This window comes from Schistocerca serialis, chromosome 7, assembly GCF_023864345.2.
Source record: "Schistocerca serialis cubense isolate TAMUIC-IGC-003099 chromosome 7, iqSchSeri2.2, whole genome shotgun sequence".
NCBI classification, from domain to species: Eukaryota; Metazoa; Arthropoda; class Insecta; order Orthoptera; family Acrididae; genus Schistocerca; species Schistocerca serialis.
This window is the reverse complement of record NC_064644.1, coordinates 49946335-50018423: the sequence shown is the minus strand read 5'-3', so window position 1 is coordinate 50018423 and position 72089 is coordinate 49946335. Positions and strand designations below refer to the sequence as shown.

Here is a 72089-nt window from a genome sequence, read left to right as displayed (position 1 = left end):
CCTTGTCACAGTCTGCGAGGCTACCTCGGTCAGAGGTTCGAGTCTTCCCTCGGGCATGGGTGTGTGTGTGTGTTGTACTTAGCGTAAGTTAGTGTAAGTTAATTAAGTAGTGTGTAAGCTTAGGGACCGACGATCTCAGCAGTTTGGTCCCATAGGACTTCACTCATGCATTGACATAGCACACTCATTTGCGATCGCACTGTGCCAGCAGTAAAGCCAGAGTGAAATATCCACAACATTCCTCATATTTCTTTAACGGTTTGAGATATCGAAAGTTGAACATGGCAACAAGGTAAATGTGTATGTTTTACTCAAAATTCCCCACTTGTGACACATCTCTGAAAGGCACAAATGGTTAACAAACCTAGCGAAAATAAATCGCTGCATTTTCGGTGGAATTCAAATCAAAAAAGAGGTGATAGATCTTTTTGAATGGTCACCATGCAAATTTGGGCATGAAGGCGCAAAATATGTGAGTGTAGGCTTCAGTTTCGAATCGCACTTCCCCTCCAGCGCTCGGTATTTCCCCGACTGCGCCTGCCCGCAGCCCCCACCACTGCCACCCTCCCCACACTGCCCTGCTGTCTGCGCATCTGCCGGTCACGGTATTCTGCATGCGCTGTACCTTACAACACCTCCCAGACTTTCGCTTCTAGACAGTACTATATCAGACGTTCTCTAATTTTATATATCCATTTCCTTATTTTATTTAGAAATTACAGCGTTGGTTTCAGGTGTTTTCCAGTGTTTTTCTGAAATTTCAAAATTTATACTGAAAATAGTAAGGTTTTTCCAAATGTGAAAAACTTTTGCAAGGTAAAAAATGGTCATGAATCTAGGAACAAACATTGTACTCAAATTTAACAAATGGTTCAAATGGCTCTGAGCACTATGGGACTTAACTCCTGAGGTCATCAGTCCCCTAGATCTTAGAACTACTTAAACCTAACTAACCTAAGGACATCACAACATCCATGCCCGAGGCAGGATTCGAACCTGCGACCGTAGTGGTCACGCGGTTCCAGACAGCGCCTAGAACCGTTCAGTCACACTGGCCAGCTCAAATTTAACAGTTTTTCGAAGGAGAAAATAGTTTCAGCAACACAGTTAACAGTTTGTCTGTTACATTACCAATCAACTACACAACAATAATCAGTAAGTGAAATCAAATTAAGAAAGAAGCATTATCTAAAACCAGTTACAAGTTAAAAACTTTTTGAAATAGAAGCTATTGCCAACTGACATAAATTTCCATTTTCAAGACAGGGAAAACTGTTAAGACTTTAAAGAAACTCAGTTCATTTCCAAATATCATGTGTTGCGTGGTAGAAGACCTTCTTGCCTTTCAAAGTGGAAGGTGATGCGTTATGGACAAAGTATGGCGTAACTATCCACACTTTATACAACTAGTTTTGAAAATAAACGGAATTTTATTCACCATAAACCTTGTAACTTAAGATTTAACAATATTCTCTAAATAGCTTTAATATATTATACAGTGCGCAAATATGTAGACTTCGTAATACAGAGGGGTCCCGTAAAATGTAGACACTCTTTGATAGTTAATATATTTGGAACAAAATGACACACGGTTGTAATTTTGCGAGGTAGCGTTGTCCATTGTTTCCTCAGCAGATGTTGGCGCGCAATTTCCAGGAGATGACAGTGCAGCAATGAATGAAGTAAGATTGTCATTTGAACAACGAAAGCCGTATTGAAGTGGTACTGGAAGTACGAAAACAACAGTTTATTCTGGATAAATCATGTGAAGCAAGTTTAAGCTATGCTTTGAGAGCATGAACGTTAGACTGAACGGTACTGTAAAACGCCACAACTGCGTGTACTGGGCCGGCCGGAGTGGCCATGCGGTTCTAGGCGCTATAGTCTGGAGCCGAGCGACCGCTACGGTCGCAGATTCGCTTAATTAGTTCTAAGTTCTAGGCGACTGATGACCCCAGAAGTTAAGTCGCATAGTGCTCAGAGCCATTTGAACCATTTTTTTTTTTTTTCGTGTACTGGGCTCCTGAAAGTCCTCACATGTTAATCTACTGGGTGTTAATGTGTGGCCCATTCTTCTTTGAAGGTACCACAACTGGTGTGATATATCTTCATATGATGCAAACATCGATTTCACCTGCCATCTGAGAGGTGTTCGAAAATGAAAGATTTTACCTACCACAAGATGGGTCTCTGGTTCACTGCTACAGAGATGTCAGAACCTGCTTGGATGAAAATCTACCTCGACGATCGACTGGTCGAAGAGGAGCTGTTGAATACCCATCAAGGTCCTTTTGGCTTCTACCTACATGGAACCTTAGAAAAGGAAGTTTATGAACAGAAGGCAGTTACATTGAACAAGCAACGAGAAACCATCAAGGCTTCCTCTGCGGCTATCACTCCTGCAACAATGACAGCCGTAGTTTGGTCAACAATTCAGCGGCATCGACGTTGTCTGACTGCTGATGGCAGGTCACTTCGCATACATAAAATAACCTTCTCCCCGTGCAAGAATTGTAACGATATGTCATTTTGTTTCATTAATATTGACTACCAAAGGCAGTCTACATTTTATGGATCACTCTCTATTTATATTCATCGTATTTCTCAGCGGCACCCATCTTTCCATATTCGAACTTAACAGAATCCGCCTGAGTGTATTCCGTCCGCCATTTACACATACGGCCAAAATACAGCTTAGTCAACGTAGTCCTGCGGCGTATCCATCGCCTCGGACGTGCACGACGAAACCTGTTCGTCATCCTCATCCGACGATATGCATATAGTCTCCGCTTCGGCTTCCACATCCGACGAATCCGACGCCATCTCCTCCTTAACATTCAAACAATGTATGATATGTGAATCTGCGTGTACTACATGCAATCGTGTGATTAGAGCTTCATCTCCGACATTAAATTCATTTGACACAAATATCACAAGTCCCCTATGTTTAATAGTCATCCCGGGCTTATTTTTCACATTCACAGTGACGGGGCGGCCTTCCACAATTCGTTTCAGAATAGACGCAAACGGTCGCCAACGTAGCCAATCAAATTCTTCAAACAATATAACATGACTCTCAACAAAGAAAACCGTAGAAAATGCGGGAAACTTCTTATTATAATTTCTGGTGCTAATTCCTACGTGTGCTACTAAAATCCATCACTAGTCTCAAACACCGACCAGGAAATATCGCATGTTCCTAGATGCACAGGATTTTAGCGGCAGTGATTACTCATGAAGCGGGACATCGCTGTATCGACTTCTTATGGAGTTGTGAGGCCACTTTCTACCCAGAGAGGCGGAGCGAGCTATTGAAACACCCGTCGACCAGAAGCCATTGGCAACCCGCACGCAACAAGACCGACTGTCAAATTTAAAACGTAGATAAGATGACATCCCCAAAAGCGATAGACATCTTTGTTACCTAATCCTTGTCAGCCACCTCTACTGTAGAGATATTATTTACTGAATTTAGCCGGCCAGAGTGGCAGAGCGGTTCTAGGCGCTTCAGTCTGGAACCGCGCGACCGCTACGGTCGCAGGTTCGAGTCCTGCCTCGGGCATGGACGTGTGTGATATCCTTAGGTTAGTTAGGTTTAAGTAGTTCTAAGTTCTAGGGGACTGATGACCTCAGATGCTAAGTCCCATAGTGCTCAGAGCCATTTTTACTGAACTTAGCTAACTGATAGTGTCTCAAATTTGTTATTAATCGTATTCGCCCCAAAAATTTCCCATTTGTCCTAAACAAACCCGAATTTCTTTAAAATCTCGGAAAATATTACTATTCTAAATCATCAGCACAGGTTTGTCGGTTAAAATTTCATTATTTTGAGTTTATTCTTCGAAACCCAAATTAAGACTGCTAATTGGCAGAAATCGCATTGTCTTGATATGGAAATTACAAATCTGCCTTACACTCAAAATTAATTAATTACTAGAGCCGTAAAGTGGCTGTTCGTTTGGATTAATGTATTTACCATTCCGGCCACAAACTGTTTAACTCATACGTGGATCAACTCACAGCAGATGAACGTCTGTATGGACACTTTCAACACACATCGCCTTGACAACTTTGTCACGAGAGCAAGTGTTTGGTGAGCAGAGGACAATCACCACGGGCAGTGCAAGCTCCAGGCCACCTCGATGGTCTGATCTATCTCCATGTGGGTTTAACCTGTGGGGCAAATTGAAGATCTGGGCATACAGCCGACCAGCATGACAATATGGCACCACGAGTCGCCTATCTCCAAAACCGCAAAACAAAACACAATGTGTCAATATGGTAGTAACAATAACAAGCCATAGGCCCCAGAAGAATTCTAGACGCCACTGATGCGACTCCGGTCGGTCACCTGGAGAACGGACAGCAGTGTTATCGCTCTTAGGAGATGCAGCTATTGCGCACCGACACTGATCAGCTATTACATTATATCCACCGACCTGCTACCGATATAACTCCATCCGGGTGATAGTAGCGTCATCTGGCGAGGAATGTCTGCTAGTCAGACACACGCACGGTGCAGGGTTCGCGATTTGCGAGCTAGACCAAGGGCAGATTGTGATGGCCCGGAAGCTCGGCACGAACATTTCGGAAACTGAACGACGTGGGTGTTCTTGGAGTGCTGTGGTGAGTATCTCCAACACGTGGCGAAACCAAGGTGAAACCACGACCAGATGACGTGGTGTTGGGCAGACACCCCTCGTTACAGATGTCGAACTTTATAGGGTGGGCAGACTGCTAAAACAGGCGAATGGCGAACTGTGGCGGAACTAACATCAGAAATTAATCCTGGGCAGAGTACAAGTGTGTCAGAACACGCAGTACCGTGAATGTTCCTAACAATGGGCTTCTGCAGCCGATGACCCATGTATGTGCCAATGTTAACACCACGACATCGGCAACTTCGACTGAAATCGGCACGTGACCATCGGCACTAGGAGTTGGCACAATGGCAGAGCGTTGCACGGTCCGATGGATCACGATACATTCTTCACCATGCCGATGGGAGCCCTCGAATCTGTCGTCTACCAACAGAACAGCTCCTTGACACCTATACTGCAGGGTCCAGTGGAGCTCGTGCAAGGTACCATGACGGCCAAGGAGTATCGTACACTGGTTGCAGACCACGTACACCCCTTCATGACGATCACGTTTCCCAACGGCTGTGGCATTTTTCAGCAAGGTAATGCTCCATGTGACAAGGCCAGGAGTGTGCTGGAGTGGCTCTAGAAACACAGTGGCGAGTTGCAGTTGATGTGCTGGTCCCCCAACTCGCCTGATCTGAACCCGATCGAACAAATCTCAGATGTGACTGAATCTGGTGTCAGAGATCATCGCCCCTCCCCGGAGTCTACGGGAATTAGGTGACTTGTATGTGTGGAGATGTGGTGTCAACTTCCCCTAGCGACCTACCAAGACGTCATTACTTCCATGCGATGACGCGCTGTCGCTGTTATCCATGGCAAAAGTGTACATCCTGGCTATTAGGTTGGTGATCATGTTCTGGCTGATCAGTGTATATGCTTCTGCCCATTAAACCGTTACCCACTTCGTATCTGGCAGCTGCAGTTAGCCAATCTGGAATCACTGCCTTCTGTAGCTACGTGGAGCCGCCAGCAGTCTTCATTCTGGCTATGCAGACACTCGGCCTCTCCATGCTAGGGTCTGCCAGACTTTAATACCTTGGCTCATTACTGTGAGTTTAGAGAGAGTCGTCTCACTGTATGTTAATTAGGAGTTTTGACTCTATCATATCGTCTGTGACTTAGCCATTCCATTTGAACAGTTAAACTGTGCCTTATAGTATCAAAAGTGTAAAGTACTCGTAAGACAGAGACTTAGATAGAGGAACTATTTTTTTTCTTGTAAATTTATGCTCCAAAATGGAGAAGTGTGACTTTATGTTATTAATAAACTTGTTGCTCATTGTCTGCCGGGGTGTTAATTTTTCCGCACCGAACCCAGCATGGACCACCTCACGGTATACTCAAATAGTCCTCGCACCCTGGGAGAGCTTCAGTTGAACATTGAAAACTCTACGGTTGCTGTCCCTTAGGCGGGGATGCTGTATGTGTCTTGCAATTTGATAAATTGAGCAGAGTGCCGCCTAGACTTCACCGGTGGCAGTATCTAGAATCTTCTGCGATGGTCATTACCAAGGGTCAATCCTACATGTACATGTACACTCCACAAGCCACGTTGCGGTGTGTGTCGGTGTGTACTTCGTGTACCATTGTCACATCGTCTCTTTCCTGTTCCAGTAGGGAATACTTCGCGGGAAGAGCAGCTGCTGGTAAGCCTTCACTGTCTGTGATTATCTTCATGATCTTTTCAAGACATATAAAAATGAGAGATCACTATACTTATTGACTCTTCTAGGAATGTCCACTGCCGTAACTTCAACAGTAAACTACGCTCTGATGTAGAATGCCTCTGAGCCAGTTTTCCAGTTTTATCTTGCTCACCCTGTACTATTGCCAACCTCTAATTCCTAATTGAGCACTTCGCCATATGCATCAACTCATTTTTTATAATTTGATCCTTTACTTTATCCTCTTTCAATATTGTAAATATTTATTTTGGAAGTAGAAGTTCCCCTGCTAAAATTTGTCGCTTTTATTTTATTTTTTATTTACATTTTATTCTTTTGCAACTAGTTTCAGGGCTGCAGCCTATGAAATTGCATTCACATGTCACAATGAGTTTTTTATTTTTTTATTTTTTTTTTAAGTAAGGTTCCAGTATCACTGCTTAAAACATTTGTTGATTATTACGACAGCTGTTCTGGAAGATTTCGATGTCGTCCTGACGCATATATAACATCTGATGTTACTGTATCTGGTGACTGTGCTCGTTATATCTCACGTGAAATTCTAAAATATCGATTTCACGTCGATTTTGTGTTGTTTTATACAGTATGGTCTGATATTTTTATAGAATATTGTAAATATTTCCTGTAATCTTTTGACACTTCACGCCATAGATGCTTTATATTGTTATATATGGTGTGAACAGTCAAAAAATTACAGGAAATATTTACTATACTGTATCAAAATATTACTCCACACTGTATAAAACAGGACAAAATCGACGTTAAATCGATATTTTAGAATTTCACGTGAGATATAACGAGAACGGCCGGCCGGTGTGGCCGTGCGGTTCTAGGCGCTTCAGTCTGGAACCGCGTGACCGCTACGGTCGCAGGTTCGAATCCTGCCTCGGGCGTGGATGTGTGTGATGTCCTTAGGTTAGTTAGGTTTAAGTAGTTCTAAGTTCTAGGGGACTGATGACCACAGATGTTAAGTCCCATAGTGCTCAGGGGCATTTGAACCATTTATAACGAGAACAGTCACCAGATACAGTCACACCAGATGTTATATGTATGTCAAGACAACGTAGACGTACTTGAAAATGGAAATCTTCCGGAACAGCTGTTATAATAGTCAATAAATGTTTGTAGCAGTGACACTGGAACCTTACTTACAATATGTCCTTTCAAGTCGTAAGGTATAATCATCAAGAAAGTTTGTCTTTGTATTTGCTCATTTTTGGTGGAAGGTTTCAGCTTGCCTTGCTGGAAATCGAGCTCTCTGTGTGGCAACATAACGATGCCGCGTTCGAACTCACTTGAATCTTGATACCTCCACTGTAGCAGCAGTAACCGACCTAACGACTGCGCCAGACACTTGTCTTGTACAGGGTGCACATAAAGTCCAGGAACACTTTCAATTATTTATTGCATAAGAACTAAACATTGTACAGGTGTCATACGCATTGCATTTTGAAGAGAAACTCTGAAAGTGTTTTTACAAACATTCGATATGCGAACCATGAGTGACCCAGCAGACGTCAATACGGTAATCGAATTCTTGCCATACCCGTCCCAGCATGGCATCGTCGACTGTGGCAGTCGCTTCCCGTATTCTCTCCCAGAGCTCTGCTACATCACGTGGTAGAGGCGGTACGTGCACCAGATCTTTAATGTGTCCACACAGAGAAAAGTCACACAGAGTGAGATCTGGTGATTGGGGAGGCCATTTCATGAAACAGCTGTCCCCTTCTGTAGCATGGCCGATCCATCGATATGGCAGCTCCGTGCTCAGGTACCCACGAACTTTACGATGAAAATGGGATAGAGCCTCGTCCTGCTGAAAGATGAACGGAGAGTCTGATTGCATTTGAGGCGTCAGCCATTACTGCAACATGTTCAAGTAGTGACAGTGACAGTGCTCTCGGCGAAGAAGAATGGCCCATACAGTTTCCGAGGTGACAAGGCACAAAAAACATTTTCCTTTGGGGAATAACGCTCAAATTCAATGTATTCGTGTGAATGCTTTGTACCCCGGCTTCGAGAATTAAGCCTGTTCACTTTCTCATTAGTGTGAAAAGTGGCTTTGTCGCTAAAAATTAAGCGATCAACGATGCCATTCACATCCTCATTCAATTATTGCAACTGCGAACAAAACTCAAAACCCTTGTCTTTGTCGTCGTCACGGAGCTTCTGCACTAGCTCCAATTTGAATGGTTTCATAGACAGCTTCTGTCGCAGGACTTTCCACACTGTCATTGGAGCCATTTCGATTTCACGGGATGCGCGACATACCGATTTCTTTGGAATCCTTATGAATGTCTCTCGTACACGCTCCACATTCTCTTCACTCCTACTAGGACGTCCCCTTCTCTTTGCTCGGCACAAGAAACCCGTCGTAACGAATTTGTTGGGCCAGTGGTAAATGGCCTTCCTTGTCGGTGGCTTCTTACTGTACTTGGTTCTAAACATCCGTTGAACAGCTGTAGCACAGTTGTTTTTGTCGAACTCCAACACAGGGAGAGATCGCTCCGCACCTGAACTCGCCATGTTTGCGACTAGCGCTGACTATCGGCAGATTACCAAACTACGCTGTGGAGGTATACACTTCAAAATTGCTTATGTATGATATATGTACAATGTTTGGTTCTTGTGCAATAAATAATTGAAAGAGTTCCCTGTATGGGCGTTGCCGATCGCAGCGCCGTATTCTGCCTTTTTACATAAGGGAAGATTCACACGAAAAGCACCACTCAAATTTGCACAAAAACAAGTAACATTTATTGGCATGATGTAACGCTAGCCAAGTCCATCTACGCTCTGAGGGCTATCTAAATCCAGCGAGTCCACGCTCACTAACACGCACCTCTCGCCAACAAATTAGGAAGGTGCCTAAGCAGAACTATACAAATTATACACTCACAAAGCTGTTTCACAGAGGAAGACCGCACTGCAGTTCCTTCTCTAAATCCTCGCACAAACGAAAAAATGGCTGACATCGAAATAAGTGTCCAAGGAATAGAAAAGCAACTGGAATCACTCAATAGAGGAAAGTCCACTGGACCTGATGGGATACCAATTCGATTCTACACAGAGTACGCGAAAGAACTTGCCCCCCTTCTAACAGCCGTGTACCGCAAGTCTCTAGAGGAACGGAGGGTTCCAAATGATTGGAAAAGAGCACAGGTAGTCCCAGTCTTCAAGAAGGGTCGTCGAGCAGATGCGCAAAACTATAGACCTATATCTCTGACGTCGATCTCTTGTAGAATTTTAGAACATGTTTTTTGCTCGCGTATCATGTCATTTCTGGAAACCCAGAATCTACTATGTAGGAATCAACATGGATTCCGGAAACAGCGATCGTGTGAGACCCAACTCGCTTTATTTGTTCATGAGACCCAGAAAATATTAGATACAGGCTCCCAGGTAGATGCTATTTTTCTTGACTTCCGGAAGGCGTTCGATACAGTCCCGCACTGTCGCCTGATAAACAAAGTAAGAGCCTACGGAATATCAGACCAGCTGTGTGGCTGGATTGAAGAGTTTTTAGCAAACAGAACACAGCATGTTGTTCTCAATGGAGAGACGTCTACAGACGTTAAAGTAACATATGGCGTGCCACAGGGGAGTGTTATGGGACCATTGCTTTTCACAATATATATAAATGACCTAGTAGATAGTGTCAGAAGTTCCATGCGGCTTTTCGCGGATGATGCTGTAGTATACAGAGAAGTTGCAGCATTAGAAAATTGTAGCGAAATGCAGGAAGATCTGCAGCAGATAGGCACTTGGTGCAGGGAGTGGCAACTGACCCTTAACATAGACAAATGTAATGTATTGCGAATACATAGAAAGAAGGATCCTTTATTGTATGATTATATGATAGCGGAACAAACACTGGTAGCAGTTACTTCTGTAAAATATCTGGGAGTATGCGTGCGGAACGATTTGAAGTGGAATGATCATATAAAATTAATTGTTGGTAAGGCGGGTACCAGGTTGAGATTCATTGGGAGAGTGCTTAGAAAATGTAGTCCATCAACAAAGGAGGTGGCTTACAAAACACTCGTTCGACCTATACTTGAGTATTGCTGATCAGTGTGGGATCCGTACCAGATCGGTCTGACGGAGGAGATAGAGAAGATCCAAAGAAGAGCGGCGCGTTTCGTCACAGGGTTATTTGGTAACCGTGATAGCGTTATGGAGATGTTTAATAAACTCAAGTGGCAGACTCTGCAAGAGAGGCGCTCTGCATCGCGGTGTAGCTTGCTCGCCAGGTTTCGAGAGGGTGCGTTTCTGGATGAGGTATCGAATATATTGCTTCCCCCTACTTATACCTCCCGAGGAGATCACGAATGTAAAATTAGAGAGATTAGAGCGCGCACGGAGGCTTTCAGACAGTCGTTCTTCCCGCGAACCATACGCGACTGGAACAGGAAAGGGAGGTAATGACAGTGGCACGTAAAGTGCCGTCCGCCACACACCGTTGGGTGGCTTGCGAAGTATCAATGTAGATGTAGATGTAGACAAGGGAGCGTGTTTTTTAATGATATGAAGGCTTTCTCTACTGGAAAAGTAGCCTTGTTGATGTAAAAGTATCACTAACTTAAGACTTCCGAAGTAATACACGACTGGCCATTAAAATTGCTACACCACGAAGATGATGTGCTACACACGCGAAATTTAACTGACAGGAAGCAGACGCTGTGATATGCAAATGATTAGCTTTTCAGAGCATTCACACAAGGTTGGCGCCGGTGGCGACACCTACAACGTGCTGACATGAGGAAAATTTCTAACCGATTTCTCATCACAAACAGCAGTTGATCGGCGTTGCCTGGCGAAACGTTGTTATGCCTCGTGTAAGGAGGAGAAATGCGTACCATCACGTTTCCGACTTTGATAAAGGTCGGATTGTAGCCTATCGCGATTGCGGTTTATCGTATCGCGACATTGCTGTTCGCGTTGGTCGAGATCCAATGACTGTTAGCAGAATATGGAATCGGTGGGTTCAGGAGGGTAATACGGAACGCCGTGCAGGGTCCCAACGGCCTCGTATCATTAGCAGTCGAGATGACAGGCATCTTATCCGCATGGCTGTAACGGATCGTGCAGCCACGTCACGATCCCTGAGTCAACAGATGGGGACGTTTGCAAGACAACAACCATCTGCACGAACAGTTCGACGACGTTTGCAACAGCATGGACTATCAGCTCGGAGACCGTGGCTGCGGTTACCGCTGACGCTGCATGACAGACAGGAGCGCCTGCGATGGTGTGCTCAACGACAAACCTGGGTGCACGATTGGCATAACGTCATTTTTTTCGGATGAATCCAGGTTCTGTTTACAGCATCATGATGGTCGCATCCGTGTTTGGCGACATCGGGGTGAACGAACATTGAAAGCGCGTATTCGTCATCGCCATACCGGCGTATCAAAAATGGTTCAAATGGCTCTGAGCACTATCGGACTTAATATCTGTGGTCATCAGTCCCCTAGAACTTAGATATACTTAAACCTAACTAACCTAAGGACATCACACACATCCATGCCCGAGGCAGGATTCGAACCTGCGACCGTAGCGGTCACGCGGTTCCAGACTGAAGCGCCTAGAACCGCACGGCCACACCGACCGGCTTACTGGCGTATCACCCGGCGTGTTGGTATGGGGTGCCATTGGTTACACGTCTCGGTCACCTCTTGTTCGCATTGACTCCACTTTGAACAGTGGACGTTACATTTCAGATGTGTTACGACCCGTGGCTCTACCCTTCATTCGATCCCTGCAAAACCCTACATTTCAGCAGAATAATGCACGACCGCATGTTGCTGGTCCTGTACGGGCCTTCCTGGATACAGAAAATGTTCGACTGCTCCCCTGGCCAGCACATTCTCCAGATCTCTCACCAATTGAAAACGTCTGGTCAATGGTGGCCGAGCAACTGGCTCGTCACAATACGCCAGTCACTACTCTTGATGAACTGTGGTATCGTGTTGAAGCTGCATGGGCAGCTTTACATGTACACGCTATCCAAGCTCTGTTTGACTCAATGCCGAGACGTATCAAGGCCGTTATTATGGCCAGAGGTGGTTGTTCTGGGTACTGATTTCTCGGGATCTATGCACCCAAATTGCGTGAAAATGTTGTCAGATGTCAGTTCTAGTATAATATATTTGTCCAATGAATACCCGTTTATCATCTGCATTTCTTCTTGGTGTAGCAATTTTAATGGCCAGTGGTGTACATACTTTAAAACCCAACCTTTGCCCCCCGTCCCAGAGAGTCCACGACTTGCATTTGAACCCCACGAGGGATGACGGCCGACTTCGCTATTTTGCGAGCCCTCAAAAATGTCTATATTATTATTTAACTTTTAGCCTTGTGTGTGTGTGTGTGTGTGTGTGTGTGTGTGTGTGTGGCGTCATTCACGATATTCTCATTGTCCATTTACTGCTAATGCTTTCAGCGCTTCTGTGAGGTCCTGCCTTCTGGCATGACTTTAAGAACTTATTCTGCAATGGACGTTGGAAATTCTGGCCGTTGCCGGAAAATTACTCTCCCTGTAAGCCAGCCATATAGGTTCTGATCACGGAGCCATGTAGAAGGATTAGGGAGAGTTCAGCCCGTTCACTCCAGGCTGCAGAAAGCCTCCTCCCACCAGAGGCCGACCGCGTTGTGGACAATAACCACAGGAAATTACACAGGCACGGACAGGAAATGAGATGTAACAGTGGTACCAGCTATGGACTCACAAATGGAATTATCCTTCGAAAATAATGGCGAATATAATGAGAAATTAAATATTACCGCAAGTTTTGGTCTGAAGAGTGGTAGTTGACAGCTTGTGCCCACGAAAACAGACTTAAGAGCTCGATAACAAAGAAAAGCCTCAATTGAAATCCTTAGTGAAGTCATTCAGGGCAGATTCTGTACGGTGGGCACAGATCAGTGTCGTATTTGGATCTGGCTGGTCTCTATTCAGTATTCAGACTCCAATCTGGCTCTGTTGTTATTGTGGTCTTCAGTCCTGAGACTGGTTGGATGCAGCTCTCCATGCTACTCTATCGTGTGCAAGCTCCTTCATCTCCCAGTACCTACTGCAACCTACATCCTTCTGAATCTGCTTAGTGTATTCATCTCTTGGTCTCCCTCTACGATTTTAACCCTCCACGCTGCCCTCCAATACTATACTGGTGATCCCTTGATGCCTCAAAACATGTCCTACCAACCGATCCCTTCTTCTAGTCAAGTTGTGCCACAAATTTCTCTTCTCTCCAATTCTATTCAATACCTCCTCATTAGTTACGTGATCTACCCACCTAATATTCAACATTCTTCTGTAGCACCACATTTCGAAAGCTTCTATTCTCTTCTTGTCCAAACTATTTATCGTCCATGTTTCACTTCCATACATGGCTACACTCCATACAAATACTTTCAGAAACGACTTCCTGACACTTAAATCTATACTCGATGTGAACAAATTTCTCTTCTTCAGAAATGCTTTCCTTGCCATTGCCAGTCTACATTTTATATCCTCGCTACTTCAACCATCGTCAGTTATTTTGCTCCGCAAATAGCAAAACTCATTTACTACTTTAAGTGTCTCATTTCCTAATCTAATTCCCTCAGCATCACCCGACTTAATTCGACTACATTCCACTATCCTCGTTTTGCTTTTGTTGATGTTCACCTTATATCCTCCTTTCAAGACACTGTCCATTCCGTTCAACTGCTCTTCCAAGTCCTTTGTTGTCTCTGCACGTATCTTTGTAGTGCCCACTCTATCGGGTTCTCTGCCTGAGGTGCAAATTAATACTCCTTAGTAGCAGAACAAAGGTGACGGGAATTCAGCGTACCAAAAGCCTTCACTGTTGTAGCAATCCCGGTGAAAATAATGGAACAATGTCGGAAAGACGCTGTCTCTCAGCAGCAGCAATAAACGATCTGCTGAACCGATTGACGGCGTTGACTACCTGACCTCAAGTAGCAGCGGTACGCCTAGATTTTCCCTTCGCTTGCTGTAGGCGCGGATCAGTGGGGCACCAATTTTTTGCGCTTAAATTATCAATTTGTTGCATTCAAGGTAAAAGATGCTACTATTCAGCTTACTCTCTTTCTCGTCTCAGTCTGTGTGTTGTTCATTGAAGAAGTTATTCCCGCTGCCTGATCGATGAAGGGCATCCTTTTTGTCAGATTTGTGGTATGTTTATCTCACCCTTTACAGAGCGTGAGTTAAGCAGACAAAAGTTCTACAGACTGAGTTCCTATGAGACACGAGATTTCACTCTTTGGAAATAGCTGGCTTGACTCCGGGTTTTCGCGACCGTACAAGATTGGAATACCTCGTGCACCAATGCTATTTGCGCGGGGCAATCGGTCTTTGTTAGTTAAGTAACAGGCATGCAACAGTAGATTTGTAGGTGATGTGGTCGCAATCGCAGCAAAGGAGATATCTCCAAAGCCGGTTACTTCCGTTCATAAAATAAGACTCACCCGCACTTCCATTGTAAAACCTGAAAATAACATACCAGAGGTATTAGTGTTGCAAAATAAAAGAACATAACACAATGTTTGAACAGAAATAAGTAATAATTCTCACTTGAAGGAACTTACTTTAACACATGCATCTTAACAGATCATGGCTAGGAGGAAGGAAGGTAAAGAAGGAAGTGGCAAGTGAAATATGTCAGACAAAAGACTCATATTGCTTTACAAAGATAACTTAATTACCGAACTTAAACATTATGACTTAATATGGTTCATAAACATGAGTATTTTCTTCATAACAAATAACATACATCATAGTCAGATTATTGTATTTGTTCTTAGAAAAAAAGTAGTTTTACTAAAAAGGAAAAAAGTGAAAAATACTGATACGTCCTTATAAGTGTTATCGTAGAATAACTTCCACGAATCGCTTGGCAGTCCAACTAGAATCTGGTCACTGTCGAAAGAATTGGTGTTAGAAACGTGCGGCCTGTAGCGATACAGAATTTTGGACAGTATCACTGTCACTATTTCCACCTACAAGACAGGAGGTACATATCAATGACAATATTTTTATATTAATAATTATATTATTATTATTAATTATATTAATAATTACACTGAAGAGCCAAAGAAACTGGCACACTTGCCTAATATCGGATAGGGCCCCCGCGAGCAAGCAGAAGAACCACAACACGCCGTGGCATGGACTCGACTAATGTCTGAAGTAATACTGGAGGGAGTTGACACCATGAATCCTGCAGGGCTGTTCATAAATCCGAAAGAGTACGAGGGGGTTGAGATCTCTTCTGAACGGCACGTTGCAAGGCATCCTACATACGCTCAATAATGTTTATGTCTGGGGAGTCTGGTGGACAGCGGAAGTGTTTAAACTCAGTAGTGTTCCTGGAGCCACACTATAGCACTTCTAGACGTGTGTGTGTCGCATTGTCCTTCTGGAATTGCCCAAGTCCGTCGGAATGCACAATGGACATGAATGGATGCAGGTGATCATACAGAATGCTTACGTACATGCCACTTGTCAGAGTCGTATCTAGACGTATCAGGGATCCCGTATCACTCCAGGTGCACACGCTCCACACCATTACAGAGCCTCCACTTACTTGAGCAGTGCCCTGCTGACACGCAGGGTCCACGGATTCATGAGGTTGTTTCCATACCCTTACACATCCATCTACTCGATACAATTTGAAACGATACTCGACCGACCAGGCAACATATTTCAATCATCAACAGTCCAATGTCGGTGTTGACGGGCCCAGACCAGGCGTAAAGCTTCGTGTCGTGCAGTCATCAAGAGTACGCGAGTGGGCCTTCGGCTCCGAAAGCCCGTATCGATGTTGTTTCATTGAATGGTTCGCATACTGACAGTTGTTGATGGCCCAGCATTGAAATCTGCAGCAATTTGTGGAAGGGTTGCGCTTCTATCACGTTGAATGAATCTCTTCAGTCGTCGTTGGTCCCGTTCTTATAGGATCTTTTTACGGCCGCAGCGATGTCGGAGATTTGATATTTCCTCGATTCCTGATATTCATGGTACATTCGTGAAATGGTCGTACGGGGAAATCCCCACTTCACCGGTACCTCGGAGATGCTGTGTCCCATCGCCCGTGCGCCGATTGTAACACCACGTTCAGACTCACTTAAGTCTTGATAGCTTGCCATTGTAGCAGTAGTAACCGATCTAACAACTGCACCACACATTTGTTGTTCTTATACAGGTGTTGCCGAGCGCAGCGCCATATTCTGCCTGTATCTCTATATTTCGATACAGATGCCTATACCAGTTTCTCTCGCTCTTCAGTGTGAAAATACAAAGTGTTTGTTTTGTGTTTACTTTGTTGCATGAGCGACACAGAGATCCAGGGAGAGATGTCAGCTGTTCTTGGCACAAAATGGGAATTTCACGCCACCAAATTCAATCCTCACACGGTCGACTGTGGTCTACGCACAAAGCATCCCGAACCTATGTCAAATCTCCTGCAACTATTATGACAATTCATTGAAATATAATATCAGTGATGTAATCAATTACATTCCGGGCATGGGGCAGCACACATATGTTTTTTGAATACGTGGCAATGTATTGTATTCTAAAGTGGTGAGTAAACCAACTTAATTTACTGAGAAGGTGAAAAATAAGAATTGAATGCTATTTGTATCCTGTAGTATTTAATTTGTAAAAAATTTCACTTGTGTATCTATGAAAATTAATCAGTTGAATATTTATTGAAAATGTATTTAAATGGCAAACAATGTGCAAGAAACAGTATCTTAAGTTTGAAACACATCGACGAAGGATGTCTGCATTGAGTAATTAGTTTTCTTAAAGAACAAAATAATATACGAGGGTAAATGAATGAAAACTATTTAATTTCACTTAATGAAAGTAAGTACGAAGGTGGAAATTCGAGAGAATTTAAGTTTATCTTGTAATGACAGCACAAAATTAAGAGCTTCTATGTTTTTAGATGAGCATTATGTTAAACACGATACTGGTTATCGAAGCAACGCACCAATCAATAAGTTCTACGACAACCTTAGTGTTTTAACAAGAAGCCATCATTCTTTCTCGTCACTGTTCTTTCTCAAATAGATCTACATCTACATCCATACTCCGCAAGTCACCTGACGGTGTGTGGCGGAGGGTACCCTGAGTACCTCTATCGGTTCTCCCTTCTATTCCAGTCTCGTATCGTTCGTGGAAAGAAGGATTGTCGGTATGCTTCTGTGTGGGCTCTAATCTCTCTGATTTTATCCTCATGGTCTCTTCGCGAGATATACGTAGGAAGGAGCAATATACTGCTTGACTCTTCGGTGAAGGTATGTTCGCGAAACTTTAACAAAAGCCCGTACCGAGCTACTGAGCGTCTCTCCTGCAGAGTCTTCCACTGGAGTTTATCTATCATCTCCGTAACGCTTTTGCGATTACTAAATGACCCTGTAACGAAGCGCGCTGCTCTCCGTTGGATCTTCTCTATCTCTTCTATCAACCCTATCTGGTACGGATCCCACACTGCTGAGCAGTATTCAAGCAGTGGGCGAACAAGCGTACTGTAACCTACTTCCTTTGTTTTCGGATTGCATTTTCTTAGGATTCTTCCAATGAATCTCAGTCTGGCATCTGCTTTACCGACGATCAACTTTATATGATCATTCCATTTTAAATCACTCCTAATGCGTACTCCCAGATAATTTATGGAATTAACTGCTTCCAGTTGCTGACCTGCTATTTTGTAGCTAAATGATAAGGGATCTATCTTTCTATGTATTAGCAGCACATTACACTTGTCTACATTGAGATTCAATTGCCATTCCCTGCACCATGCGTCAATTCGCTGCAGATCCTCCTGCATTTCAGTACAATTTTCCATTGTTACAACCTCTCGATACACCACAGCATCATCTGCAAAAAGCCTCAGTGAACTTCCGATGTCATCCGGCAAATTAAAAAAAAATATTAAAAAAAGTAGTAGTGTACACGTAGCAGTATATGGTCTAAATAAAAGTTCAATAAATTACCAAACGCTAAGAGTAAAATCACTACCAGATACATTCTGGAAATCAGTAGGAAAGACAGAGAAATAAACAAATGTATTAGGGGCCAGACTGGCCTGGAAAAAACATGTCGAGGCCGTTACCCGGTACAGGTTATCGAACTGCTGATGAATCAATTGCAAAATTAAATACGAATATTCACAGATTTTTCGGTCACGCTGATATTTCATATTTAAATGACTGAGTTGTATATGTATGGAAAAGTAAATAAAGCTCATATCAATTTTAGCAAACCACTTCAAAGAATATATAAACATCAACAGTGGGTGTATACTTCTTCCAGAGATATAAGATATACATTAATCATAAAAACTGAATTTTAACTGAAGCAGCTGTGCACTATCGTTTGGCTTACGTCAGTCGCTGCTGTTATTTGAGCTATAAATGAAAGTGTAGTTACAGCCTGAAACTAAATAATGAATTTTATTTTTACACTGAACGAACGTAACACTAATAGTGTCAATAGTAACAACACCAAAGCAGAATTTTTTTAGCAGAGACATTGATTTTCATAGAGTGCAAATATCTATGGAGTGAGCATTTGGATGGGCAGAACAAGAATTCTGTCTGCAACATCTGCTGTAGTTCAAGTCATGTGATCTTGGGAAGGGCATTTTAGCCCGTGTAGCGCTCAGCGTATTTTGAGTGTTAGTACTTCGCTGCTACAGATAGATCACCTTAAGAAGAACAGTGAGTGTACACGCTTTACAGACAAGTATAAAACCAGAAACTGAATTTGGCTTAATGATATGAAGAGCGATGGTATAGTGCATTTTCGCCGAAGTACCATACCCCAGACTCCACTTTATTTATGTTTCTTCATTAACTGGTAAGAAGTGATAGCAAACAATTCTTTTATGTTTTCTATTGCACTTATTCATATTGTCGAATCTCTGTTCTAATTAATTAGCCGGCCTGCGTGGCAGAGCGGTTCTAGGCGCTACAGTCTGGAACCACGCGACCGCTACGGTCGCAGGTTCGAATCCTGCCTTGGGCATGGATGTGTGTGATGTCCTTAGGTTGGTTAGGTTTAAGTAGTTCTAAGTTCTAGGTGACTGATGCCCTCAGAAGTTAAGTCCCATAGTGCTCAGAGCCATTTGAACTAATTAATTACTTTACAATGACACTGTAGATGACGCTGAAGTGTCACGGAAAAACAACGCCTTTGGAACTATGGAATTGTTACAGTAAATACGGTAAGCGATTTGCAGCACCTACTTGTCCACTATTATCTTCAATTTGTCTTCATTTAACCTTCTGCTTTGTATGCACAAGTAAAATATCTATAACATCTTTTTCTCATGCAAAACAAAAAATAAAAAATACGAGGTCAATGTTCGAATTGTGGAGTAATAAAAGGAGTGGCAACCAACAATAGTTTTTTTTAGGTTTTCTATTGCTCTGATTCATGTTGTCGAATCTGATCTAATCAATTACGTTACAATCACTCTGTATAGCAAGCTGTCTCATGCAGAAATATTTAGATACACATAAGAATTTGAGAACTTGCATAAATTGAAGGAAATTAATATGTCATGTATAAATCTTTTCAGCATATTAACGTAGTACCAATATGTATATACTGACTGTCAGTTTACTCAAGCACACTTGCAAATTTATCTCGCATTTGTCTCATAAGCACATGACCGTAAAATCGCAGAAATTGTCTTTACAATACAAGATTTTACAATAAGGTGTCTCGATATTTTTCAACATGTAAAGTGTTTCATATGAGTATGAGGTTTAGTTATACATTTGTTGTACATACTATGAAAAGTAACTGGTCCTCCTTTCACATACGTCGCTTTACTTCCGAAGCAACGACAATACAGCACCATACCTGTTACTAAAACTCAGACGTGCAGAAACGTATATAAAACAAGGTGAATACTTGTAATATTCAAGTTTCGCTATTACTGCAAACTGTAAACAAACAGCACCGTCCCAAAATCTCGTGACTAACACGGTTTGATGTTGAGAACATGCGTAATAGGCTATGCTCACTCCGTAGCTATACATACTATGTTGATTCTGACTGATGACTTCCAACAGTTACCATAGTTAAGTTTTATAAAGCAGATTAACTTAACTTTCCCAATTGTAGTATGCCATGAAGGACAATCTAGTATAGAAAATAATGGGAAGCCAGGATAAAACAACAACAATATTATGGTAAAAAGAATTGAAAGGTGCTCACCATATGAAGGAGAAGATGAGTTGCAAACAGGCACAATGAAAAGACTGCTGTACATTTAAGTTTTGGCTAAAAGACCTTCTGAAAGAGAAAACACACACACATTCACACAAGCACAACTCATATGCCCATGACCAATATCTTTGCCCGGCCACAGGGGCCAGAGACGGTGATAATGTCTGTGTGTGAGAGAGAGTTTTGCTTGTGTGAATGCGTACGTGTTTTCTACTTTGGAAGAAGAACTTTTCGCCAAAAGCTTAAACGTATAGCAGTCTTTTCATTGCGCCTGTCTGCGACTCAACATCTCCTCTATATGGTGAATAGGAATCTATCCTTTTCATAATTTTATTACACGAAACATATTTTTCAAAATAATTATTTGAATCTCGTGATTTTTATATGCATGTATGATAATTGCTGTAATTTTATGTTGTTTCGTACATACCCATTATTCATCTGTCGAATTATGTTAATCAGTACATGTTAGAAGTGCTTTAAGAAATATGTCTAAAAATATAGGTAACTCATTGCAAGAAGCGTATTCCATCTTTTTAAGAGGATCCAACTGGGTTTGTGACCCTGTGTGTCTACATGAATAAACTGGTGTGGATTGCAACATTTTTTTCTTGGTCACCGTTATTGTTACTAACATAAGTGCATATATTGAGCCGTGCGCGGCTCGTGTTCATGCCGTTTATTGTTCGTCATCTTCTCTTTACGGTACTGCCGCCTCGTTTTCTTATTCGATTTACAGGCGTCACTAAGTTTCTGTCTTACCTGCCCGTGAGTGGCAGCAGCAGCGCTTATCGATAAGAGCACTGCCCTATTATGAGGTGCGGACAGCCAGTACTCGCCGACCGCTGGCGACACACATGTACTGTCCGACGGAAGGAGACTGGAGCGGGAACGAGCGTTGGTTGGTCGTTCGGTCGGTCGTCTCATCGGGCGACTGTATTTGGTCTTTTGACCGTTTCTGGGCCTCGTCAGTTGGTCATCTTGCCGGACGTGGGTCGGTTCCATCCTTGTGCAGAGATGTCGGCTGGCCAATGGGCAAGTGTTCCCTGTGCATGGTTGGGTCCGAGCCAGTGTGCCTGGGTCTCCGAGTTCCAAACGGACATCAAGGGAGTCGGGATGGAGCTGCAGCGAGCTCCGGAGAGACAAGACCCGCCCGACTGTTGCCGACAGACATAACTTGAGTGGGGACGACATCGGTTGGTTGTTCGGTCGGTCGTCTCATCGGACGACGTGTATTTGGTCGCCGACCGCTTATGGAAGCTCCTTGTGTGTCAACTTGTGAGTTCTCCTTACTGTTCCACAGTGATTGGTTTTAGGATTATCGGAGTTCTTGGTGTAAGTGTTTACGTGGAACTGTGTGTAGCTTCTGTGACTTCCACTTAGCAGTTATGAATGCTGTCTGCGTACTGGAGTAGCCAGTCGGTCGGTTGGGACAGAGCAACGAGTGTGTGTTTCCTCGCCATGTTGATGCTGTCCGGCACGGCGTGTAGTTCGTCAGCCTTTGGTGTTTGTTTATATTTCTGAGTGGTTATTGTGCCTTAACTGTATTTAGACGCCAATTGTCGAGACATAGTGCTGATGATATCTTCGTCCTCGCTGATATTTTCGGTTGTGATGCCTTTGGTCGAGTGGAAGGGGATAGATTAGGTTGTTGGTCGGTCCTTCAGCCGTTGTTTGAAATAGTCATTTTCTTTTGTCTCAAGTACTGGGAGAGGCTTTCAACCGTGTATTTATTTAGTTTGTTTTGGTGTTCAGTATATGGCCTTCAGCCGAACCTTATGTGAAATATTTTAAGATTAGGCCATCAGCCATGTTTTATTTAAAATTCTTGTTTACTCTGCTTTTAGGCCTTTTGTTTTAAATTCTGTAGTGTTCTGTAAATTCCTGTCTGTAAGGTTTCTCTTTAATTATCTTGAAATTTTAAAACAGCCTTCAGCCTTAGTGTGTAAATGCTTATCTTAAGATTGTCTTTAATTGTTTTGAATAATTGTTTGGGCCTTCATGTGTCAAGATATTTCAAGTTTTCTTAAGATGGTTTTCCGTTGTACTGTGTAAATGCTTGTCTTTAAACGTTCCCTTTTATTATATTGAAATATTATTGGGCTTTCAGCTGAAGAATTAATTTAAATTTTCCTTGCCTTTCAAGAATTTCCTTTGCTGATCAGAAATATTATTTAGGCCTTTAGCCGAGAAGATATTTTAATTTTATTTAAGTAAGTCCTTCAGCCGTTTGTCTAAATTCTTGTGCCTTAAAAGGAATTATCTAAGGATATTTTAATTTTACTTAATTAAGGCCTCAGCCGTTTTTCTAAATCCTTGTGTTTTAAAAGAGATTATTTAAACTTTATTATTGAGAAGTTACTTGGGCCCACAGCCATGAACTGATCCTTGTTGTTTTAAAGAGATAACTGTGCATTGGTTTTCAAGGAATAAAGTTGTGTGTTCTTGTGTAACTAACAGTAACTGATCTTGGCCCATTTCCACATCCTGATCCCCTCTGTCCTGCGAAAGCAGATTTCATATATAATCTTTTTTCGTGTCCCCAGATTAGCTACATGCGGGTGCTTCATGAACCTAGTATCCTGACTACAAGATCCAATTCGTCCATTACAAACTTATCACGGCACTCATCGATGGTATCTCCTTCTGTCCTATAATATGTAGAACCGACAGTTGTCACTCTGCAGATTAACATGTAGGGAGAAAGTTGAAAAATGTATACCTAACCCGGTATTCGTGGAAAGAGGGCGATGTCCACGATAGGTCGAAAAGTCGCTATAGTTAATAGGTATATAAAACATTCTCGGACTTCTCGCCTCGTCATTTCAGAGTAAAACCTCGAGCTTTCGACGATTTCCACCATCGGCGTCGTCAGGAGCAAGTGACTCTCAAAATCGCGCTGCGGTGGCCTTATATAGCCCAAAGACGGCTTCTGATTGGTCGGTAGTTACATCATACTGTCGCAGATGGTGTCAACGTACGCGCTGGTGGCGCCATCGCTCTCGCCGTACTGCAAACGTAACGACGAATAACTGTGGCTCTTCTCTGCATCGAGAGTTCGCTTCCATTCACCGCTAAGATTATATCAGCCATCACGGTTAAAGGTTCCCTCACACATTCTCACCGACCGAGGTGGCGCAGTGGTTAGCACACTGGACTCGCATTCGGGAGGACGACGGTTCAATCCCGCCTCCGGCCATCCTGATTTAGGTTTTCTGTGATTTCCCTAGATCACTCCAGGCAAATGCCGGGATGGTTCCTTTGAAAGGGCACGGCCGATTTCCTTCCCCATCCTTCCCTAATCCGAGTTTGTGCTCCGACTCTAATGACCTCGTCGTCGACGGGACGTTAAACACCAATATCCTCCTCCTCCCTCACACAGCGTCTTCAATTATAGAGTCAAACTTTTGTTTCGTCAAACAGTATTTTATGTTTAAGACGAAACTTCCTGGCAGATTAAAACTGTGGGCCGGACCGAGACTCGAACTCGGGACCTTTACCTTTCGTGGGCAAGTGCTCTACCAACTGAGCTACCCAAGCACGACTCACGCTCCGTCTTCACAGCTTTGCTTCCGCCAGTACCTAGTCTCCTACTTTGCAAACTTCACAGAAGCTCTCCTGGGAACCTTTCTTTCAGGAGTGCTTGTTCTGCAAGGTATGCAGGAGGAATTCTGTGAAGTTTGGAAAGTAGGATACGAGGTACTGGCGGAAGTAAAGCTGTGAGGACGGGCGTGTGTCGTGCTTGGGTAGCTCAGTTCGTAGAGCACTTGCCCGCGAAAGGCAAAGGTCCCGAGTTCGAGTCTCGGTCCGGCACACAGTTTTAATCTCCCATGAAGTTTCATATCAGCGCACACTCCGCTACAGAGTGGAAATCTCATTCTAGTATTTTATGTTTGTTTGTGAAGCTGTGCTCAGCAACTGCGGATTTCTCCAGCTCGCGATTTTTGTTACTCGTATGCCGTTGACGCTCCACACAGCTGTGGAAACAGTGCGCAGGGACTGGCCGATGTATTTCCTCCCGCATTCACATGGGATGTTGTAAATTTCAGGAATCCTGCGACCAAGACTTTCCTTAAAAGGGCGTAGCATCTGCTTTATCTTTTTAGGAGATCATAAAAACATATCTTGTACCTCGTCTTCCCAGGTCTCTGCCTATTTTGTTGGATGTATCTCTGCAGAAGGGAAGGAATGCAGTCGCTGACTCATCACGTGAATGTTCAACGTTTTCACGTTTCCTTTCCTTGGTGAATGCTGACGACGGTGGCAAGCGTCGAAAGTTCGAGGTTTTACCTTTTGAGGCGGCAGTAGTCCGAGAATGTTTTATACAACAGTGCCGTCAGCGAAAGACTACGTTCTCAAATTCCATACGAGAGGACTTGCACAATGTTCAATACTTATGACACACTTCACAGAAAAAACTGTTCTTGGCTCCAATGGCTATATTGCCGAGAGATTTTGAAATAACATTACTAATACTTACATCTACATACATTCTCTGCAGGACGCCGTACGCTGCGTGGGAGAGTGTACCCTGTCCCACTCGCGAGCACGGGGTCCCGGGTTCGATTCCCGGCGGTGTCAGGGATATTCACCTGCCTCGAGATGACTGGATGTTGCTGTGTCGTCTTCATCATCATCATTCATCCCCATTACGGTCGGAGAAAGGCAATGGCAAACCACCTCCACTAGGACCTTGCCTAGTATGGCGGTGCGGATCTCCCGCATCGTTCCCCTATGCTCTCTCAAGGAGTATGGGACTTCATCATAACAACCACGCCTCTGTATGAGCCGTAATTTCCCATCTCCTACCTTCGTAGTCCTTACGCGAAATGTATCTTGGCGACAGTAGAATCTTTCAGCAGTCAGCTTGAAATGGCGGTTCTCTAAATTTTCTCAATAGTGTTCCCCGAAAAGAACGTCGCCTCCCCTCCAGGGATTTCGGTTTGAGTTCCTGAAGCATGTCCATAGAACTTGCATGTTGTTCGAGCCCACCAGTAACATATCTACCGGCCAGACTTTAAATTGCTTCGATGCTGTCTTTAATCTGGCCTGGTTGGAATCCCAAACACACGAGCAGTACTCAAGAATAGGTCACATTAACGTCCTATATGCCGTCTCCTTGACATACGAACCACACTTACCCAAAATTCTCCCAGTAAACTGAAGTCGACCATTCTCCTTTCCTACCACAATCATCACATGCTCATTCCATTTCACATCACTTTGCAAGGTACACCCAGATGTTTAAAAGATATGACAGAGTCAAGATGGACACTGCTAACGCTGCATCTGAACATTACGTGTTTGTTCTTCCTACTCCTTCGTATTAACCCACATTTATCTACATTCAGAGCTAGCTGCCATTCATTACACCAAGAAGAAATTTTGTGTAAGACACCTTGTTTCCTTCTATAGTCTTTCGACCATGACATCTTATCTTACACACTGTGTAAGTAGGCTGTTTAGGTTCTTATATTGGTAACGCCGCCGCCACGTAGCGCTCTGTATGAAAATCACTGGCTGTGCTGTGGGCAGTCTGTGGCTGGTTGGCATTGTTGTAATACCCGCCATTGTAGCGTTGGGCAGCTGGATGTGAACAGTGCGTAGCGTTGCGCAGTTGGAGGTGAGCCGCCAGCAGTGGTGGATGTGGGGAGAGAGATGATGGAGTTTTGAAATTTGTAAGACTGGATGTCATGAACTGCTATATATATTATGACTATTAAGGTAAATACATTGTTTGTTCTCTATTAAAATCTTTCATTTGCTAACTATGCCTATCAGTAGTTAGTGCCTTCCGTAGTTTGAATCTTTTATTTAGCTGGCGGTAGTGGCGCTCACTGTATTGCAGTAGTTCGAGTAAAGATTTTTGTGAGGTAAGTGATTTAGTGATTTGTGAAAGGTATAGTCAGGGCCATTCTTTTGTAGGGAATTTTGATAGTCAGATTGCGTTGCACCAAAAATATTGTGTGTCAGTTCAAGCACAGTCATGTATAATTTTTCTAAGGGGACGTTTCATATGGCGACCCTGCTAGGATACCTCACTGGAATCTTCTGATTTTTTCTTGTAGTTTGTGCAATTAGTGCAGCCTTTGTTTATTGCTAGCGCGTAATTGTAGAGCGAATTTCCTTTGTAGTTGTAGTTTTTCATTCTTGTACAGTAAAACAGTTGTGGCATGCATGTAGATTTGCACCAAGTATTTCGCAGCTGAGCTTGCAATTAACGATATACTATTTTTAATGTTATGTTAATGTGTTTTCTTATTTTGCCCTTCAAATTGTGTCTGTCTGTGTTGTCGTGTGAAATATTGTGACAATAATGGCGTGTGAAAAACGTAATACTAGGCTCCAAAGTAAACTGAGAAATGGCAGTGAAGACGAAAGCAGTGTGTTAGCGCCACCATGTAATGAAGTAATTTGGTAATTGTGCATAGGGAAATGGAGCGGGCTGCAAACAATGGTGTAGGCAATGAAATAATTAGTGAACAGGGAAGCATTATCGATCGATCGGTCGGCAACAGCTCGCCTCAGGATTCCGAAATGACAGGACACAATCTTGCAAACACTGTAGATTCAGGTTTTGCGTCCTCACCGTTTTCTCAATTAAATCAAGACACATTTTCTGCTTTTCAAAATGCTAATATTGCCGGTTCAAATGCACTGCCGAAGAGCACTGAGGAACATGTTTCAGATACCAGTGCACTGTTATTACAGTTAATGCAACAAATGGGACAAAGGTTACAAAAGTTAGATACAACGCTTGAACGAAATCAGAAACAAATGGGACAAAATCTTCAAAAGTTAGACACAATGGAACAACACCAGAGAAAAACACAGCAACAGTTAGACACAATGGAACAAAATCAGAGACAAACACAGCAAAAGCTTCAAAAGTTAGACAAAATGGAACAAAATCTTCGGAAGTTAGACACCACACTTGAAGAAACACGTGAAGATTTAACTACTGAGTTACATAACATTGAATCGAAATGTAAAAAAGTCTGTAATGACGTAAAACACAAATTTGTGAGCATTTTCAACCTATTTTTTCGCGGCATGAAAATGCATTACAGAATCACGAAGCAGCCATAAAAGAACTGCAAACTATTGTTAATGAAAATCATGAGACCTTGCAAGCTAAAATTGACGCAATTGCATCTACCAATTCGGTTACGCAACTTGCAAAAACTCAGGAAAACTTAAAGGACACAGTAGATACGATTTCAACACAAATGGACACTCTGAAACTTGGTTCAGAAAAACACAAAGAGGAAATAATTTCACTAACGGATAAAGTAGCCGAACTTTCAGATCAGTTCACTAACTTATCTACAAAGGTAGATGATGATATGAATGACACAAGACTGGCAGCCTTCACCGACACTGAAGAGTATGAACAAATTAGAAAATTCAAACAAAATCAAAATCAAATCAATACACAGTACAAAAGAGAAATCCGGGAAGTACAAGATCAGTTGGCACAAGTAACACAAGAATTACATATTTGAGAGGACACTCGCACTCCAGTACGGGAAGAAGGACATGGAAATATGGAACAACCACAAAATAATAACATAGGACACTTCAGAAATTATGAAAGAAATTTACAAGGCGCATTGGATTTTGAGATGGAACCGCCGAAACGAAGTAACAATGAGCGATGTGCGACTCGCCGACACGATGATTTTGACTATAAGCTGTTCATTACTACACATAAATTCAAAACATTTAAGAATTCTGACAACGACATTCATCCACAAGCATGGCTTCATCAATTCTCTCATTGTTTTCCTCCCAACTGGTCATTAGAGCACAGATTAGAATTTATGTGTGGCTATTTAGAGAATGAACCAGCTGTAAGAATGCGATCGGTCATTCACGATTGCCACAGTGAAGGAGAATTTTATCATGCCTTCCTCTCAGCATATTGGTCTCAAGCTACACAAGACCGAGTAAAACATAGCGTCATAATGATGAAAAATTTCGAACAATCTGAATTCTCCAGTCTTGTGAAATATTTTGAAGACATGTTGCACAAGAATCAGTACCTGTCAAACCCATACAGCCCCTCAGAACTCATCCGCATTTGCTTAATCAAATTACCTGAACATTTACGACATATTATTTTGGCAGGACGTTGCAAAGACGACATTGAAGCTTTTCAGGGACTGTTACAAGAACTGGAAAGTAACACTGACAATCGCGGAACGCGAAAACAGGAGCACAACAATTACAGGTCACATCCGTTGCAATTCCGCGATGAAAGAAATAATAACTGGACACTGCAAGGCTATTCTCACAACACAAATCGTGACCAAAACAGACACCCCCTGTATGATAACCGTTGGCAGAGTAGTAATAATTACAGAGAAAGATTGCATTTCCGTAGTAATGAATATGACAGAGACAATCATAGAAACAGACAATATGGCAACCAGAACTATTATTATCACGGGAGACAGAATAACTTCAGACGCAACAGTTCAGCGCGCAGTTACGATTCAGGGAGAAATTCTCCACCACGTGACCGACAAGAAAGAAACTGTGGAATCTACCGACATGATGACAGACGATATGATCGTAACTACATTGCAGAATTGCATCAGAATTGGCGGGATTCAAACAGAGCAGGGCCCTCTCGACAAGGTGAATTTGTAGAAGTTAGGTCTCCAATTCCCAATAACGACGCGCGTGAAGAAAGAAACAGACAATGACTCGCACCGCAGGCAGCCACGTGCGCCGGCTGGGCTTCAGAAAAATAACATTAACTAACCTTGAGATAAATTCCAGTATTCGTTACCGACGTATACCACATGATAATTGTGTTGAGACTGAAACTCTGCATACTAGGAAGAGCAGAGGTTTACACCATATTTCACGTGTAAAACCAATTACTGAGAGATACTCTGCCTTTTAACTTTGTCTTTGCCATAAAACTTTCCACTTCACATTTCTAGTATGCATTGTCAGACTTAGAAACTGTTACCATGCAACAATGTTTGAAGTTAAATATCCAATCAAGAACCAAGAGAACTTATTTAAACAGAAATTACGAATGCATTGTTATAGTGAACAGACGTCACAGTGTTATTATGTGTGTACATTCTAGCTTGTTAGTTGCATGATTACGTAACGACTATAAGGCTTACATACTTAGAACATATACTGGTACTGCTAATGAGATTTTAATGCAACATTTTGGTTTACTTGAAAATACATTCTGGATTTAAAATATTTTCTGCGAAATACCAGATGACACAGTGGTTACTTTATGTGACAGCTACACGATTTTATCACGATGCTACTAATGAGTGACAATTTACAATGTTGCTTTTGCGGTGTTTCTGTTTTATATCTGCACAGTTTTTCTGAATTCTTCTGGAAAGGAAAACATGTTTTAGTAGTAACTTTTGTGGTATAGCTACAATGAGACAGCCTTTTCTGTAGCACAACAATACGTTACAGCACAGTACTCTCTTCAGCATGGCAATAAGCGTAATAACTAAGATATCTATACGCAACGTATTTCACTTTTGTTTATCATGAGGTAAGTACATTGGCTTCTGCAGAACTTAGCTTTCATAGGACAATAACTACGACACTTCCACAGAGATTATCTTACAGCAAGACGCACATTTAGCGCTACAGGACACGTATTTGAGTGATTAATTATGTACTTAAAACATTTATTTTTAAAGATTTTTGAATTACAAAGGAAGTTTTCCGTGATACATTTCATTCCACTGCTGTAATTTGTAACACCTGAGGGTATAATTACATTAATCCTCATGGGGGTACACGCTTACTTTGTGTACCATGTGTTTGGCAAGCACAAGGAGCCCTAGCTAATATGGTATTTGCTTATACAACTTTACACATCGGTACCATATTTCTCTAACACATAAATTACACAACTATCTGACCATTTAACTGAGAGAGACAAACATTTATTTTACTATATCAGTGACAGACGTTTACGTAATTACACCGTTGGATAACTTCACACTTACGAAATTGTATTTTGTCTGTACTTTGTGAACTGTTCATATTTTTTCAGAACCATTGTGATGCTATGAGAGCTTTCAATGATGTATTTGATATGGGATCATGATTTTTAAAGTACATTTGAGGTAGATGACATGAGCAGAGAATTTTCTTTAGGTTTTGAAATTATTGGAGGAAGCTACGACGTTTTTGAGATTTGACTGAGGTGTTATGATGTTATTATTACGACGACGATGTGTATTATGCTGTTGAGAAGTGTTTATTATGATATGTATTTATTATGATGAAATATTGAAGTGTCGACGAATATGTATATGTGTAATAAGGTAAGGAATAATGAGTAGTGGCTAGGAACTCTGATTTGTGAAAAAAGGATGTTGGAAACCAAGAATAGTACTTTATATATGAGATTTTGTTTCTACACACTTCTAATGCAAATTTCTAACCTTTGATTTTTTTTATTTTATATGAGACTGTCACTGTAGTGGAAACTGCTGCCGTAAATATTTCTGTAAAGAAGGTAGATGACCTTCACATAATGTGCCGTGGAGGCCCATCCGAGCGACAGTCACATGGAAAAAGTCATTAGTGTGTGCCTTTCAGAGGCACAGGTGGAGTAAAAAAAAAGAGGCCATTATCCTCGCTATTGACATTTCTTTGTCGAAAGCATCGCAAATACGACATGCTCAAACTTGAAAACATATGATTACACTGTGGAGCTCATAATTTATGATATTTACTAAAATGCCTAATGAAATGATGAGAAACATTTTATATGTATTGTCTTTATAGTTGAGAGATTGCTCAATTTGTTTAATATCTAGTTTCTAGCTGCACTGAAGCATTGGTTAAAATAAAATTTTATAGATGTACTAATTTTATGCCTACAGATCCAGTAAATCATAACTTTATGATGTACTTCAAAAAAAAAACGAAGGAGCATAAAAAGACATTTCCCTTCACTGGAATTGCATACATAATTTTCTTTTCAAGTACTTGGTAATTTCATTTGTAGAATAAGTTGTGGTGCACCACTTTAATGACATAGATATTAAGATGTGAATAGACATTTCCCTTATCTGCATTGTTGTCTTTAGTCTACTATTTTTTGTGCTTGAGCTCTGTCACGTTTAGATATAAGTTATAGCATTTGCTGCTGCTGTTTGCCAGGCATAGTGCTACTGAATTTCACTTTGTGTTACTCTGTTAAGCCAGTTTTACTACTGATTTATTTTTCTTGTTGCTGCACATTGGCTCATAATAGTTGTAATGTTGCATTTTCTCTGTTAATTTTGATTTACTGCTGCTTGCTTTGCCAATTTGCATTTTTGGCATTGCTGTTTGTGTTAATTGTTTTGTGCTGTTGCATTGCCTCGCCCCTTAGTTTAGCATCTGAGCTCAGTAGATTGAAGTTAGCTTAAGATGGGGTAGGCCATATAAGAGAACAAGTTGTGATGAATTGTGAGAAATGCATTGAGATGCTGTAAGAAAATGGTTTGGCCAAAAAAGTATTTTGAAAGAGGATATGAACAAAAAAAGTAGGGTTTAGGGACAACAGGTTTAGGTAGGATTTTCTTGGAAATAAATGATGAGGTACGATAATGGAAAATAAATAATGAGGTAAGAAATATGTGAACATATAAATACAGAAAGCATGCTTGGATATAATATTTTTGGTGGAAACAAATATTGAAATAAGAGGAAAGATATATGGAATGAAATTTTGGGGTGGACTGCAGTACCAAATGTCACACTGAAAACAAACCCTGTCCTGTATTTTTGTGTTATTACACTATGTGAATTTGTGTTTTTTCTGTCTGTATGTGTTTAGCTAATAAGATTTATGTTGTAGAATTTTTCTGATAATATGTTATTTACCTTGTAAAGATGCTTAGACATTATTTATTCTGTTTTGTTTTAATGCTCATGTGTGAAGTTGATGTTTCGAAAGTTACTCTGATCTTTTATGTATTTAATTATGTCATAATTCCTGTAACACTGATGTATATGTTATTTCGATTCTTTTGTAAAGCCCCTATTACTACAAATGTTATCGGTATTGTTATGTTCTTTAATGATGTATTTTGTACCTTTGTAATTGTATTCTTATGTTATAAAATTGTAATTGACCCCAGTTCATCATGTTATTAATTTGTAAGTTACATTTCACTGCACACGTTTCTGTTGGTCATAGTATATGGACAATATGTGAGAAGTAGGGACTGTTAGTGTTTGCATGTGTGTTAATAATTCAGCCAGGGACTGGATAACAACATTACTGGTTCTAAGGACAATTCCAAAACCTTTGTGAGCGCACAAGTGGTGGTTATGGACTTGCTATATTGTCCGCAAGATTCTTCGATGGTGATTGTGCAACTGCACAGTCGCAGCAGATGGCTGCTGGCCATCTCTACAAGGACTACAGTGGGTCTACACCTTTGATGATCCATCAATACCATTATTTCTACAAGGACTGCAGTGGGTTTGCACCTTTGGTGGCCCACCAATACCGTAACCTCTACCAGGAATACAGTGGGTCTGCTCTGTGACGACCTACCTACCAATATTCTTCAAAACTTCGACTGACTCTGCTGTGGGTTTGCTCTGTTGTGGCACATTACCTGTCTGCATGTCAAGAGTCAGCACTGTCTTTCCGTTGGTAGAACAACACTACTTCAAGACTGCATGGAAATCCACTACTTTCGTGTGAATTCTCCTTTACTGCTCAGACTTTGAGAAAAAACTGCAATTTTACTGTGATGAATGATCAGGGCCGGCCGCGGTGGCCGAGCGGTTCTAGGCGCTACAGTGCGGAACCGCGCGTCTGCTACGTTCGCAGGTTCGAACCCTGCCTCAGGCATGGATGTGTGTGATGTCCTTAGATTAGTTAGGTTTAAGTAGTTCTAAGTTCTAGGGGACGGATGACCTCAGATGTTAAGTCCCATAGTGCTCAGAGCCATTTTTGAATGATCAGGGCTGTCTTTATGGACTGCGAGAAAATTTTAGCTTTTGACCAACATTGTATCAATAAGTGTGTGCATTTGATATCTTTGTTATTGTAATTATGAAAAATTTAATCAAATGATTATTGGCCACTGCCCAAAACAATTTGTAAAATTTTTTGTGGGGAGTATGGGGGCTATGTGAGTAGGCTGTTTAGGTTCTTGTATTGGTAACGCCGCCGCCACGTATCCCTCTGTATGAAAATCACTGGCTGTGCTGTGTGCAGGCTGTGGCTGGTTGGCATTGTTGTAATACTCGCCATTGTAGTGTTGGGCAGCTGGGCTGTTAACAGCGCGTAGCGTTGCGCACTTGGAGGTGAGCCGCCAGCAGTGGTGGATGTGGGGAGAGAGATGGCGGAGTTTTGAAATTTGTAAGACTGGATGTCATGAACTGCTATATATATTGTGACTATTAAGGTTAATACATTGTTTGTTTTCTATTAAAATCTTTCATTTGCTAACTATGCCTATCAGTAGTTAGCGCCTTCCGTAGTTTGAATCTTTTATTTAGCTGGCGGTAGTGGCGCTCGCTGTATTGCAGTAGTTCGAGTAAAGAAGATTTTTGTGAGGTAAGTGATTTAGTGATTTGTGAAAGGTATAGTTTAATGTTAGTCAGGGCCATTCTTTTGTAGGGAGTTTTGATAGTCAGATTGCGTTGCGCCAAAAATATTGTGTGTCAGTTTAAGCACAGTCATGTATAATTTTTCTAATGGGACGTTTCATAACTGTATCATCAGCAAACAACTACAAATTGCTCCCCACCCTGTCTGCCACATCACTCATGTATGTAGAAAGTAATAACGGTCCTATCGCACTACCCTGGCGCACTACTGACGATCCCCTTGTCTCTGACGAACACTCTCTGTCAAGGACTTCGTATTGGGTTCTATTACTTAAGAACACAAACATTAACCAGCTACATGAATATTTTCTATCGTTTCATGCTCTTATACAGTTGCTGGTGTACAGCACTTAAGTCATGTTGTTTTTGCGACAACTACATGCTGGAACATATAATCTGACTGTGGAGTTTAGTAATGGACACAACACACAAAAGGTTTTCTATAAAATTTATTTCTTTTTAGCTTACAAAAAGTGTATCACGACGTAAAATCTAGTTGGGAAAATGAAAGCACAAACAAATTCTGAAAGAATATTCTGTCCCAGTCATCCAGCTACTTTTTGTAGTTCACTGCAAAAAATACTGTAACAAATTGTCTTTGGCCCTGCTCATGCGCCCAAATCTAGTACGGAAGTATGCTTCACGCTTCAGACTTTAACAACAGCTTTCCCTAGGTTCTCTCCTTGCAGCATGCCAAGAAAGGCTTTGGGAGTGTTCTGGAAGCCGTCGGTAACAGTCTCGTGGTACTTGATTTTCCCCTCCCTGATCCACTGCATCAGCTGTCCGATGCCCTCTCCCCAGCGGTCGTGCCATCGGATGTACATGAATCCCTCCATGCGGAGCTGCTGGAATATGGCTGCGGGCTGGATGATGGTAGCCTTCGGGAGAATAGACTCGTTGTATCCAGATATCGCGCCGCACACGGAGATGCGACCGTACTCTCGCATGCTGTTGATGACTGCGCTGCTCAGCTCGCCGCCCACGTTGTCGAAGTACACGTCGACGCCGTCAGGTGCCGCCTGCTTCAGCGCCTCTGTGACGTCATTCGTCTTGTAGTTAAATGCGTGATGGAATCCCAACTCCTCTTTCAGCCACTTCACCTGCGGAAGAGAGGCCAGTTATATCGCTACAAGAAGACGTTTTCACATTGTGGAAAGAAGTTACAGCTAGTTACTATAATGACATCCACTCCTCCTGATTCGGTTCAAAATGGCTCTGAGCACTATGGGACTTAACTGCTGAGGTCATCAGTCCCCTAGAACTTAGAACTACTTAAACCTAACTAACCTAAGGACATTACACACACCCATGCCCGAGGCACGATTCGAACCTGCGACCGTAGCGGTCGCGCGGTTCCAGACTGTAGCGCCCACAACGGCCGGCCCTCCTGATTCGAATTTGCACTCGTTTTCCCAAATCATTCCAGATGAACGACACAATTTTTGCTACAAATAGGTCATAATTAGCACTTCTCCTCTGCAGCTTTAATAGATATCTGATTATGATGCCATATGTTTATCATACAATAATTTTTGCCTTGCTTTTCATTTTTACTGGAATGGTAAAACTGCGTTGTTTAGTGTCTTATTATTTCAACTACATTCTTCCTCTATTAACTTCTGAATAGATTAGTTTTTGGAGGGGGTCCACCTTCACAAACACCCAGTTTTACCTTTTCTCCTGTTTACCACATATGTTTCGCTGAATATTGAGAATCATCAGTGGGCCTTTATTTTATTTCTATTAAACAGGAAAAATTGCTCTTTACTATGTACTTGTAAACATATAAATTTGGGTTTTGAAGACAGTATTTACAAATTTGAAACACAAAGTATTGTTTATATGCAGTGGTTTTCCTGGGTTTTTATGTTTTTTTTATTGCACTTGTTTTCTTTCGCGGCTTGTCTTTTGCCACCATATAGATCTTAATGTGGAAAAGTTATTTACTTCGAAATTTTACGCCTGGGATGTTATGGTCGACCTAACATTAACTAATTCTATTTGGGAGATTTGTGTGCGTGCATGCATGTATGTGTGTGTGTGTGTGTGTGTGTGTGTGTGTGTGTGTGTGTGTGTGTTTTTGTGTGTGAATGGGTGTGGGTTTTATTTATTTACTTACTTTTTTATCTAATTATTTATTTTATTTCATTTATTTCTATGTATTTTCTTTAAAAAGATGTGTGTGTAAGGGAAAGGGGGGGGGAGGGGGAGCTTATAGGTCGGTGTTGTCCGATAGTTCTTTGAGGGCGGGGAAAACACTTCCATTATAGAGAGCTCTGTATACATCTATTATTTGTTTGTAAACGAACACAGACAGAAGAGCTTCAACCTCAAGATGACAACTTCTGGATTTGTTACTCGACGCTCTATTCAATAGCTAACAACAGATTCCGGTACATCCTTGTAACTAACCACTTTTGTTTATATTACCCCCAAAAATTTCGTATAGGTGGCGATGAGATCAGATCATTAATGTGGAAAAAATATTGCGTCGCTGCATGCTTCCCCGTTCTGTATTACATTTCTATTTTGTATATTTTTGTCGATATTTTAATTTCAAAGAAAGACAGTAATAAACATAAGATCTCCCGTTTACAGTAGACGTTTGCAGTCCAAGAACACACAGACACAGCAGAAGTACGAGTGCTGTGACATAAGTAAAGCCTGAGATGAGTACGTACAATGAACTGTCTGTCGGGGTTTTGAAACAACCACAGAGTGTAATTTTTCTGAATTTACTTACGTAATTATCGTTAATGAAACATAACTAGTCATTTTTTTCTACTGTCCTTAGCGGGTCAGTGTTACACTGTGGCCTTGTAACAGTGATAATGCGCCAAGACTCGACCAGATAAGTACGTGGTTAGAATATTCGTGAAGAATGAGATTTCGAGCTTTAAAATTAGCTGTTGTGCTTGAGAGACTGAGTGCAAACGGTTTATGGTTCATCAGTACAGTACGGAGTGAAGACACGTGAGTACTGCTCATCAACATCTATCCTTGAGACGTCTCCAGAGAAGAGTGGAGGCTGTGAACGCACGCCCAGTTTCATTCTCTTTTTCTTATTTTTCATATGTATGTTCACCGATAGTAATACAAATACGACACTTCATCTCTCAAGCTCTCTTTATACCGGCCAACCAAACAATATGCTTGTGTACGAGTGACACATCATACAATTTTTTGAAAATAGCCAACATAATCTCGTTGAATGGAGGTGCGACCTTAAACATCTGATCAAAAGCATCCAGATACCTATTAATGGACATTAATATGGGAGGTGTCCACCCTTCGCCTTTATGACAGCTTGAAACCTCCTAGGGACACTTTTAGTGAGGTGTGTATTTGCGAAGAAACGCCATCCCATTCTTCCTCAAGAACCGAAACGAAAGAAGATTGATTGATTGATTTTAACAGGAGAGCTAAAACAGCTTAGGTCTAACCCGCCACTGCCCGCACCGAAACTAGGTTTATCGTGCGGTATCGCTCCCTGTATATCTACTAAAGCCAACCAGTGCCCTTAAATAGGGCAAAGAGTCCCTCTACCAGTTTTTTGTTAGACACAATTTCTTCAGGTCTAGTTGTCTCGAAGATTCTGTATCTTTTACTCTCCAATGCCATGCGTTCAAAGATTAGGTGTGATGCAGTTTCTTCACCCTCATCACAGATCCTACATTTAGGGTCCTCTTCCATTATACCCATTGTGTGTAGGTGTTTTTTGAAGTTCCCATGGCCGATCTTCAGTCCAGTCATGAGTTTGATCTCTTTCCTGTTCAATCCCAGGATTACAGAGCTTCTTTTAAAACATGGCTTGGGCATCATTACCTTATCATGTTTTTGTTTATGGACCATTGTCCAATATCCTACATGCTGTTTCCTAAGCCAGTTCAGTAGTTCTAATTTGATCATAGCCTTGATGATTGTCAGGACAGGTTCCGGTCCAATAAATGGAGTTGTTGCCCCCATCCCAGCCAATCTATCGGCTTGTTCATTGCCACAGGTCCCTGAGTGGCCAGGGACCCACACTAGGTTCACCCTATTGCTTCCCCCTAGCTCCACCAGAGCCCTGTGGCAATCTGCAACAATCTTAGATCTTGTTGCAGGAGCTGCCAATGATTTCAGGGCTGCCTGGCTGTCTGAATAGATGTAGATGCTACGGTCATTGTAGCACCTACTCATATTCTCCTCCTCACATGCCCTAATTGCAGTAATTTCGGCTTGGAATACAGAGGCCAGTTTCCCTAGAGAGATGCTACTCTCCAGTCTTGGTTGAACCCCGTACAACCCTGCCCCGACGCCTTGATCTGTTTTAAACCCATCGGTGAACCAAACAATGTCCCTCGTACGGTGTCGAACTGTTTTCTTCCACTGCTCCCTACTTCCAATTATTATGTTGTAAGGCTTGTCGAAGCAGTTCGGAGTTATTATATAGTCGGCGGGCATTTCCCTGGCCATACCTATATTTACCTCACTCACTACGTTAGTGTGTTATTCTGGATATCTGAATGAGACCCAGTTTTGGCCAGTTTTAAGTCTGTATGCCCCAGCTGCTGCCTCCATCTTAACCCAAAGGTGAAGTGGAGGCATATCCAGCATGGCTTCCATTCCAGCGGTTGGTGTGCTGCTAATTCCGCCCGTTATGGCCTCTCCCCTATGTTATTCAATTTGTATATTGAGCAAGCAGTAAAGGAAACAAAAGAAAAAATCGGAGTAGGTATTAAAATCCATGGAGAAGAAATAAAAACTTTAAGGTTCGCCGATGACATTGTAATTCTGTCAGAGACAGCAAAGGACTTGCAAGAGCAGTTGAACGGAATGGACAGTGTCTTGAAGGGAGAATATAAGATGAAAATCAACAGAAGCAAAATGAGGATAATGGAATGTAGTCAAATTAAGTCGGGCGATGCTGAGGGAATTAGATTAGGAAATGAGACACTTAAAGTAGTAAAGGAGTTTTGCTATTTGGGGAGCAAAGTAACTGATGATGGTCGAAGTAGAGAGGATATAAAATGTAGACTGGCAATGGCAAAGAAAGCGTTTCTGAAGAAGAGAAATTTGTTAACATCGAGTATAGATTTAAATGTCAGGAAGTTGTTTCTGAAAGTATTTGTATGGAAGTTAAACATGGACGATAAATAGTTTGGACAAGATGAGAATAGAAGCTTTCGAAATGTGGTGCTACAGAAGAATGATGAAGATTAGATGGGTAGATCACATAACTAATGAGGAGGTATTGAACAGAATTGGGGAGAAGAGGAGTTTGTGGCACAACTTGACTAGAAGACGGGATCGGTTGGTAGGACATGTTCTGAGGCATCGAGGGATCACCAATTTAGTATTGGAGGGTAGCGTGGAGGGTAAAAATCGTAGAGGGAGACCAAGAGATGAATATACTAAGCAGATTCAGAAGGATGTAGGCTGCAGTAGGTACTGGGAGATGAAGAAGCTTGCACAGGATAGAGTAGCATGGAGAGCTGCATAAAACCAGTCTCAGGACTGAAGACCACAACAACAACAACATGGTTCATATACATGAGTATTTTCTTCTTAACAAATAACATAGACCACAACAACAACATGGCTAAGCAGGTCAATCTCTGCACCTTAGCAAGCTCTTTAGCAACAACCCGCTGTTCTACCTTCTTTCACCACACTATGGCCCCATAGGAAATCGTAGGTCTAACCACTGTGTTGTATATCCAGTGCATACCCCTGGGGCTTAGGCCCCAGTTTTTGCGACAAGTCCTCCTAGTAACGAAAGAAGATAGTGAAGTTGGACACTGGGATTTGATGCGAAGTCGACGTCCTAACGGTGATTCACTAAGCTCAGATAGGGGCTCTGGGTAGGCTAGTCAATTTTAAGAACGTTATCGTACACAAACCTTGGGCTCACGGACGCTGCTTTGTGGCAGAGTGTAGTGTCACGCTGATACAACATTCATCGTTTCCAAGCTGTACCTCTACTGTACACAGTATGCAATATTGCAGAATGTGTTCGTATCCTTCCGCATTTAGCGTTTTCTTAAACCCAATAAGGGGACCACTCCATAACCATGACAAACACCCCAGTAGCATAAAATCACTTCCTCCGCATTTTACTGTTGGTAATAACTGATCACAGGAACGTTCTCCAGGCATCCAGCAAACCGGAAACTTCCCACGGAATTGTCACAAGGTATAGTGTGATTCATTACTCCAAATCATCAGTTTCATCCACTATCCAGTGATGTTGTTGTTTACAGCTCTCCAAGCGTCGCTTTGTACTGACTGCAGAAACGTGTGGCCTATAAGCAGCTGCTCGATCACTGTACCCCATGTTTGTTAACTCCCTGTGCACAACCAATGTGCTGGCCGTACTGCTGGTAGCACGTTGGAACTGACGAGTGAAATCTATCGCTGATATCACGCGATTTTTATAACCACATTCCGGAATATTCGATGGTACCTGTCTCTCAGTCTGTGAGCCCTGCCTGGTCTCGGTTTACTGTGGCTGTTCCATCGCTTTTCGATTTCAAATTCGAAGTAACAGAGCTCTCCCGACTGATAAATCCTGCTGTTGCTGCTTCTCTCCCCACTTCTTTTTATACTGGCACGTCTGCCTCTAGCGACATTTAGTCGTCAATTTCCCATTACATAGAGGTGTCCGAATACGTTTGACCAGGTAATGCACATGTCTTTATTTACACTTTGTACGAGGGTTGCCAGACATTAATGCACTGCATTTTTTTCTTCAATAATTCTTTATTGGACATAATGAGAATTACACGCACGAAAGAATGGTGTTTTATCTACATACCCTATTTTTTCACGTAATCTCCATCCCGTCTATGGTCTTCCTCCAGCGCAAAACGTCCTGTCGGTACCAGTCCTTGTCCTGGTGACGGAGCCAGTGCTTCCCTGTGTGAATCACCTCCTCATTGTCCTCAAAGTGTCTTCCACGAATGGCATCTTTTATTGGCCCAAACAAGTGTTAAGCCCGAGGCGGTAGGTCAGGGCTGTAGGGTTGATGGAGTATCACTGTCCAACCCTGTTCTGCGATGCGTTCAGTAGTCCTCATACTTGTGTGGGGCCGAGCGTTATCGTGTTGCAGCAAAACATTTGCTGGATTGTTGTGGCGCCTAAGTCGCCGGAAGCGCGTCTTCAGTTTTGTTAATGTGTTGACATATGCTCCTGAATCAATGGTACCGCCTCTTGGTATCATATCAATGAGAATCACACCTTAACAGCCCCAGAACACGATGATCATGATCTTACTGGCGGAAGCAGGTGCTTCGAATTTTTTCTTCTGCGGGGAAAGAGAACGGCGCCATTCCATCGACTGTCGTTTTGTTTTGGGCTCAAGATGGTGAATCCAGGTTTCATCACCTGTCACAATCTGGGACAAGAAGGCCTCCCCCTCAGTTTCAAAACGTTGCAGCAAATCAAGACAAAATGTTTTTTTCTGTTCGATTTGTGATCCACCGTTAGACACCGCATGACCCATCTTGCACACGCTTTTGAATATCCAAAAATGCGGATAATTGCATCCACACTTCCTTTGCTGATTGACAGATGCAGCGCCAACTACCGAGTCGTAATGCGTCTGTCCTCGTGAAGCCGGCCGGTGTGGCCGAGCGGTTCTAGGCGCTTCAGTCTGGAACCGCGCGACTGCTACGGTCGCAGTTTCGAATCCTGCCTCGGGCATGGATGTGTGTGGTGTCCTTAGGTTAGTTAGGTTTAAGTAGTTCTAGGTACTAGGGGACTGATGACCTCAGATGTTGAGTCCCATAGTGCTCAGAGCCATTTGAACCATTTGTCCATTTGTCCTCGTGAATGACAACATCAGCTCGCTGCAACATGTCAGGTGTGACAGCCGTGGATGGTCTCCCCGACCGCTGCAAATCGTCGAGCTCCACCGAACCACCTTCTGATGACCTCACCCTCCGTGCCCAGCTACTAACTGTACTCCTGTCGACAGCAGATGCTGCATAGACTTTGCACAAATGTTTGTGAGTATTCCCCACTGTTTCTCCTCTACAGTGAGAAATTCAATGGCGGCACGTTGCTTGTAACGTGTGTCACCCTCAGACGCCACTTTGAAACTGTCCTGCAGCTACGCTATCTGTCGGAAGTGACAGATACTTGGCGCGCTCACTCAGGAGACTTCAAATAATACATACGTAACGTTTCCCATTCGTAGCATTGTTTTCAGCTGAGATAAAAATGGGATGCATTACTTTCTGGGCAGCCTTCCTATGTCTGAAGAATGTAAGGATTTTGAGGAAAACTCAGCAGTACTTACGAACAAGTGTCACTGATCTGATGTGATTATGCTGCACTGACCTCACCTGCGTCTGTTGTGTACATAGTTCCACGTAGTCAGCGCATACACAACTTTCCCACTAGAGCGCACCCCGCTAAGCACAACAGCGCAGGCACAGCGCTCGTCCATCTCCGCACTACGAGATGGCGCTGCCATAGAGACGGACCAAATTCTGCTTCCGCAGATCCGTGTATTAATATGTAACGCAGCCAATGAGATTGCTGCTAAAGTAGAACTTTTTCTCCTCGCAGATCACACTCGCACAGTGATACACAAATGCGCGTGGTATTATAACAAGTGTACAGACCTCCGATTAGTCAGTCTGCATTTGTCTGCACTAATCTGTACCAGTCTGCATTAGTCTGTACCAGTCTACATTTGTCTGTACCAGTCTATAGTCAAGTTTCAGTCTGCGCCTAATAAGATTACCATATTCCTGTACATAGCCATGAAGATAAATGTATACACACTTTTGTCAAGTATCAGAGATATATGTGAGAATAAGACTAACGTACCAATACCAAAGGAACTTCAGATTGTCAATTGTAAATAGCATCCAGAACCAAGTTAAGTAATTTTTATGTTTGTTATTATTTTAATAAATGTGTGTGAAAATTAATCAAGTTCTGTTTTAGGTTGGTCACCGTAAATCTGCTATTCTAAGCGTGCAAGTGGCATTTCTATCGTCCGACCTAACGGCAGAAGATAAACACGCCACGATAAGACCACGAGACATATTGCTGACACTCAACTACTTCGTTAGAGCGACATGTCAAATAATCTGATGGTGTGTGTACTGAAGGTCTTACAGTACGCACACCACAGCGTCATAGGTGCAGGAATCGCAAATGGAAGCGGTGTCTTACCTTAGCGTCTGATCCCGCGAAGCCAATTACTTTGCACCCCTTGAGGCGCGCTATCTGCCCGACTATGGACCCCACAGCACCTGCTGCCCCACTGACTACGGCGACCTCTCCCGGTTTGGGCTCGCAGATCTCCAGCAGTCCAAAGTAGGCCGTGATTCCAGGCATGCCCAGCACCCCCAGAGAGAGGGAGAGGGGCAGCTCCCCCAGGTCTGGCACCAGCATGACCGGCGACATGAAGTAGGGCGCATCCGGCCCCACGTCGGCCACGGTGCGGTCGCGCCACCCCCAGTAGCCGACCACGTACCGCCCCACTGGGAAGTCCGCAGCACGGCTCTCCACGATGCGGGCCACCTGTGGGCAGAGATTAGCACACTTCTCTTTGTGATTTCTGTTAATTGCAATAACTGGTATTTTTAGTAGTGTTTTGTTACGGTTTTGCGAATTCACAACCTGTATCCCTCCACAATGGAAGTGAAACGTGGACGATAAATAGTTTAGACAACAAGAGAATAGAAGATTTCGAAATGTGGTGCTACAGAAGAATGCTGAAGATTAGATGGGTAGATCACATAACTAATGAGGAGGTATTGAATAGAATTGGGGAGAAGAGGAGTTTGTGGCACAACTTGACTAGAAGAAGGGATCGGTTGGCAGGACATGTTCTGAGGCATCAAGGGATCACCAATTTAGTATTGGAGGGTAGCGTGGAGGGTAAAAATCGTAGAGTGACACCAAGAGATGAATACACTAAGCAGATTCAGGAGGATGTAGGTTGCGGTAGGTACTGGGAGACGAAGAAGCTTGCACACAATAGAGTAGCATGGTGAGCTGCATCAAACCAGTCTCAGGACTGAAGACCAAAACACATCCCTCCACAATCCACCAACATTAAAATATTCCTGCTGCTATCGCCTCACCTATTACGTTGTGATTAGTAACTTGTAAGGACTAACAGTCACTGACAAGTGCGTTGCTAACTGGTATACCTAGCCAAGTGGATTGTGACAACGTGACGGAAGCCATATGTTCTCGCTTGTATAGGCGATTACTTGTTTAGACCTAACGTTAGCGTTTTCGATAACCGAGGAGACAAAATGTTAGGTGAGATGATATTGTTAATACTCGTATTTAGAACCATTCATCCTCAGTTGTTGCTGACAGGCTAGAGTGTGATATTAGGACTCCACAAAATCTTGGTTGTAATGACAGACTGAGACAGACTGATCTCTAGCGTAGCCCGATGTTTGGATTAGGTTGGAAGGCGATAGTTTGCTTGTGAATTGGCGAAGCTAACGAATGAAAATGGCAAATAAAAGTTGTGGTAAAAGACTGACCTACAGCAGAGCCTGATGTTTACGTTCACGCAATTTGCTTCGTTATCACACTTTTCATCACAAAATCTAAAACAGCAAGGCAAAGTCTGAAAACGTATCTCAGATAATGGACAGGAGTACTACATAACTTTTACCACATGGTAAACAAAAGTTACTTGAGAACTGGACACGACTGTGCACAGAGAAAACTTTGCCCCAACGAAACGGTCTGTAGTAAGTATGCATTAAATGTGTTCTTCATTTGGCTTTAAATTTTTTAGTAATGAAACAAGTTTGAATATATTAATGGTGGATGTTGAGAATGATAACATAATCTGCCATACAGTACAGTTCGAGTTTGTGTTTAGAATACGTGGACCACTTCTTCAACCATAGACAGGTTATACATCGATAGCCTGAGACACAAGGCACCCAGAACGAATTACGAACGTCTGTCAACAGATGGCGTCTGACATTGAAAGTTATAATGCTACTTTTAGTAGAATAACCTTGGTTTTAGTTGTTACTTGTGACTCAGATAATAACCTGTGTGTTCCATGATAGTGTGGATGCTGTAAAACAGGTGGAATGCAGTCTGCATGAAACTGAAATCACAGCCAAATACTGGTAATTTGTTACTGTCAAAGCCGTGACTTATTAATAATTTTATATGTTCCTGACATTGTATCAGCTTTACTAGCGATCTTGGCGTTTAAAAGTTTCTTCAGAGTTCTCAGTCACTTGTTGATTTCTTGCCATCCAAGTTCTCTACAAAGCGCTCGAGAAAGATCTACTGCAGACTGCATAACAGAAAGGAATTACAGCGTGAGAATTATTGAACTATATGAAAAAAACGTAAATTAGTTACAAACTACAGCGTGCACACACCTTGTTCAACATTTAAACGTTACTACATATATTCGGATATAGATTATGACATGTTCGATAAGACTGCCTTCATTGGCGTTGATGTGGCACAGACGAATAGCGAAATTCTGCATGACCTGCTGAAGTGTCGGAACATTGATCTTATCGATGGCCTCTGGAATAGCTGGTTCCAGCTCAGCAATAGTTTTGGGGTTATTGCTATACACCTTGTCTTTAATATATCCCCACAAAAAGGAATCGCATGTATTCAGATCCGGAGAATATGGCGGCCAATCGAGGCTCATGCCAGTGGCCCCTAGACACCCCAAAGCCAGAATGCGGTCCCCAAACTGCTCCTCGAGGACGTCAAACACTCTCCTTCTTCGATGGGATCGAGCTCTGTCTTGCACGACCCACATCTTGTCTAAATAAGGGTCACTTTGGGTAATGGGGACGAAATCATCTCCAAAACCTTCACGTACTGTTCAGTAGTCACCTTGCCATCAAGGAATATCGCACCGATTATTCCATGGCTGGACATTGCACACCACACAGTCACCTGTTGAGGGTGAAGAGACTTCTCGATCGCGCATTGTGGATTCTCAGTTCCCCAAATGCGCCAATTATCCTTATTGACGAACCCATCCAAATGAAAGTGCGCTTCTTCGCTAAACCAAACCATGCATCTGAGTACTAATTCCCACCGCGCCCTGCGGCCAACCGTACAGTTTGAACGTGCTAACGCAAACCGTTCAGAAGTAATGACGATTTCATTTCATACAGTTCAATAGTTATCACACAGTACTTTCCATCGATTTACATTCGTAATATTAACGTCACACTGTAGTGTATGGTAAAATATACACTCCTGGAAATTGAAATAAGAACACCGCGAATTCATTGTCCCAGGAAGGGGAAACTTTATTGACACATTCCTGGGGTCAGATACATCACATGATCACACTGACAGAACCACAGGCACATAGACACAGGCAACAGAGCATGCACAATGTCGGCACTAGTACAGTGTATATCCACCTTTCGCAGCAATGCAGGCTGCTATTCTCCCATGGAGACGATCGTAGAGATGCTGGATGTAGTCCTGTGGAACGGCTTGCCACGCCATTTCCACCTGGCGCCTCAGTTGGACCAGCGTTCGTGCTGGACGTGCAGACCGCGTGAGACGACGCTTCATCCAGTCCCAAACATGCTCAATGGAGGACAGATCCGGAGATCTTGCTGGCCAGGGTAGTTGACTTACACCTTCTAGAGCACGTTGGGTGGCACGGGATACATGCGGACGTGCATTGTCCTGTTGGAACAGCAAGTTCCCTTGCCGGTCTAGGAATGGTAGAACGATGGGTTCGATGACGGTTTGGATGTACCGTGCACTATTCAGTGTCCCCTCGACGATCACCAGTGGTGTACGGCCAGTGTAGGAGATCGCTCCCCACACCATGATGCCGGGTGTTGGCCCTGTGTGCCTCGGTCGTATGCAGTCCTGATTGTGGCGCTCACCTGCACGCCCAAACACGCATACGACCATCATTGGCACCAAGGCAGAAGCGACTCTCATCGCTGAAGACGACACGTCTCCATTCGTCCCTCCATTCACGCCTGTCGCGACACCACTGGAGGCGGGCTGCACGATGTTGGGACGTGAGCGGAAGACGGCCTAACGGTGTGCGGGACCGTAGCCCAGCTTCATGGAGACGGTTGCGAATGGTTCTCGCCGATACCCCAGGAGCAACAGTGTCCCTAATTTGCTGGGAAGTGGCGGTGCGGTCCCCTACGGCACTGCGTAGGATCCTACGGTCTTGGCGTGCATCCGTGCGTCGCTGCGGTCCGGTCCCAGGTCGACGGGCACGTGCACCTTCCGCCGACCACTGGCGACAACATCGATGTACTGTGGAGACCTCACGCTCCACGTGTTGAGCAATTCGGCGGTACGTCCACCCGGCCTCCCGCATGCCCACTATAAGCCCTCGCTCAAAGTCCGTCAGCTGCACATACGGTTCACGTCCACGCTGTCGCGGCATGCTACCAGTGTGAAAGACTGCGATGGAGCTCCGTATGCCACGGTAAACTGGCTGACACTGACGGCGGCGGTGCACAAATGCTACGCAGCTAGCGCCATTCGACGGCCAACACCGTGGTTCCTGGTGTGTCCGCTGTGCCGTGCGTGTGATCATTGCTTGTACAACCCTCTCGCAGTGTCCGGAGCAAGTATGGTGGGTCTGACACACCGGTGTCAATGTGTTCTTTTTTCCGTTTCCAGGAGTGTAGTTTGCCAACACAGTAATATTTAATGATATGCTGTTTCGGGGTCTTCATTCCAAAGACTGATTTCATGCGTCTGTATCTGCTAGACCTTCTGATTAACTCTCATCATCTCTGCATACCTAATGCAAGCTTTGTCCGTATGAAACTCCATAGCCGAACACTGGCCGCTCTCTACAATTTGTAGCAACACACTTCTTCGAATTACCAAACTGACTATTGCTTGATGCCTCATTATCCAATCTTACAGTTAAGTTGTGCTCATGCACTTTTTTCTGCTCAACACGGTTCAGTTTCTCTTCATCAGTTATCCAGTCTACTCATCTAATGTTAAGCATTCTCCGTAACATCGGACATTATTCTATTCATGTCTGCTCTGTTTATTCTACACGAATCGATTACAGATAAGGTTACTACAATCCAGCAAATACTGTCGTGGAAGACATTCTGACTTTCAAATTTGTACACGGTATTAACGTTTTTCTTGCTTTGATTGAGGCTTACCCGACGGTTTAGTAGGAAAAGTTGTCGGAAGAGAGGTGGACTGTCGTTGTGAAATAGGCACAATGTTTCATTGACGCAGCTGATCGACATCTGCAGGTGCGTCGATCTCACTGCTGAGTTATGACAGTGATAACATTCATTATTCAGCAATGTATTAGTCGCACCTGAAGATGTCATTCGGTTGCGTTTGATGAAATATTGTCGAAATTCACAACGACATTCGACCTCACACCCGACAACTGTTTCCACTCCCTATTTCTTATTTTTAGAAAAGATTTCATTGCTACTGCTAGTATACATTTTATATTCTCGTTACTTCTGCCATCGTAATTTATTTTGCTGTCCAAATAGTAAAAGTCGTCTACTACTTCTAGTATCTTGTTTCATAATCTAACTCCCTCATCATCGCCTGATTTAATTCCACTACCTTTGCTTTGCTATTGTTGATATTCATCTTACAACTTCTTTTGAAGACACTATCCATTTGTTCAAATAATCTTCCAAGTTTTTTGCACTGTTTGGTAGAACTGCAATGCTGTCAGAGAACTGAAGCGTTTTTTATTTGTTCTGCTTCAACTTTAATTTCCTTTCCAAATTTCTCCTGAGTTTCCTTCATTGCTTGTTCAGTGTACTGACTGAATAATATGATGGAGAGGCAGTTACTGATTTCCTTTTCGTATTCTTCTTGGCAGCTGCAGTCTGGTTACTGTGCAATCTAAATACATTTCCTGCCCGTATTTTATTTTAGATAACTTTTTAATTCCAAAGAGTGTATTCCAGTCAACATTGTCATTGTTTTTTTCTAAATATGCAAATGCTATAAATATTGTTTTGCCGTTTTTGAATCTATCTGCCACGATAAATTTTCTCGTATGATCTTACATTTCTCCAGAACCCAAAAATATCCCCCCCCCCCCCCAGGCCATTGATACCTGTCGTTCTTTCGTCTTCAGGTGAATTAGTGATCTAACAATGCTTTTTATACGGAGGTATCACATCAATTAATACTCTTCTGCGTTTGTACAAGCGGGTGAAAGCTGTAGTGTAATTTATAAGAAACTAAACCTTGAACCGAAGGGCTGCTATACTCTTATCAACTGCTATGTATTCAAAAGAGTGATATGATTCTGTTGACAACACGTCTTCCTGGAAAATGCAAGATGTCGGTTCAGAGAAATAAAATATTTCTTGTTACATAAAGCTTACGAAATATGTCGATGGACAAGGAGTGATTGGACTAGTGTCAGTTAGTCAGAGCGAATGGTATTACCCTAAGTAACTGTTGACTAAAGATCGTATAACACACTTGCCAGTTGTCAACGATATTAAGAATAACGTAAATACAAGTCAGGCTATTCCTATTTTTCTAAACACACGGAATTTGGATATTTCTGATAGACCATAAACATCTGTAAATGTCGAATTAATGTGTGTGATAAGTAGCAGTTCACAACAAGATGACTTTTACAGTAAAACAGTAATGGCAACTTTCTTATACAGTGAGACTGATGGTTTACTTAACGACATATGAATTGATCGTGTACTGTTGTAGGGAAGAGAGTCATGGATCCTTAAAAACGAGATAAAAGCAAACCACAAGCAGCAGAAATGAGATTTTTTTAGGGAAGTGAGAGTTGTTCCCAGTGAAGACCGCATAAGAAATGAAGTTGTTAGGAACGAACTAAATATTTATAACACTAATGAAAAGACTGAACAAAATAAATCTGTATGCTAACATCACCCACAAAGAATGAGTGGCCACGCTGTACCAGCCAAGAGGAAGAAGGGACGTACGAAGGCCCAGAAAGAGGTGGCAGTAAAAGGTGAAGCCGGAAGAGGCACAAACGACTCAGTCTTGAAGGACGGAAGAAGGAGAAGATAAAATTGATCGTAACTAAAGGACCACGGCAAAAATCGCATTCAGGTAACGATAGATTTATGTCTATCATTTTATGATCAAGTAAATAAAAAAAGGCGTACACCAACAAACCAATTATTCATAATGTTATCATTTGAGATTAATACCAACTCACAAAGCAGTTTCAGTATCGATCTGATTACTTCAGCTTTGTTACTTATTAGAAATAAGCATGTGATAATATTATTCTCATTCATCATCGTCTGTATGCAACTTAAATCTGCCGCGTGGTCTGAGGCGTCTTGCCACGGTTCGCGCCGCTGCCCCCGTTGGAGGTTCGAGTCCTTCCTCGGGCATGGGTGTTTGTGTTTGTCCTTAGCGTAGGTTAGTTTAAGTTAGATTAAGTAGTTTGTAAGCCTAGGGACCGATGGCCTCAGCAATTTGGTCGCATAGGAACTTACCACAAATTTCCAAACTTAAATCAAGTAATAAAAAAAAAAAGATAAAAGTGAAATACGAGTATCTGTCAAAACGCCTGAAAAGGTTTTTATCTTTCAAAAAATTGAACTCGTTCATGTACGACATTTTTTGCAAAGTTTTATCATCTGTCATTACCCAAAAGTAAATTGATTCATTGACTTCAGCACAGCAAATTGTTTTTATTTTATTTTTGCATCAGTGGTGAACAGAAACAGGGGGTGCCAATGGAAAGTCAGTGTTATTTGTGAGCGTGTGTGTGTGGACTTGTGTTCTTCAATATGGCGTACCTGTAATAATTTTGTCATTCGCAATGGTGTTCTTCTGTCAGGACAGTAATTAGTGCGAGTTAATTAGAATTGGTTAGCAACGGAGGCATATGAAAGAAACTTGACCTGTGAGCCGATCATGGTGTTGCCGACGTGGTGCATGTTCTTGTACGCCCTCTGGTAGGGATCGACGCTGATGTAGACTGCCTCGGCGAGTATCTGGCCATCGCGGAGAGCCGGCAGGTCCTCCTCCTCGATGCGGAAGTCTTCGAGCCGCGGCTCTCCCTGGAACACGCGGGCGATCACGATCTTGCGCGCCTTCACCATGGCTGCCGGTGTCCTACTGCAAGCGCGGTCGCTGCACGCCGCTTATATAACGCGGCCGCGCCGCGAGGCCTTGAAGCGTTGTTATCGCTATCTGTATTGGGTCCCAGATGGAAGGTCGTCACACTCACGGTGCTGAATCACTGTGGGTCTGACTGGCGATGAGTTGCAAATTTCACCACTCTCTTGCAATTTAACATCCATTTGTTGTGTAAATTAATAGCTAGTTCTCTCTACAAATGTACTGTCGCTAAATTGTGGGGCAACTCTTCACAAAGTGTTGCTACAGTACAGTACGGAAGGTAAATGAAAGAAATACGTACTGAGACGAACAGAAATGCTTTAAAAAAAAAAGAAAAAAAAAGGGCTCTGAGCGCTATGGGACTTAACTTTTGAGGTCATCAGTCCCCTAGAACTTAGAACTACCTAAAGCTAACTAACCTACGGACATCACACACATCCATGCCCGAGGCAGGATTCGAACCTGCGACCGTAGCAGCAGCGCGGTTCCAGACTGAAGCGCCTAGAACCGCTGGGCCAAACCGGCCGGCCAAATGGTGCTTTTATTCACAGACAATAACTAAAGTCAGCGCGATTTGCACTGAGGTGACAAAAGTCACAGGATACCTTTCAATACTGTGCCGGACCTCCTTTTGCCGGCCGGCAACTCATCGTGACACGGACTCAATAAGCCGTTGGAAGTCCCCTGCAGAAATACTGAACCATGCTGCCTCTATAGCCGTCCAGAATGCGGAAGATGTTGCCGGTGCAGGATTTTGTGCACGAACCGACCTCTTGCTTATATCCCATTAATGTTCGATGAGCCGGCCGGTGTGGCCGAGCGGTTCTGGGCGCTTCAGTCTGGACCCGCGCGACCGCTGCGGTCGCATGTTCGAATCCTGCCTCGGGCATGGATGTGTGTGACGTCCTTAGGGTAGTTAGGTTTAAGTAGTTCTAAGTTCTAGGGGACTGATGACCTCAGATGTTAAGTCCCATAGTGCTCAGAGCCATTTGACCATTTTTTGAATGTTCGATGCGATTCATGTCGGGCGATCTGCGTCGCCAAATCATTCGATTGGACTGTCCAGAAAATTCTTCAGACCAATCGCCAACAACAGTGGCCCGGTGGTATGGCGCATTGTCGTCCATAAAAATTACGTCGTTGTTTGCCAACACAAATTCCATGAATGGCTGAAAATGGTCTCTAGGTAGGCGAACGTAACCGTTCCCAGTCAATGACCGTTTCAGTTCCATGTAAACACAGCCCACACCATTATGGAACCACCACCAACTTGCACATACCTTGTTGACGACTTGGGTTCAAGGCTTCATGCAGTCTGCGCTACACTTGAATCCTACCAGCAGCTCTCACCAACTGAAATCCGGACTCGTACGACCAGGTCACGCTTCTCCAGCCGTCTTGCCGATATGGTCACGAGCCCAGGAGAGTGCTGCAGGCATTGTCGTGCTACGGTCGCAGGTTCGAATCCTGCCTCGGGCACGGATGTGTGTGATGTCCGTAGGTTAGTTAGGTTTAAGTAGTTCTAAGTTCTAGGGGACTGATGACCTCAGAAGTTAAGTCCCATAGTGCTCAGAGCCATTGGAAACATTGTCGTGCTGTTAGCAAAGGCACAAGCGTCGGTTGTCTGCTGCCATGGCCTATTAACGCCAAATTTCGCCTCACTGTCCCAACAGACATGTTTGTCGTACTTGCCACATTGATGTCTGTGGTTATTTCACGTAGTGCTGGTTATCTGTTAGCACTGAAAGCTCCACACGAATGCAGCTGCTCTCGGTCGTTACGTGAAGGCCACTGCGTTGTCTGTGCTGACGGGTGATAACTGAAATTTGGTCATATCGCCACATTCTTGACACTGTGGATCTAGGAATACTGAATTCCCTAACGATGCCCCATGTGCCTAGCTCTGACTACGATTTCGGTTTCAAAGCCTTTTAATTCCCATCGCGTGGTCATAATCAGGTCGGAACCCTTTTCACATGAACCACTTGAGTAAAAATGACAGCTCCATCATTGCACTGCCCTTTTATACCTTGTGTACACGATACTACCGCCGTCTGTATATGTCGTCCTATCCCCCTATGGGATTCACACGGATATGAACATATACAGGGTGAGTCACCTAACGTTACCGCTGGATATATTTCATAAACCACATCAAATTCTGACGAACTGATTCCACAGACCGAACGTGAGGAGAGGGGCTAGTGTAATTGGTTAATACAAACCATAAAAAAATACACGGAAGTAGGTTTTTTTACACAAACCTACGTTTTTTTTAAATGGAACCCCGTTATTTTTGTTATCACATCTGAACATATAAACAAATACGTAATCAGTGCCGTTTGTTGCATTGTAAAATGTTAATTACAACCGGAGATATTGTAACCTAAAGTTGACGCTTGAGTACCACTCCTCCGCTGTTCGATCGTGTGTATCGGAGAGCACCGAATTACCTAGGGATCCAAAGGGAACGGTGATGGACCTTAGGTACAGAAGAGACAGGAACAGCACATTACGTCCACATTCTAACACCTTTTTATTGGTCTTTTTCACTGACGCACATGTACATTACCATGAGGGGTGATTGCAATCTCTGGCGTAATGAATGTCGTACACGCCTCAGTACATCTGGTGTAATGTCGCCGCAGGCTGCGACAATACGTTGTTTCATATCCTCTGGGGTTGTAGGCACATCACGGTACACGTTCTCCTTTAACGTACCCCACAGAAAGAACTCCAGAGGTGTAAGATCAGGAGAACGGGCTGGCGAATTTATGCGTCCTCCACGTTCTATGAAACGCCCGTCGAACATCCTGTCAAGGGTCAGCCTAGTGTTAATTGCGGAATGTGCAGGTGCACCATCATGCTGATACCACATACGTCGACGCGTTTCCAGTGGGACATTTTCGAGCAACGTTGGCAGATCATTCTGTATAAACGCGATGTATGTTGCAGTGCTCTCCGATACACACGATCGAACAGCGGAGGAGTGGTACTCAAGCGTCAACTTTAGGTTACAATATCTCCGGAGGTAATTAACATTTTACAATGCAACAAACGGCACTGATTACGTATTTGTTTATATGTTCAGATGTGCTAACAAAACTAACGGGGTTCCATTTAAAAAAACGTAGGTTTGTGTTAAAAATCATACTTCCGTGCATTTTTGTATGGTTGGTATTAAACAATTACACTAGCCCCTCTCCTTACGTTCGGTCTGTGGAATCGGTTCGTCAGTATTTGATGTGGTTTACAAAATATATCCAGCGGTAACGTTAGGTGACTCATCCTGTATATATGTACAGCTCGCTATCCCATGACTTTTGTCACCTCACTGTACGTGATTGAACACAGTTAATATTTCTTAATATCTCCCCTGTGTACTATTGCCTCCCCTGACACTTGTTTAAACTATAAGAAAGGACCATATGCTCCATTACAAAATTTCTGCAGCAAACTTCAACCATACGCAATGTTCTAGCAACAAGAAGCTACACAGTTACAAATATAAAAAACTAAATTACCTTAAAAGTTGACTTTTATCATTCTTTCATCAGTATAATTTCATTTTCTCACTATCTTTCCTTAAAACATATTATTACAAAATACTTTTTTAAATAATGCTGCCTCCACAACACAGCAGACCAGCTTCCATCCTTTTCAAATCAAATACTTTGCCAGACTGTTCAACACACTCTGCTACTGCTGTTATCCGACGTACTCTGACAAAGCAAAGTTAACTTCTCTGACCAACATCGCCGGTGTCAAACACAGTCTTACAAAGAATATGATTTTATCGATATAACAGAGACTGAATACATTTATCAAATTCGTAACTTCATTCACATTTAGGGCCAAAACTTCCAGAAAATCGTCATGGCAAATAGCACAGCCCACCTTCAACTTCTGTCAGCGCCGTGAACATCCGTGTTATCACTCCTACACAAAGGACAGCAATGATGCACAACATATCTACGGAAACTATCGTGGCGTCATTCTTCTGAACTCTGGCTACTAGCTATACTCAACGATAGTTAATGACCGCAAGAAAAATATTACAGAAGCTGTTATTTCTGGGAAACGAAACTGATTTATATCATATCATACATTCATGGACAATGCGTTTGTAATTAAGAAGATTTTAGAAAAACACAGTGATGTTAATCGAGAAATACATATGGCCATTTTGGACTTGAGCAGACTTTCGACCATGTCAGTCATGATAGCCAAAGGAAGATTGCCCCTGAATGCGGATAACCTTTATCACCTAACAGAGGTAGTGAAAAGTCTTTAAAAATACACGCTTTGTAACAAACATGGGTAGGTATTTATTAGAAGAAATAGGTATTAACGAAGGTGTAAGAAAAGGACGTGACATCTGCTATTCATTCTGATATTTACAGTGACCTCACTCTTTGTAAATGAAAATGTAATACAAACAAAGGAATTAAGATCACAAATGTTCTTCTGTTTGCTGATGTTATCGTTATCATTCACAAGAATGAGAAAGACGTACAATGATCAGTATACCAGCTGAAAGAAATATGCAAGCAATTTAAAATTTATGGTAATAAAACGAAAGTACTGGCAATCCAAGGGAAATATACAGTCAGATCAAAAACTGTTTTAGATAATTCAGTTTCAGAACAAGACTCTCGACTCTCTTACATGGGCTGCAATTTACGTTTTGATTTTGACTTCAATATTGAAAATAACAGATTTCAAGTTCCCAGTGGTACAGTCAGCAGAGTAATGAGCCATAAACTACAATAAGAGATCACCAAGAAATTTATGAAGTGATGGCGGATCCTGTCTTGCCCTACGGAAGCGAAAACGGCGTTACCAAAAAATTAAGAAAAAATACAATAGAATTCCGCCTCAGGAGGACGAAGGGCTGCACGTGAAGAGACATAGTTATGTATAAATGAAGATATCTGAACAGAATTATATATTATCAGCACTAAAAAGATTCAAAAGTATCATGAAAATTGGAGACAACACCTCATGACAATGACAAGTCGTAGAATTCACCTAGATCCTGAACTACAAGCGGAATAGAAAAACAGATGGGTAAAGGCAGTAGGCTGTGCCTTGTTAAGGAAGACGTTGACGACGAGAGTCCGTAAGTATACAGTACAAATTTCGCAATTGGTATCTTTAGCTTTGAGATTCTTTGCCACTAAGAACACGATTATAGAACGGTTTTAGTCATATTAACAGAATCTTCCGTCGGTTCTTGGTATAACAACATTATAATAATAAATGAAAAGCACCAGTTTACTTTTGTTCTACAATATTACTTTTATTGCTAACCGGTTTTCGGCTTACAAGTAAATGTCTGAAGATGGCCTTGTAAGCCGAGAATCGGTTAGCAATAAAAGTAATATTGTAGAACAAAAGCAAACTGGTGCATTTCATTTATTATTATAACGGATTTAGTATTTGACGGGGTTTTCAATTCTAAAACCAGTTTTTAACGGCTACCGTAGGCGAACGAGAAGCAACGAGGCTTTCTCGCAGCTCCTAGTAAGTTGATCTACAGATTAAAACCAGTGTGTCGATGTGGGCTTAATTTCATCGGAAATGGTTCTCATAGTAATCTGCGTCTATATTCACGTGACTACCATGCAACTGGCAACTAAGCACCTGACAGAGGGTACATCGAACCACTTTCACACTCTTTCTCTGCCGTTCCATTCTCGAACAGCGCAAGAAAACGAAAATCTTGCCGTGAGAGCTCTGATTCCTCTTGTTTCATTGCGATAATCTCCTTATGTAGGTGGGCGTCAACAAGATGTTTTTGCGTTCGGAGGAGAAAGTTGGTGATTTAAATTTCGTGAAAAAAATGTCGCCGGAACAAATAATGCCTTCGTTTTAATGATTGCCACCACTGGTTCGTGTATCTTACCCATAACACACTCTCCCCTATTTCGCGACAGTAAAAAACGAGCTGCCCTTCGAATTTTTTCGATGTCCACACCTCACAGCAGAACTCTAGCACAGAACGGACAAGTGAGATGTAGGCTTCTATTGCACCTTCTAAATGATGTCTCAGTAAATCACAGTCTTTGGTTCGCCTTCCCCACAACATTGTCTATGTGATCGTTCTAGCTTAAGTTGTTCGTAATTGTACTCCCTAAGTATTTACTTGAATTCACGACCTTCAGATTTGTGTCATTTATCGTGTAACCGAAAAGTGACGAATTCCTTTTAGCAGGTACTCGTGAGGGTGACCTCACACTTTTCATTATTTAGTGTCAATTGCCACTTTTCACACCATACAAATTCCTTCTCTAAAGCACTTTGCAATTGGTTTTGATCTTCTGATGACTTTACTGGACGGTAAATGAGTACTTCATGTGCACACAATCTAAGAGCGCTACTCACATTGTCTCTTAAATCGTTTATGTAGATAAGGAACAACAAAGGACCTATAACACTAGCTTGGGGAATGCCAGATATTGCTTATGTTTTACTGTATCACTTTCCCCCGATTACTGCGAAACGTGACCTTTCTCACAGAAAATCACGAAGCCACTCGCACAACTGAGACGGTACTCCATAGGTACGCAATTGGATTAGAATTCTCTTCTGAGGCACGGTGTCAAAAACCTATCTAAAAATATGCTATCAATTTGAGATCCCCGTCGATAGCACCCATTTCTTCATGAGAATAAAGAACTAGTTGTGTTGCACAAGAACGGTATTTTCTGCAATGTGCTTACTTTTCCTGAATGCTGAGCATTTAACCAGTGTATGTATGATAATATGGAATTCATACGACAGCCCCCACAGTGGCTTGCCCAGGGTTGCAATACGTTTGATACTGAGGGTTTAGCACACGTATTTGGCGTATTATCCTGGTAATACCCAAAACATAAACTATAAATAGACACGAGCCCACAGAAGACAAGTCTATATCCGACCTCTCGGCGGATGCCACAGAAGAGATGGAGGCGAATTACCATAATACTGCACTCTAAACCTGTATATGAATTAAGGTACAAGACATGCGTTCTGCCGCTAAAACGCACTATGAACATTAGTTACACGTAGAATAACACTGATAACAGGTTATTAGGCTACTACACATTGCTATAGTATCAACCATGGACACATTGCACAGCCCATCCCGTTTCCTAAAACAGGCAGTGCGCAGTTGTATTGCAGTCTCCTGCTACGAATCATAATTTCTGGATAACGGTCATCAGCGGCTGTTGTTGGTAATAATCCGCTCTAACGTCAAACATCCTACAACTGCCAACATGAGTAACTTAGTAGATGTCGTCGGTGTAGCGAAGTTGCTCAAGTCCCTTATTGAACGCAAAGCACGCGAACCAAATTGTACACGAATCAGGTTTCTTTCAGAGTACGCTGACACAAGAGCCCCATACTTAGCAATCACACACGACCGCTCGCTCGTAGGAAGTTCCGTATCCACAGACTGGTAAGTTGCACAAGTCCCACCAATACCCAAAAAAGGAAGTAATCCATTGAATTGCAGATCCATATCACCAACGTTGATTTGCAGTAGGATGTTGGAACATATGCTGTGTTCGAACATTATTACTTACCTCGAAGAAAGAGGTTTATTGACAAATAGAACGAATGGTTCAAATGGCTCCGAGCACTATGGGACTTAACATCTGAGGTCATCAGTCCCCTAGAACTTAGAACTACTTAAACCGAACTAAACTAAGGACAGCACACAAATCCATGCCCGAGGCAGGATTCGAACCTGCGACCGTAGCAGTCACGCGGTTCCGGACTGAAGCGCCTAGAACCGCTCGACCACCGCGGCCGGCTAGTCAGAACGGATTCAGAAAACATCGTTCACGTGAAACACAACTAGCTCTTTATTCTCACCATGTAATGAGTGCTATCGACATGGGGTGTCAAATTGACTTCGTATTTTTAGATTTCCAGAGGGTTTTTAACGCCGTTTCTCACAAAAGACTTCTAGTCAGACCGCATGCCTATGGAGTATCGTCTCAGTTACGCGACAGGATTTGTGATTTGCAGTCAGAAAGGTTACAATTCGTGGTATATGACGAAAAATCATCCAGTAAAACAGAAGTGATACCTGTCGTTTTCCAAAGAAGTGTTATAGGCCGTCTGCTGTTTCTGCTCTACATACACTATTTAGGAGACAGTCTGAGCAGCCCTCTTAGATTGTTTGCAGATGATGCTGTCATTTGCAGTCTTGTCAACCCATCAAATGATCAAAACTAATTGCAAAATGATTTAAACAAGATATAAGCTAGCGCGGAAACTGGCTACTGACTCTAAATAATGAAAACGTGAAATCATCCACGTGAGTGCTAAAGAAATCTGTTAAATTCCGGTTACACGATAAGTCACACAAATCTAAAGGCTGTAAATTGAACTAAATACTTAGCGAGTACAGTTACAAATAACTTAAATTGAAACAATCACGTAGATAACGTTGTGGAGAAAGCAAACCAAAGACTGCAAATTATTGGCAGAACACTTACGAAATGCAACAGGTCTACTAAAGAGACTGCTTAACACTACGCTTGTCTTCTGGAGTATTGCTGAGCAGCGTGGGATCCGCATCGGGTAGCAGGGACGGAGCACATCGAAAAAGTTTAAAGAATGGCAGCTCGTTTCGTACTGTCGCGAAACAGGCGAGAGAGTGCCACGGGTATGATATGCGAATCGAAATAGCAATCATTAAAACAAAGGCGTTTTTCGTTGTGGCAGGATCCTCCCACGAAATTTCAGTTTCCAACTCTCTCCTCAGAGTTTGAAAATGTTTTGTTGGTACCCATCTAAATAGACAGAAATGATAATCATAATAAAATAAGAAAAATCAGAGCTCATACGGAAAGATTTAAATGTTCGTTTTTCCCGCACGCCGTTCAAGAGTGGAACGGTAGAAAAATAGCTTGAACGTGGTTCGGTGAACCCTCTGATAGGAACTTAACAGTGAACTGCAGAGTAATCATGTAGATGTAGTTTGGTTTCTCTTGCCCTATTATGGGTAGGAGGCGGCAAAACTCTCCTTGTGCCTTTGACACTAGGTCCAGCTGTTGATACACGTAGCGTGTTGGTGTCGGGTAGTCAAGATCTCGCTAAGCGAGTACCCATTCTCATCTCCCGATGAACATCTGCAATCGGAACATGACTTAAAGAAGAAACGTGATTATATTTGAACGTGCGGCAGACGGCGAGGTCGTTAGGTGACAAGAGCACTTTGGTGCGCATATTGGTGGAGAGTAGGAAAAGAGGTCGGCCGTTCACAGAGGATCCAACCACGAATTTGCGTTAAACGGTTACGAAGCTTTAGCGGACATTACGAAACATCAACCGAACAGCACAGCAATTTCAGACGTAGTAGTGCATCGAAACACTTCCACAGGTTTAATGTTACAAGTGCAAAGCAACTTTATTTTAGAAACAACTCAAACAAATGAACTCGGTATATGTGATATTTGTTTCGAGGGTGTTAAAATTTCTCTGCACCTCTATATTATGTCGAACTGACAAGATACTAGCTTATTGCAAACTATGTTACATGTTCTTGCGCAATCGAAAAGTAGGTTTTGCAGACGGTACTCTAGTTGTACACCGCGTCCATTACTGCAAGTCGTGCAGGTGGAGAGAACGATGACGAAGCACCTGTGCCATCTTTTAGCCGAGCTAATTCGTTCCCCGGCTGTGTGCCGCATATGTGCTGACACAACAGATAACGCCACTCAAACAAAACAGACTAGGATTTACCTCTTTTGGCGCAATCAAAGTCGTAGATAATAATCAAAACTCTTTCCGAAATGAGAATACATTCGTGCTTTGTAAAATCCATCGAGAATCAAATATTGTTGTTGTTGTGTTCTTCAGTCCTGAGACTGGTTTGATGCAGCTCCCCATGCTACTCTATCCTTTGCAAGCTGCTTCGTTTCCCAGTACGTGCTGCAGTCTACATCCTTCTGAATCTGCTTAGTGTATTCATCTCTTGGTCTCCCTCTACGATTTTTACCCTCCACGCTGCCCTCCAATGCTAAATTTGTGATCTCTTGATGCCTCAGAACATGTCCTACCAACCGATCCCTTCTTCGAGTTAAGTTGTGCCACAAACTCCCCTTCTCCCCAATTCTATTCAATACCTCGAATTAAGTCGGGCGATGCTGAGGGAATCAGATTAGGAAATGAGACACGTAAAGTAGTAAAGGAGTTTCGCTATTTGGGGAGCAAAATAACTGATGATGGTCGGAGTAGAGAGGATATAAAATGTAGACTGGCAATGGCAAGGAAAGCGTTTCTCAAGAAGAAAAATTTATTAACATCGAGTATAGATTTAAGTGTCAGGAAGTCATTTCTGAAAGTATTTGTATGGAGTGTAGCCATGTATGGAAGTGAAACGTAGACGATAAATAGAATAGAAGAGAATAGAAGCTTTCGAAATGTGGTGCTACAGAAGAATGCTGAAGATTAGATGGGTAGATCACATAACTAATTAGGAGGTATTGAATAGAATTGGGGAGAATAGGAGTTTGTGGCACAATTTGACTAGAAGAAGGGATCGTTTGGTAGGACATGTTCTGAGACATCGAGGGATCACCAATTTAGTATTGGAGGGCAGCGTGGAGGGTAAAAGTCGTAGAGGAAGACCAAGAGATGAATACACTAAGCAGATTCAGAAGGATGTAGGCTGCAGTAGATACTGGGAGATGAAGAAGCTTGCACAGGATAGAGTAACATGGAGAGTTGTATCAAACCAGTCTCAGGACTGAAGACCACAACAACAATAAAGCTTCTATTCTCTTCTTGTCCGAACTATTTATTGCCCATGTTTCACTCCCATACATGGCTACACTCTTTACAAATACTCTCAGAAACGACTTCCTGACACTTAAATCTATACTCGATGTTAACAAATTTCTCTTCTTCAGAAACGCTTTCCTTGCCATTGCCAGTCTACATTTTATATCCTCTCTACTTCGACCATCATCAGTTATTTTGCTCCCCAAATAACAAAACTCATTTACTACTTTAAGCGTCTCATTTCCTAATCTAATTCCTGCAGCATCACTCCATTTAATTTGACTACATTCCATTATCCTTGTTTTGCTTTTGTTGATGTTCATCTTATATCCTCCTTTCAAGACACTGTCCATTCCGTTCAGACTGTGAAACACAGTCGCATTTGAGAAAGTATTTTTTAATGGTAAAACGGAAGTATCATAAGCGGACGAATGTTTAGCCACGAACCGATGACAGTTGCCAATATTTCTGCTAAGAATTTGAAATTCTTATATCTCCGCGTGTTAATGAACAAATACTTCTGCTATCATGAACAAAGACAAATCCTGCAATGTCATAATTTTAGCACATGCGCCCTGCAAAATAAAGTAATAATGGCTTTTGTTTGTTTGGAGTTTCAGAGTAGTGACGTGATTTTTGGAAGCACGGTATTAATGTACTTGTACGCAAGATTTTTAGAGAAGAGTAGCGGCATCGCACAAGTCTAGCAGCTTCAGAACAAAAGCGAAACTCTCTGGCCAGAGTACATAGCACTGCAGTCGTATGTAAGCTGTCAGAGTACGGCGTGGAAGATACGGGTAAGGATGATGTAAAATCGCGCCCGAAATAAGGTCTAAGGTAAAAACTAAGACTTTTTATGTAATTGTTGATCAAATGGTTTACTCCAATAAAAAAAAAAAAACTGCCGAATTATGATATAACGATGATTCGAAAACCGAGTTGCTATCGAGCTTTGCGGAAAATCCCAAAATATTGAGTCCGCCAGAAAAATGTATACCCACTGTAAGAAAGGAAAAGTATTACTTATGTGTTTATTTTACATATAATAATTGATGGCACATGTTGTGTAACCTTTAGTTTAGCACATGGTTACTTTAAATGTTCAAAATGTTCACCGCTGGCGGCTATACGCAATAACAGAACGATGAGCGGTCGCGGCAACTACGTCAGTGGAAACCGCTGCACATGTCGCTGTAATCCCCTGGCGAAGTTCCTCCTGCATGCGTTGCTTGTGTCAGTAGACGTTGTCTTTCACAGTTTCCCACAAGTCCATAGGTGTTAGATCTTGGCGACCGTGAAGGGAACTCAATGGGCCCTCTTCGTCCAATCCAATGCCCCGGAAAATTGTCATCTAGGAAAGCTCGTACAGCTAGGTGGTAGTGTGGTGGCGCACCGACCTGTTGGTACAAGACCACTTCATCAGCTCCATAAAGCGCACGTATACCTGGCAAAATTGAGGTGCATAACATTTCCAGGTACCCTTTTCCAGTGACAGTAGCATAAAAGAAAAAGGGTCCTGCTAAGCCTCTAGATGATAGTCCTCACCACACGTGAACCCCTGGTAGATAGACTGTTTTATCCACATAAACATGCGGATTTTCCGGTGCCCAGTACAAACTGTTATGCCGTTTCACGGTTCCATTAAGTTTAAATTGTGCCTTGTCACTCCACTCTTCTTCGTCACAAATTGTTCCTCATTAGTCACCATTTGCTGATGCCCTTCGCAATATTGCATTCGGCGATCAGGATCGTCATCATTAATCGCGTGCAGTAATCGTGGAATGTAAACTTTCCACTTTGCAGATTTCAGAATTCTTTGTACATTGGTACTGCTATGAAACTTCCTGGCAGATTAAAACTGTGTGCCGCACCAAAACTCGAACTCGGGACCTTTGCCTTTCTCAGGCAAGTGCTCTACCAACTGAGCTACCCAAGCACGACTCACGCCCCATCCTCACAGCTTCACTTCTGCCAGGCTCTGGCTAAACCATGTCTCCGCAATATTCTTTCTTTCAGGAGTACTAGTTCTGCAAGGTTCGCGGGAGAGCTTCTGTAAAGTTTGGAAGGCAGGAGACGAGGTACTGGCAGAAGTAAAGCTGTGAGGACGGGGCGTGAGTCGTGCTTGGGTAGCTCAGTTGGTAGAGCACTTGCCCGTGAAAGGCAAAGGTCCCGAGTTCGAGTCTCGGTCCGGCACACAGTTTTAATCTGCCAGGAAGTTTCATATCAGCGCACACTCCGCTGCAGAGTGAAAATCTTATTCTGGACTAGTACTGCTAATCCCCACTTCATATGCACATTGCGTAGCAGACTTCTGTGGAAAATTAACAAACGTTTCCAACACGAGAGCCGCCGAAGCAGGACTTGTAGCTGAATGCTGTCTTGCTGATCTTCCTTTGTGGATATCGCAAATCGTCCTATGCAATTAAAACTTGACAGTGATACGTTTAATTGTTAAGCAGGTTGGTGGTTCTGTTTCAGACTCCCGTCTCCATTGACGTTGCACTTCAACGTCATTATCAAACTTGGAAAACCATTTCACAATACATTTTCGTTACTCGAATGTCAAGCGTGCCCGAACCATTGTGTTTTCTGAATACCGAGATGAAAGTACTACTAACATCTGTTGAGCCAAAGACCGTACTACAACACACTCATGACTCAAATCGAACAACAATATCGATCTCTCGATAGAACCTGACAAAGGGTGTATTCATTTTTCTGGCGGACTGTATAATAATCAATAATTTTGAAGGGAAGTGTGGGTCTGTATTTGAGATTAGTGTTCAGCTGTAATTGAAAACTGATGCACAAACAGTGTCAGGTGTCTAGGTACTTAGAGTAGGCAGTGCGAGTACGTAATAACATTATGTTGCAGTCAGTCTTGGAAACTTTGCACCGAATGTTTTCTAGCATTACAATAAGACTCAGAGCAGTTATTCTGAAGTATGAACCAATTGTTTCGAAGCGTGTACCCCATGTTTACTGATCTTAAAAATGATCTTAACTAAAACAAATTCTCACTCACTAAGGAATATAATAGAAGTGTTATTTCTTGAGGTTGTAAGCTAGAACAAAAGGTAGAGAAAGTGTAAGCAAACTGTATGTTTGGATTCAAGTGACGGTGATTCATTGTAACAAAAGGTTAGCGACGACTGTAGTAGCAGACAATAAAAGCTAGAGGAGCAGTGCGCGGAAGTTAAATCATCCCTAGAAGACGGATTATTTCAGGTGCAGGTGCGATGTATTGCTGAGCATGAAGGTCTAGAAGCCAAACATGCCGAAGGGCTTAAAGAAATTTATCGGAATATAGTGTGGCAGTCTTTTGGAGTCTGGTTCATGTACAGGTAAGGGTGTACCTGTGGAAAGTTTTCTAGTTAAGTGTAAGAATTTTTGCAAGTTTGATTCATCAGGAACAGTTCGCCCAATATATTGTTTTTAAAGACTTTAGAGATGTTTTACTCAGTTATTGGAATGAAAAGAACTAGTCATGGTTTATGTTCATTTAGATCTACATTTATACTCGACGAACAACTTTTCACTGTTTAGTGGACGTTACTTCTGATGCCACTATATTCTTATACCTCTTTTCCCCGTTGAAGTGTCCGTCGAAGGCGGTGCCGGAAATATACCCAGATATAAAATGAATATTAGGTTTGTTGTAACAACATAGAAACAATATTCTCTGAGAGGAGTTACACTACCGGCCATTAAAATTGCTACACCACGAAGATGACGTGCTACAGACGCGAAATTTAACCGACAGGAAGAAGATGCTGTGATATGGAAATGATTAGCTTTTCAGAGCATTCTCACAAGGTTGGCGCCGGTGGCGGCACCTACAACGTGCTGCCACGAGGAAAGTTTCCAACCGATTTCTCATACACAAACAGCAGCCCAACCGGCGTTGCCTGGTGAAACGTTGTTTTGATGCCTCGTGTAAGGAGGAGAAATGCGTACCATCACGTTTCTGACTTCGATAAAGGTCAGATTGTAGCCTATCGCGATTGCGGTTTATCGTATCGCGACATTGCTGCTCGCGTTGGTCGAGATCCAATGACTGTTAGCAGAATATGGAATCGGTGGGTTCAGGAGGGTAATACGGAACGCCGTGCTGGATCCCAACGGCCTCGTATCACTAGCAGTCGAGATGACGGGCATCTTATTCGCATGGCTGTAACGGATCGTTCAGCCACGTCTCGATCCCTGAGTCAACAGATGGGGACGTTTGCAAGACAACAACCATCTGCACGAACAGTTCGACGATGTATGCAGCAGTATGGACTATCATCTCGGAGACCATGGCTGCGGTTACCCTTGACGGTGCATCACAGACAGGAGCGCCTGCAATGATGTACTGAAAGACGAACCTGGGTGCACGAATGGTGAAACGCCATTTTTTCGGGTGAATCCATGTTCTGTTTACAGCATCATGATGGTCGCATCCGTGTTTGGTGATATGGCGGTGAACGCACATTGAAAGCGTGTATTCGTCATCGCCATACTGGCGTATCACCTGGCATAATGGTATGGGGTGCCATTGGTTACACGTCTCGCTCACCTCTTGTTCGCAATGACGGTACTTTGAACAGTGGATGTTACATTTCAGATGTATTACGACCCGTGACTCTACCCTTCATTCGGTCCCTGCGAAACCCTATATTTCAGCAGGATAATGGACCACCGCATGTTGCAGTTCCTGTACGGGCCTTTCTGGATACAAAATTGTTCGACTGCTGCCCCGGCCAGCACATTCTCCAGATCGCCCACCAATTTGAAACGTCTGGTCAATGGTGGCCGAGCAGTTGGCTCGTCACAATACGCCAGTCACTACTCTCGATGAACTGTGGTATCGTGTTGAAGCTGCATGGGCAGCTGTACATGTACACGCCATCCAAACTCTGTTTGACTCAATGCCGAGGCGTATCAAGGCCGTTATTACGGCCAGAGGTGATTGTTCTGGGTACTGATTTCTCAGGATCTATGCACCCAAATTGCGTGAAAATGTAATCACATGTCAGTTCTAGTATAATATATTTGTTCAATGAATACCCATTTATCATCTCCAGTTCTTCTTGGTGTGGCAATTTTATGGCCAGTAGTGTAGTTTTGAAATAATAATTGGAAACAAGTCAGTTATTCAACATTGAAAGAACATTAATACAATCTGAAGACTTGAAAATGTCATGGTAAATTGAAAGCTTCAAAATTCACTGTCCATGCACTAAGCGTGCCGAAGTCCAGAAGGCATCTGCAAAAGTTATAGTCGTAAGACGACAAGAAAAAGTTGAAGTCCCAAGAGGATGAGCGAAAGTCCCAAAGGGTTGCATGAAAGTTTAAATCTGGCTCATTGCTGATGAAAAGCAGTGATAAATAGTACTAAGTCCAATTGTATGTCACGTCAGAGAGCATGTTTCTTCGATGTGGGGGCCATGAATGTGTAGGTCCATACCTGGCAGTTCCTAGAGGCGAGGTCGGTGTGGACGATGACACCATCGTGGCAGCGGCTACAGAGCAGATTCTGTTTGTGGGAATGCTTTCTCAATTGCAGTCTGGCCCAGGAAACTCACTCAGAGTGAACTGGTGGAGCACAGCGCAGGTGTTGTCCTAAACACTACCCGGGCACCAGGATACTGCAAGTCCTACTTTTGGCCATGTGGCTGGCAGAGGTAAGAAGGCCTGTGGGGCCAGTGACCTCTGGCTGCATTTGGGCTGCTGCCTGGTGGCCAGACAGAGCACAGCCATACATTGTCTCTCGTCTTAAAAGCATCCCCTGTGACGTCTGTGCCAGCATAATCTGTTGGTTGCTGGCTCAGTAGGCACAAGGCCTGGACACAGCACGTGCTCTATTCGCGATTAGCGCTTGGGAAATATTGTTGACAGTATGAAACTTCCAGGCAGATTAAAACTGTGTGCCGGACCGAGACTCGAACTCGGGTCCCGAGTTAACGGAGCGATTTATCTGACGTCCAAAAGAGCATGATCATCGACTTTTGGATCCAGGGTGGAAGCGTTTCGGAAACAGCTAAGTTGTAAACTGTTCGCGTTCGGCAGTGGTTAAAGTATACCGGACATGGCAGAATGGTGCTATCCAAAACCGGAGATGAGGCAACTGTGGTCCGTCACGAGACATTGATGACAGGGGTGAACGACGGCTGAATACATGTACGGGTGAACAGACATGCAACTGGTAAGTAACTGACTACCCAGATGAGCCAAGGGGCTACCAACAGGGTCTCTTCAACGCCCATACTGCGAACTTTGTTGCTTACGGGACTGGTTCATGCACTCATTCTGGCTGCCGTTATGCCGTTAGCCGACGAAGGCTGGAATCTGCCCGGAAGTACCGCAACTGGGTGTTCACTGGTGGCCTCACGTGACCGTTTCAAATGATTCACGTTTTATGTTCCATTTGGCAGATGGCTGTTGCCGTATATGACGTTAAACTTCTGAAAGAAAACACCGTGCAACAATCGTCGGGATGGTCCAGGCCGGAGAAGGGAGCGTTACGGTCTGGGGGGTGTCCTCGTGGCACTCTCTGACTGATCTCGTAATTCTGCAAGGTACAATTGGTCAACACAAGAATGCATCTATCGTGCCCACCACCACATGTACTTTGCTTTTCCTCAACACCGTGACATCTATCAGCAGCACAATTCAATGTGTCACACAGCTCGTTCGAAGAACACCACTATGAGTTTATCGTGCTCTATAACTAAATAAAATTGTAAAAAGTACTAGTACATTACTTCTTAAATATTTTGCGTGATGGAGACTATATGTATTTTATTTAGTTACATCAATTTCCTGTGGAAATCTAAAACTGTTTTACGTATAAATATGATCTCTGGATATAGAGTAAAAAATATTTCGCAAGTCTCTCCCTATAGCTTACCCTTATTTTTGTCAGAATTTCGAACATCTTGCACCATTTTACATTGTCCAACGTCCTTTCCAGGTCGATTTACTCTCAGTCCATATTATGTACTCAACAGACATTCCATCGAGCAGATCCTATAATTCTTCTTCCGTTTCACTCAGGATAGCAGCTTCTTTGGGGAATCTTATCATTGATATTTCACCTCGAATTTTAATCCCACTCTTGAACATTTCTTTTATTTCCCATCATTGCTTCTTTGATGATCTGTTAGAGAATGATCAATATGGATTTAGGAAAGGTAGAGGCGCTAGAGACACAGTTCTGACGTTGCGGTTGATAATGGAAGCTGAAGACTGAAGAAAAATTTGAATAGACGTTATCTTTCAGATAATATACAATATTTACAAGAGTCAAGACTCAAAGCAATGAGAAGTAGCAGAGTCGAGAACAGCGAAAAACTTAACATCAGAATTTCGGATCACGAACCAGATTAGCATTGGTAAAAAATGCATACCTGGCCAAGAGAAGTCTGCTAGGATAAAACATAGGTCTTAATTTGGAGAAGAAATATCTACAAGCAAACTTCTGGGGCTCAGCATTGCATGGTAGTGAAACATGGAATGTGGGAGAACCGGAATAGAAGAGAATCCAAGCATTTGAGACGTGGTGCTACAGACGAATTTTGGAAATTAGGTGGGCTGGTGAGATAAGGAATGAGAAGATTCTCCATAGAATCAACAGTGAAAGGGACGTGTGGAAAACACTGACAAGAAGAAGTGACAGGATGATAGGACATCTGTTAAGACACCAGGGAATAACTTCCGTGGTATTAGACAGAGCTGTTAGAGGGTAAACACTGTAGACGAAGACAGAGATTGGAATACATCCAGCAAATAACTGAGAACGTAGGGTGCAAGAGCTACTATGAGATGAGGAGGTTGGCACAGGAGAGGAATTCGTGGCGAGTCGCAGACCACACTACTGGCCATTAAAATTGCTACACCAAGAAGAAATGCAGATAATAAACGGGTATTCATTGGACAAATGTATTATACTAGAACTGACATGTGATTACATTTTCACGCAATTTGGGTATATAGAATCTGAGAAATCAGTACCCAGAACAACCACCTCTGGCCGTAATAACGGCCTTGATACACCTGGTCATTGAGTCAAACAGAGCTTGGATGGCGTGTACAGGTACAGCTGCCCATCCAGCTTCAACACGATACCACAGTTCATCAAGAGTAGTGACTGGCGTATTGTGACGAGTCAGTTGCTCGGCCACCTTTGACCAGACGTTTTCCAATTGGTGAGAGATCTGGAGAATGTGCTGGCCAGGACAGCAGTCGAACATTTTCTGTATCCAGAAAGGCCCGTTCAGGACCTGCAACATGCGGTCGTGCATTATCCTGCAGAAATGTAGGGTTTCGCAGGGATCGAATGAAGGGTAGAGCCACGGGTCGTAACACGTCTGAAATGTAACGTCCACCGTTCAAAGTGCCGCCAATGCGAACAATAGGTGACCGCGACGTGTAACCAATCGCACCCCATACGATCACGCCGGGTGATACTCCAGTATGGCGATGACTAATTCAGGCTTCCAACGTGCATTCACCGCGCTGTCACCAAACATGGATGCGACCATCATGATTCTGCAAACAGAACCTGGATTCATCCGAAAAATTACGTTTTACCATTCGTGCACGCAGGTTCGTCGTTGAGTACACCATCATAGGCGGTCCTGTCTGTGATGCAGCGTCAAGGGTAACCGCAGCCATGAGGATAAGATGCCTATCATCTCGACTGCTAGTGATACGAGGCCGTTGGGATCCAGCACGGCGTTCCGTATTACCCTCCTGAACCAACCGATTCCATATTCTGCTAATAGTCATTGGATCTCGATCAACGCGGGCAGAAATGTCGCGATACGATAAACCGCATTAGCGATAGGCTACAATCCGACCTTTATCAAAGTCGGAAACGTGATGGTACGCATTTCTCCTCCTTACACGAGGCATCACAGCAATGTTTCACCAGGCAATGCCGGTCAACTGCTGTTTGTGTGTGAGAAATCGGTTGGAAACTTCCCTCGTGTCAGTACGTTGCAGGTGTCGCCACCGGCGCCAGCCTTGTGTGAATGCTCTGAAAAGCTAATCATTTGCATATCACAGCATCTTCTTCCTGTCGGTTAAATTTCGCGTCTGTAGCACGTAATCTTCGTGGTGTAGCAATTTTAAGGGCCGGTAGTGTATTAACAGAAAAAAGTGCCAAACGGCAAAGTTCTCCTACAATGAACGACAACTTCATTTAATGACAAACTGCCGAAAAGAACAAAAGCAACCAGAAAAGGTAGTCGGATGTCAAGATGTTCAAATGTTTGTGAATTCCTAAGGGACCAAAGTGCTGAGGCCATCGGTCCCTAGACTTACATACTACTTAAACTAACTTATGCTAAGAACAACACACACACACCCATGTCGGAGGGAGGACTCGAAACTCCAGCGGGAGGGACCGCGCAATCCGTGACATGGCGCCTCAAACCACGCGGCTAATCCGCGCGCTAATGTCAAGATGAAATTCACTGTGACAGATAGAACCGCAGTGTTTTAGTGTTGTTCGTGTCTTGTATTGTCACCAGGCTGGTAAGGTATATATGGGACGTAAACAGCTTCATATTCTAAGTGGTCACTGCGAAGGACGCGGAGATTGCGCGTATCGTATGAGACAGCGTTATGAGCGCCTGGCAGAGTTTAAAAGTGACATTATTTTGGGGTCTTCACGTAACCCACTCGTCGAATAGTACAATATCCAGATTTGTGGCGCATTTGGATTTGGTAGTGGCCTGATGCTAGACTACATGGTAAAGTGACGGATGGTATACTCGTCTTCGAGGTACTGGTCGACCACCTGTGATCACTGCAAAGAAGGATCGTTGTACTGTATCTCCTTTACATCTGCGCCTGCTATCCGAGAACGAGTGCAGCCCACACAAACCAAGTTGACCCTTGGCGCGGTGGGTGATGGGAGCGACTGTAAAGGTATTTTCCATTTACAGTCACTCCCATCACCCACCGCGCCAAGGGTCAATTTGGTTTTCACGGATAGTAAAGGACAACCAGCAACACTCT

At 42.9% G+C, this 72089-nt stretch overlaps 1 protein-coding gene and 1 non-coding gene across 2 annotated transcripts; one reads left to right on the top strand and one right to left on the bottom strand.

Moving 5' to 3' along the window:
• Positions 1-34645: 34645 nt before the first annotated feature.
• Positions 34646-51293, bottom strand: LOC126412678 (prostaglandin reductase 1-like). The gene is made up of 3 exons (XM_050082382.1): positions 51077-51293; positions 43383-43733; positions 34646-35314 (listed from the first exon to the last, which is right to left on the bottom strand). Exons 1-3 carry the CDS (start codon positions 51275-51277, stop codon positions 34862-34864), a joined length of 1005 nt encoding a protein of 334 aa, XP_049938339.1. The 5' UTR covers positions 51278-51293; the 3' UTR covers positions 34646-34861.
• A 12907-nt stretch (positions 51294-64200) lies between these two features.
• Positions 64201-64275, top strand: Trnas-uga (transfer RNA serine (anticodon UGA)). The gene has a single exon. It is a non-coding gene; the product is annotated as a tRNA-Ser (tRNA).
• The last annotated feature ends 7814 nt before the right edge of the window (positions 64276-72089 follow it).

What these genes read in the sequence shown, in the direction of transcription:
- LOC126412678 (XM_050082382.1), bottom strand. Translation starts at nt 51,277, where the DNA reads ATGGTGAAGGCGCGCAAGATCGTGATCGCCCGCGTGTTCCAGGGAGAG. An exon ending in ACACCATGATCGGCTCACAG is followed by an intron (nt 43,734 to 51,076) that starts GTCAAGTTTCTT and finishes CTCTGCCCACAG; the next exon opens with GTGGCCCGCATCGTGGAGAG. An exon ending in TCGCGGGATCAGACGCTAAG is followed by an intron (nt 35,315 to 43,382) that starts GTAAGACACCGC and finishes TCTCTTCCGCAG; the next exon opens with GTGAAGTGGCTGAAAGAGGA.